We start from the raw sequence: 72,089 nt of genomic DNA on the forward strand, positions 1-72,089 counted from the left end.
ATTTTCAGGACTTTCATCTACGCGGAGTGCAGATAGAGGGGTCACTAACATTAGTTACCCTAATACATTGTATTGGTTTCAACCACTTCCATCAAACCCAATCTTGTCTGCGTCTATTGCCTGAGGCCTTTCTGCTGCTGCATAACCATGAGCAGCAATTGTTCAAATAGGCTAATGAATCCTTACAAACTAACTAGCTACCAGCTACTACTTAACTCCTCTTCAAGGGATGGCTTACGCTGGTTGAAATGTATAGCTCCTTTATAGACCCTTATGGATAAATGAATATTTGGAATTTGGAACTCTGTGGCATGCTGTGGAGGAGGATATTTTTCATCAGAGAGACTTCTTCAAAGCACACCACCTAAAGAGCACTCTATCTTACTACATGTGAGATTGACTAATAGGTAGTTTTCATTAATACAGGTTATTTCAAATGTATGTATATGAGTCCTAGGTGGTGATGGAAGCTGAAACAATTCGGTCTAGAAGGCTGGACCAGGTTACTACTAAATCACTTAAATTCTGTGGAATAATCACATGCCAGTGGGACCAAAGACATCTCCCCCCACATTTACGTCTTTTCTCATTAGGCTTTAATTGAAGAATGCACAAATATCCTGTTTCTTAAGTTACATGGAAAAGGACAGGTCATACGAAATGAATAGACTTGATCTAAATAGACCCCAATTTAGAAGCAACATTATTTTAAAACATAGATTGGTTAGACTTGCATTTTCTTTTTACCCAGTGCAATGAAATGAGAAATGGATTCTGTTAAATCAGAGATAGCTACATAGATAGATATAGATGTATAGATAACAGATAGATAGATACAGATACATTACCTAATAATACATAAAAATATTTAATTATATTCACTTTCAAAGAAATGCCATCTAAAAATCACAATATTGTACTTTTAACTGTCTTGACTCAAATGTCTTTAGGCACTCAAACCGTAATCATCTCTTTCTCCATCATACATGAGGGCAAATTCCCTCAGGGTAGAAAACAAATGTTTCCCCTACTTATGAAAACAAAAACACTAAATAGATTTAGTTCAAGATGTTGCAAAAAGTAATTTCTCTTTGCACTAAAATCAGATAATCATACTTTTAAGGAAGTTATGCACGAGCTAAGAACATGTTTGTAATAGAAATTACTTAGCAAATGGAACCAAGATTTGAAGTGGCATGGGCATGCATTACTTCCACAAGAGAAAAAAAAAAAAAAAAAAAAGAAAGTGTGATCGTTTATTCACAGGCACAGATTCAAGCCAGATACCCATAAAAAGTTAATGGGAGAACTCACAACCTCGTAAAAAGCTGTAGAAGAGCATCCTGTCCCACATCAAATCACCATACACATCCGCTGTGTGTGTGGTGTACGTTATATGTCTTAGAGGATAGAAAGTATGCATATAAAAGGCTACTAGTAGGTTAAATTACAGATATTCACTAGCCTGGATATCTATCATATTTAAGGCACCTTAATCTCAGCATTTTTGATGAGAACACTGTCAAATATAACTCAAGAACTTATTGTTAATGTTTTCTTGTTAGCCTGAATTTATAGGAGATGCAGATGAAATTTGTTCCAGATCGCCAAGGAAGATTAGCCTTTCTCTGACACACTCTTCAAAATCCTTCCAGACTTGACTCACTACTCACCATGGCAGCATATCACCTCCAGGTACCAAAATCTGTATTCGTTATCTACGGCCGAGTAAAAATTTTCCCGAAACAAAACTTGGTGGCTTAAAACTGGTTCTGTGGTTAGAAAGCCAGGCTTGGCTTAGATGGGTTCCCTAACAAGGTTTCTCACAGTGTCGCAATCAATGTGTTGTGATGGACATCTTAAGGCAAGACCAAGGGAAAATGGACTTTCAAGCTGGCTCACTGGTGAGCGGCTGGTGGTGGGCCTCAGGTCTTCACTGGCTATTAGCATGGCACCAGTTCTTGCTATCTTGTTCTGTCTACTGGGCCACTCACATCACGGTACCTTGTTTTTCTCAGGGCAAGGGCTCAGAGAGAGAGACCGTGAGAAAGCCAGCAAGATGGAAGTCACCATCTCTTTGTAACCTTATCTTGGCAGTGATATCTCCTCACTTTTGCAGTGTTCTCTTCATTAGAAGAGGGTCACGGTGCCCAGCTCACACATGAGTGGAGACCCATTACATAAAGCTGTGAATTCCGGGAGGTGGGAATCTTAAGGAGCCATTGTACAGGCTGCCTGTTACAGAGATCTTCTTGTACTGTAATGAAGGAATTTGTCACACATTTCTAGTTGTCCATGAATTGTACAAAATTTCTGAATACAAGGCATTGGACCGTAGCACTGTGTCTACATCTAGATTGTTAATTATATCTAAGACAGTCTATCTATAGAGTTTAAAAGATCATGCAAAAGTGGATCTAACTATGTATAGATGGTAAGGGAAGAGGTCCCTGAAGAAATGACTTTTCAACTACGGCCTGAAGGGTAGTGCAGTCAGTGATGGCTGCGTGGAGGTTAGGATGCAGGAAGGAAGAGCTGAATTTAGAAAACAAAGGAGAAAAGAAGAATCCTATTCAGAACCCTATGTTTCTTGGCTACTACTTTTTCTTCCTCATGTCCATCTTTTGTGCCAAAATCTATTAACTTATTGTACTAATTTAAGAAGAGATTTATCCACTTTGATACAGTTGAAGAACCTAAAGTTTAATGAGTTTGGAACCCCAGTGATTTGAAAAAGAATGTGAGGAAGAAGGAGAATGAGGGAGAGGGAGAGAGAAGGAGACAGAGTAGGAAGATGAAGGAGAGGAAAAATTGTGAGGCAGAGAACCAAGATAAGGAAATTATGTTTCAGTGCATTCCTTTGTGTTCACTTCTGAAAGATTCTATACAGGTAGAGGAGAGAGTCTGCAAGAACACGCACTAGAGTATTTCATGGTGAAAAGTCACTGTGGGGTTAATCAAATTGGAGTTCAATTCACAGTCAATAATACAAACCCAACTATCAAATAAGGGAGCTGCTGGAAATCAGAATCAGTACCCCTGAAGAAAGTTAAAAACAAAACAAAACAAACATGAAGGCTAGCCACCATCCAGAATGGAGGGAGAAGGAGGGAAAGTATCTGAGGTGACAAAGGTAGAGGAAAGGTTACATAGGGTGAATAAGGAGGCCCAGTGATTCCAGCTCCTTGAAGATGGAGAGAATGTCTGAGTGCCTTATCATATTTTTCTGTACCAGGTTTTTACATTTCAGATGTTGTTGGTATTTCTGTCTCCATCTGAATGTAGTTCACAGGTGAAATCCTTCCAGTGCAGGTCACCTACTTACAGAGTTCTGAAATACAAAACCATTTTGGCCCTCATGTCACTCTACAGACCTGACAATCAGCACTGGTGTGCCAGCTGTAGCCCTGAGTTTCCCTGGTTATTCTGTATCTAACCGGTTCAATTGCACACACTTCCTAATAACTCCTGTCTCCCACTGACTTGCTCTTGGACCAACTAATGGGGACAGAAAATATCTACTGCCATGTTACCTAGAGTGTGTCCCATGGAGCAGAAGTCCATGTTTTACTGGGCAAAAAATAACTTTCAGAGTCAAAAATGTTTATTTATAATAAGAGCATTTAATAAGTCAATGCACATGGTTAATTTCAAAGAGGAAAATATAAATGTATTATTTTTCAAAGGTATTTAACATGAGGATACACTTTTTCCTGAAGAACTGATGGTGTTGAAAGGATTCTCCTTTTGGAAATGTTGATCATGTATAGCTTTATATTCTGTAAGTGCATTGTAGGTTTGGTGATTTTTGATTGACAATTAAGATCATAGTGATCTAGAGGGTTACCAGGATGTCTTGGCCAGTAGTTTTAAAGACAGAAATGATACGATAATTTCTTAATCAGCTCTCTTGGACATGAAAATAAAACAGAAGCTTCCCAATCTTGGAAGATTTTTTTCATGATTATGTTGAAGAGGAATTTTTGTAGTCATCTGAGCAACATTTTCTACTCTTTACTTGGTAGATACCTTGGCAATCCTGGTTTCTGATCACAACAGTGCACTTAAATAAAACTTATAAACATATACACGTTTCTGGTGTCTTCAATAGTAGTTTCAGTGGATCTTATACACACTTTCACATATGATCACTCACATTAAAAAACAATAGCAAAAATGACTAAATCTTTATGTATAATATCTAATCCCTTGGTAAACTTCCTTTGGGCCAGAACGTTTTGATATAGCTTTTTCTTCATACCATGCCAGTACGGTGAATAATTAAACGCACTGTCCATTTAATTTCAGAGCATGAATAAATTCTATAATGGATAGATCCCAAATTTTAGTCAGAGCAGGAGTTTTGTCACTACAAGGACCATGATAATATAGTGAGAAATTTCAAGTCCATAAAATGTCATAGTCCAGAGGAAGAGCAGAGCTTCTCTTCAGAATCTTCTCCTTCAGTACACTTAATGCTATTAAGAATCTTTCAGTGTTTATTTTATTGACTATACTGCTTTCTGGAAAACAACCAATTCACAAAGTAGTTCAAAGGTTAGTTACAAGATAAACTAATAGCTATGCTAAGCTATTACTTTGTAGAGCCAATAAAAAAAGAAATAAACTGTATTATTTTCACAGTCTAGATGGTCAGCCCCAACAATGCCAAATCAATAATAAAACATTTTTATTTAAACTTCCCCCTCCTTTCCCCTCTCTGCTTGTGAAATTTTATCCCAACAGGGAAATCTCCTTGGAATATACCATAAATATAAAAAAGCAAGAATGGACAATGTAATAAATGTTTTATTTTCATTTGTTAATAGATGGTGAAGTTCAGCTCACTTGTGGTTTGACCTTATTCTAGTACATAGACAATTTTTCTTAAAAATAGCTTTCCTATAACGCCAGCCATCTCAAACTTCTGCACTCACCCCAGGGAAATAGCTCTATCATGCACACACACAGACACAGAAAAATAAACAGTAATTGCAATATAACATTATTTCATAGATCTTTATATGCTACAGTGAAAATTGTATGGCCCCAAACATTACAGTCACACATAGAAGGACCTGATAAAATTCATGATCCCACATATCCTGTATACTACGGCATCAGATAAAATGTTTTAGATGTTACACTGCGATATTAATGTTAATAAAATTGCTAATAATAACTGATAAATATTTAATTTTTATTGCAGTGATTTTCATCTAGGGTACACAATGGGATCAGACCCAGGTACTCACATTGAATAGGTTTGTAGTATGGCTCAGGCAGCTGTATTTTTTGAAGTTCCACAGGTATTCCTGAAAAAAAATTAAGTCTTAAAATCACCAACTTATTAAACCCTTATTGTGTGGTGAGCCCTGTGCTAAGTAATTTACATTCATTATCTCATTTAATTTTTATGACTATATTGGATAAGTTTTATTATCGCCATTTCACAGATAAAGATACTGACACTTAAAGGTTAAATAATTTGTTGAAGGTTTCCCAGAGCTGAGATTTAAACCTGGATTGTATAAATCTGTATGAAAGTAAATATATAATTCTGAATTTTTATCATATAATTCCTCAAATAAATAAAAATAAGACCAAGAAAAACTAATATGAGTTAATGAAAATTCGCATTAAAATAGTAAATGGTCTCCCCAAATTGACTCCTTCTACACACCATTCCATAATTCACTCTCACTCTCCTCCAATCCATTTTCCATCCTGCAGCACGGTGCAGAAGCCAGCCAATGGAGTTACCAAGGCCAGGAGCTCTCAACTGCATGGGATCATGTCTGGTTTTACTCCCCAGTGTGTCCCTATCCTTGTCGTGGTACCTAGTGCATGATGGGAGATGAACAAATATCTGTTAAAAAAATAAATGTCACAGATGTATTTCCCAATAATTCTTTCTCAATAATTCTCACGCTCTTGTCTCCCGATTCTTTCTAAGTACTTCCTTGTCCCTAGCTCCACCTCCTCTCTTGACGCTCAGAACCTCTGCCACTAGGTTCTCAGGTTCTGAGTGAGCACTTGTATCAAGCTTGATTCTCCAATCACAGACTGAACCGACCACTCTCTGATTTGCCCTTGGAGGCTCCAGATTGTTCTCTGAGCAGACTCCAGCTCACCACATGGCACAGCAAGTGGGCAATAGAGGAAAGCAGAGACCCAGCGCTCCTGTTTCCAGATGGCCATTTAGACCACAGTACAGGAGTCCCTACCCCGCTGTGTGTCGTGCTGATACAATCCTTACATTAGGTTATTCTGTCCCTCCTTACTGAGTGAATTCCAGAAATGGGATGAGAGAAAGCAAATGCCCTTTATTTACATGGCTGTGAGTGCAGGCGAGGCTGGAGAAAACAGTGATATAAGAGATCTTTTTATCAGACTGATTTAAAGACAACCACGTAAATCACCTAAACTGGTGTCATAGGGATATTAAATGTGAACCCAAGTTCACGGAGCATGGTAAAGAATTAGTCCTATGTGACTCTGCCTACCTTTCAAGAGAAACAATAACTTATCCTCAGAACTTGGAGAGACACATCAACAAATGTCTCACAATTAATACGTATGGCCTAATGTTTTAGGACAAGGCAAATATTTAATTTGAACAAGATACGTAAAAGTTAGGAATTACTCTAGTGAAGAGAGATTTGGATGATGACGGACAATACTAGTGTGGTGCCTCAACAAAGACTTTTGCCTCTTGCATACTATTATGATTGCATGGTAATCTTACCCAGCTAGTGTTTTCTTAATGTCCTGGGGAGCCTGATCATTGTAAATTACCTGTGACATCTCATTAATCCTCTTTTTCCTCACAAACGCATAATTAATGGTAACATTGACAATAATACACAAATTAGCTAAGTGACGCTTTATGGTGTTGGTTTTGATTAACGTCAGGAACCCAAAAATGACATTAATGTAATGCAGATCCCAAAAGGCAGTCTGCACTTTGACCCCAGACATACATTTTGTTTGCACCATCACCAAGATTAATCCTCCTCTGGATGAAGATGAGACAACACTCTGGCCACTGGCAGTGTGTGCTAGGCTGTCGGAAAACAAACCGCCTCAATTGCATTTGTTTAAGAAGGAAATCTTAATGCATAGAAAACAACAGCGTAGTGTCATTTCCTATTGTCTAGTTAGGACAAAGATAAATGAGCAACTGTCATGATTTAGATCAACTGCTTCTCTGGTAACTTCTATTATTTGCTTATTTATGAACTGGTGTTTAATTAAAAGTATACCTAGATATATAAACCACATGATAAAATAATTGAAATTCCTTTTGCTTTCACTATAAATGGTTTTTGGAAATCAAAACTGATTTTTATATGCATTTCAACCTGCAGGGCCTTTAAATGATAAATTCTTATTAACCACGAGAGGGTAAACAAAATCAATGCCTGAGAAAATATGCTTTGTCTCTGACTTGAGTAACAAAGTAAAAACACTAGAAGAAATTTGGATAAAGTTCTTTACTTCACCAGTGAGGCGTCCTTGTAGACTCTGAGGAAGCTGATATAGAGCCCCTTTTTCCAAATTATAAAAGAGACAAACACTTTAAGTAAGTCACAGTAGTGTCTACTGCTGCATCATCAACTTTGAAATTCAGGCTTAATCATGTGACTTTAATATAAACATGAACAGTTTCTTAATTACGATTTTCACAAATCCGAGTTAAGTACTGAATCTTTTTAACACTCCAAAGAGGTAGCATATGCTAATTTTTTAAAGATGCAACCTTCTATTTTCTTCATAACAGTTATTAATAGCTGAAAAATCTTCATGGTATACATTTTTTAAATCATAGTAGTCTCATTTTTGATTAATTTAACGTCTACTTATTAAGGCTATTTTTCAAAATGTTACTGCTACCAAACCACAACCCTGGCTAATGATCGTATTCCACTTCAAAAATGGAGTAAGAAGAAAAGCCATATTTTCATGCTTTGTTCTATTTTTCACATAAATAACTACCATCTATGGACAAAAATATGCAACACGTAAGGTGATATCATAAAGATTTGAAATAAATCCACAAAAATTAGAAAGCAAAGATCACCAAAAGTATGAAATGTTGTGGGTATATTTGATTAAAAGATATTATTTTTGATTAAAAAAAGAGAATATCTTAAAAAGAAGATTTTGGTTGCTGTGGGTATGTATTTTCACTTATGATGCCTCTAATCCACCTCTCCCCCAAAATAAGAAAACAGACTGCCTTACAAGTGCTTGTCATAGCACTTTAATTTTGAAAAATGCCTCATCTGTCCCTGCTTGCAATATATTGTCTTATGACTACGTTTATCTTTTTGGTTTTTTTTTTTTTTTTTTTTTTTGGTTATTTAAAGTTACAAGGAGCAAAATAATGTTTTTAGAGAATTTTTTTCTTCTCTCGTTTAAATATTATTTTAAAATCAAAAGCAGCTCATTTTTAAATCGACATATTAAGTGTTAGCTGCACCAACTTTCACCAGCACACAAACCCATTGTAAAACAAACTGGAATTTAAGGGGCAATGGGGATTCCTACAGAGGTCATATTTTCACTCTGCCTAACTAACCCATAAATCGAGATTACAACAATAAATTATTTTTTATTATTTTGGCAGGAATAAGTACAGCCTTGAATTTTGAAAGATATTTGGGCTTAATTTGTATGTTAAATAGGTCGAGATAAACCAACGCTAGAAGAAATTGAAACTGGCCCAATTTTATACAGAAACCCAAATTAGGCACTCACCACCAAACAAATTAGTAATTGATAAATTTACTATAGTAATGTAATTTCTTTACACTGCAAAACCAAAGAAATAGGATGATTGAAAGCTTCAAATCTTAAAAAAAAAAAAAAAAAAAAAATCTGACCATCTTTTAATCAAAGGCATTGTTTACAACATGGCTTTTAGGTAGCTGTGGTAACATCTTTAACTGGTTAAAAACACTCAGCAAGCTATAAAACTACTTTCTTAGATGTCTATAGCAAACTGTCTGAAACCTCCCAAAGTGCCTTAATTTATATTTTTTCAGCAGTTACAATGAATGTTACTTTCTACCAGTCCAAATGTATCATTTTCACTTTTCAACTTATTCAAGTTCATAAAGACCAACCTATGAAGCCACAATTTTATAGAAATCTGTTTTTCAGGTTTCAATGTGGCACACTGACTTTTCATAAGCTCCCATAGTTGTGCCAAGTTACATTTTTTTGTTGTTCTAAGGAAAGATTTTATGCAAATAAAGAGGCTGCTCTGTGGGAAAGCATGTTTTCTTAAGCATTTAATCGGACATTTCCACACCACAACACTTCGTAGATATGTTTTTGCTTGGAAAACATAATCTTATCAGGGATGGTTGGTGTAAAATTCCTGTCTGTTTTCTTACCTTTGAATTTGAGCTCTATTTACAAGGCTCAACTAAATGATGTCTGCAGCTAAGGCATTTCCTTACTAGGAGTTTTACATGAACACAATTAATATGAAAGCACACAACGCGTTGAACAGGGTGTCAGTCAATTTCCGGTATAGTCTAACCTTATCAAAGTGTTCCCGTTTACATAGAAGAAAACAAATGTGATAAAGCAGTTAACTATGCATCTGGTCTTAGATTTCTAACATTTTCCTCTTGATATATCTTTTCAGAATAAACAAAGGGGGGTGAATTCTTCATGCCTTATTTGTACATACAAGTGAAATTGCGTCCCCTTCACAATGGAAGGCACTGGCCTTTCTCCTCACGTGGAAGAAACTGCTAGAGAAACTTGGTTTACACAAAATGGAAACATTTAATCCTTGCATCTATATTTCAAAATAGTACATGGTTTTTCCATAAATCTATGTGTGATGACGTATTTCATAACATTACATAAGGCTTTCCATGCATTTTTATTCACAGGAGAATGGCTTGCAGAAAATCACAACATTGTACTATGCTTCTCCAGCAAGTTAATTTTCTCTTTAATGCAAATATACAATTTATGGAAAAATAATAGTTATTCAGGTATAACATACTTACCTGTTGCTGTGAGAAAATTCCTACCATTAAAAATGTGCTTTTGCTTCAGTTATTACTAGTAGACTATACCAATGCCTGATGATTTTTATAAACAGAACCTATAAATCTGCATTTTGGTTCAGGGCTGTGCTATTTAGACAAATGAAAATGAAGCAGCATGACATGAAGTCCAAAGGAACATTCTTATATGTGCCTCAACTTTGGTTTTTTGGTAACTGCCCTTTGGAGACTATCCTTTATTAAGGATCTTAATGAGGGTTCTGCCTGTATTTTTCTACCAAGAATGTCAAATAAGGTTCGAAAGCAAATGTAAACTGTAATGCAAGTGACACACACTAAAAATAGCCCTATAAATCTGTTCATTTTGTTTAGATAGACTCCAGAGTTGTAAAAAGTGGGACTGCTCAGCTTTATTATTTGTTTTGGAAAACCTAATTCTGTAGAGAATAGGCCACTGATAATGCTATATTACTTTAGAGGAGATTTATTAAGACTGTCTCTAGATTTAATTTTTTTAAATAAAGAAACTCTTTCCTGTTTTTATTTTCCAAATAATCTACAAGATAATTAGCTGAATATAATCTATAACATTAAAGAAATTTTCCCATGTACTCATTAGAATTAAGATTTTGAAAGGCACATTTATCTAAACTAAAATTAATTAAAATTTCAAATGGAATTCTCATTCCTATTAACCTGTCAAATATGTTGTTTTCAATGTTTCCAGTAATAGAACAACAATATTTATTATCCAACATACCATGAGTTTTTAAAAATAACTCCAGGAGAACATTTTTAGAACATCTACAATCTGAATAGACAACTAAAAAGATCAGACATTTCTGTGTGAAAAATAGCTATTGTAAATTAAAATGGTTGATGGAGAATATATTTTTAGAAAACGATGTCATTTGAATTTGAGAAATTGGATGGCAGGGCAAAATTGAAAGAGGGGGTGTGCGTTCCATCATTTGTTAGGGAGGTTTAGAAAAGTAGTTTAGAAGAGGTTTCTCTTGAGAAAAAGTTTAGGAGGTTTAAACCTTTCCTTTACCCTTTCCCCATGGTAGTCAGTAGGATTTCTTGAATTGGCTGGATGACTTTGCACTCAAGCCAAAATTGATTGCAATCTAGAGCTTTGTTTTTTGATATCTTATCCCAACGGAGGCATGTATAAACAGACAAAATGACTAAATTGGGCAGCAATCTGACCTTTTAGATGAGAGGCAGTTCAAAAACTACATCAACTTCTCTTTGAAGAAACAAGAACATTGTCACTGAACAGAACCTTAAAGCTTAGCTCTTTTTCTTCCACACGGCCAAACTGTACCCTTGAATTATTAAGAAATAGGAGTTTCCAGGGCTTTGGGCCTCCTTCCCACCCCAACCCCTCCCAAACTCCCTTCCCCCTGAGTTCAGAAAGAAAAAAGTGTTGCTATTCATGTGATAATTGTCAAAACCATGACGAGGGCCAAAGAAGACAGTGCCAAGAAATCATTAGTTCAGTATACATCTCAGATTTCTGTCATGTGCAGTTAATGGGCTAGATTTCATCAGATCTTTTTTCTTGTAAATTCTCCTTAGTTTGCTTTTAGCCATCTTTTAAAAGAATTGTGTAAGCCCGGTTTTTAGTAATTCTTTTTCAGTGAAATTTAAATTTTCAAAGAAACTGAAATATTGTTTTTGACAAATTCTTGCATTCCATTTTTATTATATACATTTTGAAATTACTAATTCAGAAAATGAAAATGCTGCACTGAAAAATTTCCCAACACCATGTTAGAGCTGAACATTGTAGCTCAAGCACGTAAAACATAGAAGGGAGGTAAAATAACCAAAACATCTTTAAATTAAAAAAAAAAAAATTCTGATTCATGTAGAAAGAAGAATAACATACAGGAAATTTTAAGAACATTTTTTATTCATTCGGGTAAATGTTGATGCAAGTCTGTCTTTTACATATATGAGTTACATCTAATGCTTCAGATGTATATAATGTCATTCTATCTTTTTAAATATTTTATAGAAATATGTCACCATGGAAAAAGCAAATATTACAATGAGAGTAACCAACCAGAATTTTGAAAAGCAAAGGAAAAGGAATAGTACCATTTTTGTTTGTAAACCTATTGACATAAATAGTCTGACCTGTCACAAATTACCTTTTAGCTACCGTATGTTATGTATAGAACAGTCAAAACTGATAACATTTTGCTTTCATCAGTTTTGTGTTAGGATTCTGAAAACCTGAAATGTTGATTGTGATGAAATAATCAAATGTATCTACATAGCATGCCTTTCCTGGCCATGTTTACTCTGGTAAGAATTCATAAATGCAAAACTAGGCTAAAGAACAGGGTTATTGCTTCTAAAAGGCAGCTCGTGGGTTGTTTAATAGTATTTTAAATGTCTGCTAATGGGAGTCACAAGAAAGCACAGAAGAGTAGAGAATTGGTTCCAGGGCAATCACACAGTAGTCAAGAAGATTAACATGCCACTAGGGGACAGCAGAAAGTCACAGAATGAAGTAGTGCCAGAGAAACCAGAACAAAAGGCTTTTCTTTGTCGAGAGACAGAGAGAGAGAGAGAGAGGGACTAAGATGTATTTCCAAACTAAAATCATTTTACAAGTATTTGTAAGTGTATTTTTAAAAAGCAGTAGAAAAATATTTTCAAGGTTCTATTTTTAGATTGCTAAGCTCTGTGTACCAGAATGTTATAAAATATACATAACTATCATCTTGGCAAAATAAATTCAAATATGGGCTATTCTATTTTCTGCTTTTTAGAGTGAAGAAAAGTTTCAAACATCAGGAAAAAAAGTGCATTGCAAAACACATTAGACTGAACCTATCAATGACAAAACACAACTGTGAAATGTTGAGACTTTGTTCAACAAAGCTGAACGTAAGCAGGATCCACTCCACTTTCAAAGAGGTAGAGTGACTGTCGGAAAAAACAAAAAGTAACTAGAAAATTGATAAAACTGACCGAGTCATCTATGCAGAAAGTTGCTTATATAGACTCATAATATAATACATTTGTGATCATAAAGCACAATTTTGATTTTGGAGTTGCAATCATAGTTCAAGGAGAGTAAAAATTATAACCTCTGTAATTATTTTAAAAGCTAATGCACATCCTTTAACAATTCAGTTTGCTGAAATGGTCACTTATGCTTCTGTATTTATATACCTAAGCATCATCTAAGTGCAATAGATTTTTACAATCCCAGGTGATTTACCTAGACTGCAACATTCTTATCAAACGACAACCTTCTAAGTTTCTTGAATTCATGGATCATATTCCTTTGTTTGAGCTGCATAAAACCTATATCACTGAACACTCACTTAATATCTCTCGTGATAAGGATGTTAATGAGTTCTGCAATACTTTTCTGAGTTTTTTCTCTGTTACAATATTGCTTCTTGAATTCTAAACATTGTTTATTCTTGTTTTATGTGGTACACATGTATTATTTTCTTACCAGATAATCACAGTTTTCCCCTACGTCATAAAAATCAAAAGGTTGAAAAAAATTTGACAAATTTGAGAAAAAGATTAGAGAAATTTAGTTCATTTCCCTGTTATTTTTTCTTTTATACAAAACTGGAAATTAAATATGGCAAATCTGTTTGTTTGCCCTATTTTTATTTTTTGGCCCTATTTTTAATATTTAAGGATTTCAATTGCACAGAATTTTAAAAATTTTATAGTGGTTGTTATGTATTGGACATAAAAATATTTAGAATTCTTTTCCTACCACCAAAATATAATTTCGATTAAAATTATAAATGTATTCTGAATTCATGGCATCCTTTCCATTTTCATTATTTTGTCTTTATTTGATCCCTTTCGTTTTTCTGTAATATGTTTTCCTTTCTGGCCAAGTATCCTGACTCTTACGCACTTCTGAAATTTAGTATTTCTTTCATCTCGGATGGACTTTATCCCTAGATCCACAATTATTCATTTTCTGTTTCTTTTCCTGGATGGGTTCCTGTTTTAGATTGCATTCTCTCTTTTTGTTCTGCAATTTGGACTAGCAAACTACAAAAATAATAATAATTCAACACATGTTAAATCCTGAAGATCCTCTCCCTGCACTTCCCCCGAGGTGGAGAAGATCTTCCTAATATCTTGCTGAAATCCCCATCTACCACATTTAAGACCCTGCTGTCTGGTACTATTCTCAGAGGAAACAGAGACCAGCTGTTCACCTCTACCTGCAAAGGACTGTGTTCCTTCATGAACTTGAAGACTGCGATTAATTCCTTCCAAGTCTTTTATTCTCCAGACTAAACAAGGCCAGTTTCTTTACCCTTGTTTTATTGGGACTATTTTCCAACACTTTAGTTATTTTGCTGCTTCCTCTGGACCTACTCCAAATTCTGCACATTTGGCTTAAGTATTAGGATCCTAAAGGACACAATAGGATAACAAAGAACAGATTAATAATGCATATAAAGTGAATGATTCTATTTCCTAAATTCTCAATGACTATCTGTCAGTATTTTGTCTTTGAACAATAGGACTATGTTTTTAACCCATAATTAGTTTGTGATCCACTGTGGCCCCTTGTATCTTTTTTCTTACTTATAATTCAATAAACTTTTCATTTTTTGTATTTAAAGTTTATTTTTTTTCTCTCCACCAGTTAATTGCTTATGCTTTTTTCCAATAACCCTCACTATAATTTCTTTCACTTGCTCCCTCTAACTTTTCCTTTTTACGTTGGTTGTTCTCTCTTGCTTAAATTCCAATCACAATGTCTTGGACAGTATCAGAACCTCAGCAATTTCTTCAGAATGCAAAAATAATTGAAGTAATTATACGTCCATTTAAGTTCCTTAAGCAGACTCTTAATAAATAAGATTAGTGAGTTTTTACAAAGACAAAATGTCTTCAAAAGATTAACATTACACTAAAAGGTAGATAATTTTTTCTTCCAAACAAGAAGACTTGGCTAATGTGGCAGGTATGAGTGAAAGAGAGAGAAGAGAGGTGTTGGTGTATGGAAGTAAGCATAAGTTAACTTCTAGAAAACTGGAAGCGTTTGGCCTTCACCCTTTTCTTACCTCAGAAAGGACCTGAGATTTATGATTTTCCTCACAACTGCACCCTCTGTCATGTCTAATACTTTATCCGTCTACACAGAGGGATAGAGAAGATAGATAGGAATAAAATTGTATCTAATCTCTCTCATCCTTAACACCTTCAAATTACAGTACTCCTTCAGCACATTCACCTTGTAGAGTAGGTTATTCCACTTAGAAATTATATTACATTTTGAGTCTGTAGAGGAAAAGCTATGGACAAATTCTGCAAATTCTGGGTAGTTCCCACTGTGGGCCATTGATGACTAAACTGATCTGTAATAATAATAATGAACAAAGGAGAGAGAAAAGCAAAATCGCTATGTAATTCTAGTATTGCATTAATATTGTCCTGTGAAAACAAATAAAAAATTGAAAAATTATGTAGATTCAATAGAAAATTATGATTTAATAAACTGATTTTCAGTACCTATCATCAAATTTTTAAAAATAGCCCTACTTTGTGCTAAACGATCATTATTTGTGCTATCTTGCTATCTGTGCTATCTTGCTTACTTAAAAAAAGAGATCACAAGAAATATATATATATATTTTTTAAGATGGACTCTTGCTCTTGTCGCCCAGGCTGCAGTGCAATGGCGTGATCTCGGTTCACTGCAACCTCCGCTTCCAGGTTCAAGCGATTCTCCTGCCTCAGCCTCCTGAGTAGCTGGAATTACAGACATATGCCACCACATCCAGCTAATTTTTGTATTTTTAATAGAGACGGGGTTTCACCATGTTGCCAGGCTGATCTTGAACTCCTGACCTCAGGTGATCCACCCGCCTCGACCTCCCAAAGTGCTGGGATTATAGGTGTGAGCCACTGTGCCCAGCCAGAGATCATAAGAAATATGAAACTGCTTGATCTCTGGTATATATTCATCTCCAAACTAACCTTTACACAAAAAGAGGGGGAGGGGAATCAATAAAACAAATTAAACCTTCAAAGTTGTATTCGTACCCAGATGTTAGCCTGTAAAGAAGAGACACTCTTGCATAAACAGCACAGGGCTCTATTGCTTCCAGCACCTGCATCCAAGTTGCTGAAACTGCAAAGAAAAGTTCTCTCTATTTAACCCATGTCTAGTGCGTATGAGTCCTTCTATGGTTTCTTAAACCCATTAGTTGCCTTCATGAAGAAAATAATACCTTCAAGCAAGACGACAACAGAAAAGTTAAGGTCTTCTGTTTATATCATTTCCGTTTACAAAAAATAAAAAGTAAAATAAATAAAACTTTGAGACTGTTCTATAACTGTCATTTGGCACATGGTGAATTTGACCACGCTGTTTACTTACACAGGAGTCTTATCTGAAGGTCAGAAATGTAATCAAAAACTAACTAAATACAAAGAGAAACTGGTGAAAGATGAAATAATCCAAACTCAAAATGCCCTACATAAATCACTTAGGGTTTTTGTTTGAGGACTTTTAAAATTATTATTTCTCTGGAAATAATCAGAGCTTTACAAAAAAAATAAAATAGACATCAAAAAGTCTCCACTAGGAACTCTATAGAATATTTTTAAATGAAAAGAAATGTGTAAGGACACTGTATATTCACTGCGATGACTATGAAATGTATCTTCCTAAACACGTTCGTTTACATGAGGCATATGTGGAAGAAAAGTGAAATTGAGCCTCTGACTTATTGTTCCTTGAATGGACAGACCCCCTTGGCTAGACGCATCAGGGACCCTCTGCTACATTCATTTCTTTCCCTCTATCTAGCAACTTCTTTTCTGATCAGCCTTCTGAATATTACACCTTTCTCTCTCACTCTCTACAGTCTGTCTTTCTTCTTTCTCTGGGTTCAGTAAATCTCATTTTTCCTATGTAGCAAATATATTGATGATGCTAAATTATGTTTATACTTTACCTTCATGATGTCCCTTCTTTATTTTCCCCTCCCTAAATCATTTCTTTCTTTCCAACTGTCTTCTCCTTCAGGCCCTCTCTGTCCCCTCCAGCCTTTTCCCTTATTCTGTCACCTCAGGGTGCTGCTGAGCTTCCTGCTCTTTTTCCTGTCACTCTGTACAATCTTCAGTAGCAAATCTCTTTCCCCACTTCTCTTTCCATGTGGTCTGGGTACGCATCTGGGAAGGATGACTTACGCATGGGGTCACGGTGAGGGAAAGAGGTCTTAATACCCAAGAAAATGCAGAATGTCACAGGAAGAGTAAACTTTTTGAAATATTTTATTTTAATGTAGAGCACCAGCAGATGCAAAAATTAAAAAGTAATACCCATAAAATATGATCCCTCTGTATTTCACACCCAATGCCTTTCTATCCTCCAGGCGTTCTTCAAGACCAACTGGAAGCACAGTCATTTAAAAGATCTCTTACGATTTTATTTTTACTTTTCATTTCCCAAAAGGTTTTAAATAATTTCTTTAGTAGAGTTTACTAAAAGGAAGACAGACGCATTTTTCTACTGAATCTGAATGCTTCGGTTTGGCTTTGAGAAAATGTGTTTAACAAGTCATTCTTAGCAGAGACACAGTTTAAGTAACCTATTGCGCATTTTATTTGTAAATAATTTATTATTGAATACAAATGCCCATACTTTCTAACATGTCAAAATCAACAGGAGGCAGGACTTGGTGTAAGGGTTTACCACTAGTCCCACTAAATTTTTGTCAAGATTGTGTGAAAGGCATAGTTAATATTTAATTTAGCTTATAACACTGAAAGGAGCTGCCATCGACCTTATTGGAATAATATACAAGGCTGAACTGTGTCTGTCTCATTTGGGGAAAAGAAAAATGCTTAAATATCCCACCAGTGATGCATCTGAGAAACTGGATAACTTTTAATGTTTTCTATAATCCCACCTTTAAAAGAAATAATGAGCCTTTATATGTGTATTCAGCAATGGTGATGATACAGCCATCGCTCCCCACCCCCCCACTAAAAAAGATTCTCTGGTGGGTTTTCAATCTTAAAATCTTCTCATTACATTCTAGGAGACTGGAGAACAATAGGTGGGTTTCATATAGCACCTGATTGATATTTCCAGGGTGTGAAAACCTCTACTGGCAGATTAGCCTGATATTGCATATTCAAACACATACAATGCTATATTTGTCATTGCTATTGACCTTTATCTCTCCAGCTTCCTGACAACCTTCTACAGTTATTGACATTACAAATACCAGCAACAACGTGCAGGGCAAAGTATAACCTTTCATTTACCTTCATGTCCCTCAAATGACTTGTGTAGGTAGTTTCAACAAAAGCGGCAAACAATGATACTGTTGATTTTTTTTTCCTTAACTTGCTAAAATGTTTTCCATTTTCCTCTTGTTCTCAGAAAATCATGCCAATAACTCTCTACAAAGGAAACGATTTCAGATGAATACAGGTAATTAGAAGTGTCAAGAAATCAGCAAAGTAGGGTGTCTGCCATCATTTCTGTGGAAAGAGTGCCAGATTTTCTTTCAAAAAGGTCTTTGTCATTTTTTAATAGAAGGTAATTAATGTAGACTACAGGAGAATGTGCAGGATTCCAGTTGCTTGTCTTTCTTGCCATAGAAATGGGACCATAAAGATGTTTTGATATCTAGAAACAATCTTCTGAGGTTATTTCAAAATGACTTTTAATTACAAAAGTAGTCCTTTTAGTCTTTTCATTTGAAAAGAAAAAAGATTTAGAAAGGGCATATTTATTAGGAGACAAAGGAAAGAAAGTTTTACAAGGAAAAATTATCTGGAAAGTGAAACAACAGGATTTTATACAGCTGACAAGAGTTGAGTATGCTATAAATTAGCCTATATCTCAAATGTTTCTAACAGTAAGAGAAATGATGCATATTGTCCCAGTGAAGGTAATTACACACCGCTGACACTATGACATCATGGGCAAAATGAGATTCTTTTCTTCCTCTAAGGCCAAAATAGAATTGACTGACTCAATTAAAGCCACCACTCCATGAGATCACTAAGAACAAGTGGCCCAAAGATATTTATTAAACAAGAGAATCTCTAGGACCATCCCCATTCTTTTGGGGATGAGAGTGAAATTTAAGTCAATTTTGAGATTATTTGACGGTCATAATTTCCACATATGTGCTATACAAATGGAATAATCCCTCCGAGATTAAGTTTTTCACGGATTTAAATATGAAAGTATTCCCATTTCATCTCTTGGTTCTCAAGAAAGAGTATGTTTTCTCCTTTAGAGTTTTATTATCTTGGGTAAGCAAAAATATCTCAGTCATAACAAATACATTCTAAAACATTGAAGTTTGAAATTAAAGTGGTGATATTATTTCAATCGACTCTATCATTGAAATACTGACTAATGTGTACCTAGGCAGGTAACCACAGGGTAAGCAGTGCATACTGTAACACTACTTCCCAAATAATGTCTCAAAACGTGTTTTTATTTTTAAATACAGATAGGCATATTGGTACTCAATAAGTATGATCATTATTACCTGTTATGGAAAATAAGATGAACCAGAGAAAACATTCAACCAAATTCCTCTGATAAATCTGTTTCAATGCAACAAGTAGACTATTATCCTGTTTTCTTCTTCATCTTCTTTCCTGAGATTGTCCTTCTTCAATGGATTCCACAGCACTCATCAAACAAATGAAAAACACTAAACTACAATTCATGCGCTAATCATCTGTTATGCCACTTACCAACACACTCTGGAAATCAGAATTTAGTGTAATTTGTTTATGAGCCAGTCAAATCAAGTTTTCTGAATGAGTGTATTTAGCCGTTTTAGAAAAGATTGTGCTTCATACAAGCATAATCTTTAAGGTCTGGCATTAAAATAATGTGTAATAAGTGATGCAAAATGTCACGCAGTCATTTATAACAGATACTCTCCCAAAGGTAGGAGAAGGAACAAAGTAGTAATTAAGACAAAGTCTAGGAAAAGTAGCTTGGTTTGTATGTTCAGATTGATCAGAGCACACGCAAGGTTCAGCGTGATGGACCCAGGCTTAAACCATGACATAGACAAAATAATGAGACTGCTTTAATTATCAAAGATAAATAAATTGTCGACATGGTTTCACTCTGTCTCCCCACCCACATCTCACCTTGAATTGTAATAATCCCCATGTGTCAAGGGTGGGACTAGGTAGAGATAATTGAATCATGAGGGTGGTTTCTCCTACACTGTTCTCATGATACTGAGTGAGTTCACAAGATCTAGTGGTTTTATAAGGAGTTTCTCCTTTGCTTGATTCTCATTTTCTCTCTTGCCTATCACCACGTAAGATGTGCCTTTGCTCCTTCTTCACCTTCTGCCATGATTGTGAGGCCTCCCCAACTATGTAGAAATGTAAGACCATTAAACCTCTTTCCCTTATAAATTACCTGGTCTCAGGTATGTCTTTATCAGCAGCGTGAGAACAGACTAACACAATTGCCATTCATAATCGGAAGTGAATTCACAATCTTCTGTAAGAAACATAGACAAGAACACAGAACATAGTCAGAAAAAAGGATGGAGAAGGTAGAAGAGGGAGTGGAGTTCCAGAAGCATATCAGTATGAAGGAGAGAAAGTTGAACTTCTTCAGGTACCTGAATTCAGCTGAGTGTGCTTTCTCAATTATTTGACACTTATTCTTTTTTTATTATTATTATTATTATACTTTAAGTTCTAGGGTATATGTGCACAACATGCAGGTTTGTTACATATGTATACATGTGCCATGTTGGTGTGCTGCACCCATTAACTCGTCATTTACATTAGGTATATCTCCTAATGCTATCCCTCCCCCTTACTCCCTCCCCACAATAGGACGCGGTGTGTGATGCTCCCCTTCCTGTGTCCAAGTGATCTCATTGTTCAATTCCCACCTATGAGTGAGAACATGCAGTATTTGGTTTTCTGTTCTTGCGATAGTTTGCTCAGAATGATGGTTTCCAACTGCATCCACGTCCCTACAAAGGACATGAACTCATCCTTTTTTATGGCTGCATAGTATTCCATGGTGTATATGTACCACATTTTCTTAATCCAGTCTGTCACTGATGGACATTTGGGTTGATTCCAAGTCTTTGCTATTGTGAACAGTGCCGCAATAAACATACGTGTGCATGTGTCTTTATAGCAGCATGACTTATAATCCTTTGGGTATATCCCCAGTAATGCGATGACTGGGTCAAATGGTATTTCTAGTTCTAGATCCTTGAGGAATGGCCACACAGTTTTCCACAATGGTTGAACTGTCACTTACTCTTTTCGCCCCAGGACAGTGAGGGGTCAGGAAAGTAAGCAGTCTATGGCAGGATCATTTCAAGCTGTGTTGCTTTGTCCTCCAAGTAATATAATCTCAACTAAGATTTATAACTTAATGCTGTCTCAGAGCCTGTACCATAAAACTGTTCCCAGAACCAAAGGAGGATGGGACAATCATTTGTAGACCATATTCCAATTATAACAGTGTAAAACTGGTCTATATTTTACTTCTTCCCCTCCGTGCTTACTTGTAAATGAATAATTCCATTGGGGTGCATGGCATTACTACTTTCCTATGAAAGACAGTGAAGATAAGTCATTTCCCCTATTACTGATTCCATAGTTGCAATATGTATGGCCTTAAAAAGCAGATGAACCTGTTGGTAAATCACTGTCAAAAATGATAGCAAAATATTAACCATGCTCAAATCAAAGATTACTGGTTTTATCATCTCTTATCATTCAAATGTATAATAATTCTAAGCAGGGCTGGTATTCAGGCAGTAGGTGACAGAACAGCTATGTTGATTATTAAAATAATGAAATACTGCCATTCATCATCATTAATCACTAACCATTAACCAATGCTCTTACCCCTCTCCTAAGGACCACCCATGCTCCTATTCACCCGGGTTCCTTATCCCCAAAATACCCCCACCTAAGCTAATTCAAGTTATGCCTTTTATAGCACCAGGTTTTCTGGGGCACACCTTCATCAATATGAATGATGTCTTTTCTTATTGGTTTGTGACCATACCGTATCAGTCGTTAAATATTTTTATAATTAACCTTTGATTCCAGCTCCTCTCTCCACCCAGTAGGTTAATACATTCAACCCCTTGAAAGCGTATTTTGTACTTGTATATTTGTTCTATAAGAGCCACATTTATATGTCATAGCTAATATGGTTGATTGATAAAATCTACACTTAAATTTCCTTGTCAAATTATATCTTTCACACTATGGATATGCAAACATGTCTTTGTTTGTTTGAGCATAATCAAATATATTTTAAAGATTAGTTTTATCACAGCTTAGACACACCCCCTTGCAGCCCTTCTTTGCACAGAAATAGGTCGACACTATATTTCAGTAGACAGTTTTGTCAGGCTTATTAATTTTCATAATAGAATATCAGCTTTGCCATCTGCAAATATGGTATCTAAAACATACAGTTCTCACTTCAGTAAATGGCAATTCAAATATTATTGTGAGCTAGGCAACTGGCAACATATAGCATCCATGGTAAAGGCACTGGAATTTAATTTTTAAGTGAGTTCCATCCAAATTCTACCAAAACGTGGTCAAGACAATCAAGATTTGAGAAAGACTAAAAAACATATTGACTATCCATTTCTCTCAGATTCTATAAACTCTATTTCAGAATCTAAATAATAGAAAGTAATAGGGTTAGACTATATTAATTTGACACTCTATAAAAATGCTTTCATGAAATCAGCAAGTGTTATTGGAATTCAATACAAGAGATGGTACTATGGAAAACATTTTTTTGCATGTTCCCTAAATGAATGTCCAATGTGTTACGTAATCTTACTCCCAAATTTGTATCTCCAATTTAGATCACTCTTAACTTACTTTTCTACTAACTTTTTGATATTTCCACTGCTTCCAAAGCATCTGAAATTCAACATATCTAAGAGTCAACTGATTATTTGTCCCTCCCAATCTGATTGCCAAGGATACCCTATCACAGCAGCTTCTTTCATTCAGAAGAAGCAAGTTTGAAATTCAGAAACAATCTTTGACCTGTCAGTCTCCTTCACCAGTATATTAAACCCATTATCAAAGCCAATTAATTTAAACCCTTAAGTATCTCTCAAATCTGTTTCTCACTGTCTTCACACTATCATCTTTCACCTAGACACCAGAATAGCCACCTAAATGGCCCTCTGCTTCTACTGTGCATATTCCCCTGTTTGGTCTTTATACTGCAAGGGTGATGTTTTCCGAATACAAATCTGATGATGGTCTTCCTCTGCTTAGCAATCTCCAAAGAACCTCATGTCTCTCAGGCCTACCAGCCCCACTTCAGTGGCCAGAGGGTGCATAGATGTTCATTACCTTCTCATGCTGTCTACCCTCTTTCTTTTACTCAACTCCAGCCACAGGGCTCCTATTTCAGTTTGTCAAGGCTTCTTCCTGCCACAAAGCCCTTCAACACATGGTTCCCTTGAATTTATCCCACCCCTTTCTCTAGATCAGTGCCTCTCAAACATTAATGTTAAAAGGAATTAACTAAAGGTCTTATTAAAATGCAGATTCTGACAATAGGTCCTGGCTGGAACCTAAGATCCTGTATCTAAGAAACCCCTAGCTCACGCCAGTGCTGTTGTCTATGGACAGCGCTTTGCAAGAAATGACCTAGGTAACTTCCGCGTAAGACTTCAGGTCTCATGTCACTTCTTCAGGAACGCTCTCCTAAACTACGAGTCTAGGTCATATTCTTTTGTTATGTGGTCTTATGGAACTATACTCCTTTTGTTATGTGCTTTTATAGAACTATCATTCCATTTTGTAATCACAAACTAAGAAAAAGATTATTGGCTAATTTCATCCACTACTGCACTTTCCGTATAGGCAGAGAACTATTTTGCTCACTATTGAGTCCCCAGTGACTAGAACAATACTAGAGACATAAAGGCATTTATTAAGTAGTTGAATGAAGGAAGGGAAGAGAGAAGGAAAAATTTATGTAATAAATTGCTGAAATTTAGTATGAGAACAAAGTGTGAAATTTGTCCCTACTGAAGAATGTGTGTATATGTCCCTTTATTAAGTAAGAGCCATGTAACCCATCACCTTTTCCATTTTTGCTTGTCTGTGGGAAGCATTCCTAAGTTTACCGTTCTATTGCAGTAATCAATTTAGCGCAGGTTCCTAGCTTTTAATTATAATAATCTCACCTTCTATTTTTTTATGTTTCTGATTCCTTGTTTTATGTCATTTTTTACTGTCTTATATGTTGATATTTTATGATAAACTGCATCAAATCCCTTTTGAAAATAGTAAATTACTGGAAAATTTCTACATCAATAGCTATACTTAATACATTAGTAGTTATATAGGCTATAGATTTTTTAAAACTTGGACTCTACAGTCCCACAGTTGGTATCTGAATTCTGACTTCATGAAATAATAGCAGCTCTGTTTTATAGAGTTGTGAGGCTCATATGAAATAATTTTTAAAAACGATACTGTGCCTACACATGGTAAGCACTAAAAATAATAATAATAATAATTACTTATTTGTTTTATTTGTTGTTTGCTTGCCCAGATTGGCCTCAATCTCTGGGCTCAAGCAATTCTCACACATCAACCTTCTGAATAGCTGGTACTACAGACAGATATCATTGTGCCTAGTAATTAGTTAACATTTCTATGGCTGTTAAAGGCACAACCAGTAAATAAAAAATGTTTCCAAATTGAGTTTTCTCTAATTTCAGACTATGAGATCAGAGTACTCCTTAAAGTAAAACACTGTACAATAGGCTTAAAACTGGGGCAAGAATCAGTGAGAACCTAAAAAGGTAGTTATGATTCTAAGAAAAGCCTTAAGTCCTCTGTAAAAATAGAATAATATTGCCTTATATTCAAATAATATTAGAATGTAATTAATTAATTTGAACAAAGTCATAAAGTCAGCCAGTGGTATAAGTACATCTCTCTCAATTATCCATAAGTTTTGATTCTTCCATGATTACATTATATTCAACATTAGATATCTTGATATTGAGGACAGCACTTTAAATGTTGAAAGTAAACTTTATAGCATAATAAATAAAGTTGGAAAATTACATTGAATATACGTGTCCACAAACTGAAGATGCCATAAAAGGCCCATATGATATATTGCAACTGAACAGAAATGTTGCCCTCAGGGAAGCTTTATTTTTAAAAATTTAGTATGTGCTGTATCTCCCACGTGTAAAAGTCATCAAAAAGAAAAGTTCTTAAGCTTAACGGCAACTTATAAGTTAATTGTTAATCAATATAAAATGTAACATCAGGGTAGAATTTTGCTTCTAAATGAGTATATAGAGAGGTCGTATTATCTTCAGAAAGGGGCCAGGTGAGTGCCACTGGGAATAAAAGTGATTTGGATATGAGGATAGCATTTTACACAGGTCCCACATAGGGTTATAAGTAGATCCATTTTAAAGAGCCCATCGTAGGTTAAACAGCAGAAGTTTAAAAGAATAAAATAGGGAAAATGAAAATATATTTTTCTTGTAAGCAAATGTTAATTTAGCACAATGCGATCAAGTCTTTGTATACATTTTCATTTCAGTGATACTAGACAACAGAAATAAGTTCTTTACAGTAAAATCTCAAAGTATTCAAAAGTTCTCTTGCAATATTAAGGGCTTTGTCTCACTTTTCAGTTTTCAATTTTACATCTGTAATTCATGAGTCTCCAAATAGTATGCAAAATAAACTTTTTAGATGAGATAAAATATTTATTTTAGTCTGAGAATGTATTAAACCCCAAACCTGAAATTAAAATTCAGAGTAATGTATGCTCATATATAAAGAGGTAATAAAGCCCCTTATGGAATGAAATCAACTGAGTTTCACTTACCTTCAGTAAATGCACGACAGCTCAGTAAGTACTTAGCCAAGTTCAAATGTTCTTTGTTGTTATCTTTCATTTCCAAGTTGAACCTCTCCAGCAAACATTAAGTGGGATAAGCAGGACTTTCATTTCATTCAGCATTTTGGGATTTCTAGGTTATGCACGGACCTGTTCTTTTAAAGTTCAATTCCATTCAAATCAGTAGAACAGACAAGTCCTCTCTTGCATGATGGAAATTTGAAAACATGCATATTGCTTTTACAAACACATATGTTACTGCAAACCAAGAGAATTTCATACAAAAGAAAAATTTCCCATAGAAAGAAAAAAAAATGGTTAATTTCTGGTTTAAAGAAATGACGCACCACCTTCCAAAAAAGTGCATAACTGTGGAAAAATAAAATGCGACATTTTAGAGGCTGAAGTGTAAGAAAACCCTCTGTCACAAAGACATCCAAATATCTTTTGAACTATTTACACCATATGCGTCCCAATAAGGCTCTTTTCTGATTAAATAATGACAAGTAAGTGGAACCAAAGATGGCTTCAAAGACCCTTGAATCTTTACACAGCTTTTTGTAATTTTGCAAGTGTGAAATTTAGCTATCATTATACAAATGTTCTAAAGCATAATTTTCTGGGTCTGTAAAATATGTTTAGGAATAAGATGCTATGCCCCTCATAGGTACTCAAAAGATATGGGTGAATAAATTAATAACAAATGAATGCTTAGGAAAGCAGCTCTTATGAAATACATATAACATTTTAAAAATTCTGAGCACAAATTTAATTACTTGAAAAGAGTAATTGTGAACCTATGATGGACAACCACCTCTTAAACAGAATTAGCTGAGAGCTAACCGAGTGCGTTCGCTTGTGTGTGACAATAAGATAATGGCCAAACACATGTGGAACACACAAAGAGGGGGAAATTGTGCAGTCATTAAAATTCGGAATAGCTTGTAATGATGTGAGAAAATATTTATAATGAAGTATTAAGTGTAAAAAGCAGGAAAAACCATGCATACAATAAAAAGTGAATGCTTTCATACTCATAGAAAATAGGACTAGATTAAAATGTGCAAAACGTTTCAATAGTGAATATCTCTGGGTAATGGGAGCACAAATGCTTAGTTTTAATTTTGTTATAAATGTCTTCCAGACTGGGCGGGTGGCTCACGCCTGTAATCCCAGCTCTTTCAGAGGCCGAGGTGGGCAGATCACGAGGTCAGGAGTTCAAGACCATCCTGGCCAACATAGTGAAGCCCTGTCTCTACTAAAAATACAAAAATTAGCCAGGTGTGGTGGCACGCTCCTTGTAGTCCCAGCTACTCAGGAGGCTGAGGCACTAGAATCACTTGAACCCAGGAGGCAGAGGCTGCAGTGAACTGAGATCACGCCACTGCACTCCAGTCTGGGCAACAGAGTGAGATTCTGTCTCAAAAAAAAAAAAAAAGAAAAGAAAAACAAGTCTTTCAATGAGCATGTACTTTTTTTGAGACAGAGTCTTACTCTGTTGCCCAGACTGGAGTACAGTGGCACGATCTTGACTTGCTGCTACCTCCACCTCTTGGGTTCAAGCGATTCTCTCACCTCAGCTTCCAGAATAGTTGGGGTTACAGGCGTGTGCCACTATGCTCAGCTAATATTTTTTTAATTTTATTTTTAGTAGAGACGGGGTTTCTCCATGTTGACCAGACTGGTCTCGAACTCCTGACCTCAAGTAATCTGCCTGCCTCGGCCTCCCAAAGTGCTGAGTTTACACGCATGAGGCACTGTGCCCAGCCTACGTCCACATTCAGAATAAACAGATCCTCTTTAAATGGTAGATAAGGGTGCTATAATGTTATAATACTTCATAGGATTTAAAATTCCTTAAAAGAAGATGTGGCTAGTTAAGCAGCATTCTAAACGACCTATAGGCTCTTTGTAGATTCAACTGCACCATCCATAGGTCCCCCAGAGGGCCCCAAAGGGGTACTGGTAAGCATCTGAACAAGATCTTCATGACCTGAATCGACCACACAGAAAGGAAGAAGTAGACCACAGAAAGAACTTCACTGTTGTTGAATAAAACCAGGGAAACAAATCCAAAACCCTAGGACATTTTAGATACCATACACTTTAGGTTTCTACTGCAAAACAATGTTCTAAAGCCAGTCATCAAGATAGTGCACTCTAATATATAAGGATGTAACAGTTCAACCCTAGTGTCATGGATTGTCAGGAATTGACGGGAATTTAAGAGGACCATCTGGTATGGCACTTGATTGCATACTTACCATCCCAGGGTCAGCATCACTGTCAAACTAATGCCTGGGTGTAGACAATCTTTAGGAAAGTTGCCACCACTCTAGCGAATTTGATGACAAAACTGTATTTTCTCCCTCTGCGTCTTTTGGAAGCAAACACCTTAGATATTGATTTTTTAAAGAAAGAAAAGAAAAAAAGAACACATTAGCCACAATCTTTTGTTTCATTTTGAGACAAGGTCTTGTTCTGTCACCCAGGCTGGGGTTCAGTGGCACAATCACAGCTCACTACAGCCTCAAACTTCTTGCCTCAAGTGATCCTCCCACCTCAACCTCTCAAAGAATTGGGATTACAGGTGTAAGCCACCACACCTGGCCAACGATAACTATTTTGGTTACAACAGGGGAGAAAATATTCAAACTGGCTTAACCAAAAAACAAAACAGAGACATATATTGAACATTCCAGAGGTAAAGCTGGCTGGGGTGCAACTGGATCCTCATATAATAGAATCAGGACTTGAGTTCACACTGTCTCTTGGCTCTGCCTCTCTTTCTTGGCTCCATTGTCAGGCACACTCTTCAATGGTGACAAGGTAGGTGACAAGATGGCTTCAACAGCTCCAGGCCCAAATTCTCTGCTCTCAGCAATCCTCTCAAAACACACACACACACACACACACACACAGAGCAATCCTCTCAAAACACACAGACACACACACACACACACACACACACACACACTCTATTCCCCAACAATTTTTAACATTCTGGGCCTGACCATTATTGTCAAAATTGAGCTCTGTAACCTGTTTAAACCAGTATCTGTATAGTGAAGGGTATGAAAAATCCACTCGTTGATTCCTTTAGACCATGCACCTGCTCTTAGGACTGAGTGAAGGGTCAGTTCCAGTCAAAAGAGGTGTAGGAAACAAAGAGTGAATGGCAGAGGAGATACTAGATGATGATGATTGGTAGGTAGGTAGGCAGGTAGATAGATAGATAGATATAGATGGATAGATACTAATTTATTACAAGGTATTTTTTTTGCAGCTAAGCTCTCCAAGGTCTTGACAAAAAAAAAAAAAAAAAAAAGATGATAAGATGGAGTAGGAATGTTACCAATGAAAATGCAGGGAAGGCCAGGTGCAGTGGCTCACACCTGTAATCCCAGCACTTTGGAAGACTGAGGTGGGTCCATCACTTGAGCCCAGTTCAAGACTAGCCTGGTGAATCCCTGTCTCTATTAAAACAATACAACAATTATCCAGGTATGGAGGCATATGCCTATAGTCCCAGCTACTCTGGAGGCTGAGGCAAGAGGATTGTTTGAGCCCAGCAGGTCGAGGCTGCAGTGAGCTGTAATCATATCACTACATTCCAGCCTGGGCTAACAGAGGAAGAACCTGTCTCAAAAAAACCAGAAAGAAACAAAGAGAAGAAAATGCAGGGAAAGAATTGTTACTCCCGTGTGCATCAGAGGATTTTACAGGTTTCATAATAAAGAAACAGAAAAATGAGCATGATGGTGAACCATTTCCCAAATATTGTGGTAATATTAGCAAACAATGAAACAGAATCAAAGATAAATTTTGTGATGACCCATGCCATCTGCTGCCTGGCATGGTCTAGTATAAAACTGAAAATTCTGTCACCAAACACCACATGCCTTCAGCCTTTCAACAAAAGCAGCATCCAGTTATTCAAGGTGTTGGGCACAAAATGACTAGTCGGAAATGTGCTTGCTTGAGTGTCTATCTCTGACAATCCCACACAGCTTGCAGTAGGAGTAAATGTGTTAGAAGCAGTTAAATGAATTTAAGAAGTGTACCGTGGGGTGAAAGATGACTGCAATTGTGTTTTGTGATGACTGACTTAGACAGAACTTCTAATGGAGGATGTTTCAGAAAACTGTGAAATAATAACTGAAGGAAAAACCTTGGTGAGACAGCTAAAATTTAAGGGATTATGCTGAATGAAGATATCAGAGCACATGCATATTCATGTACCAACTGAGAGAAAGGAAAAAAAAATCAACATACAGAAGCAGTCAAAAGAAAATATAAAAGATAACTCTGGAGGAAAAAATAAGTAAAGATATAAATCTTTGAAGACAAAAAGCATTCTTTTGATCATTCTTTTGACAAGATTAAAGAAACAAAGACAAACAAAAGTAATCCTGAGCAAAGCTCTTTCATCCTCTCAGCAGGTATTTATTGAGTAACTATTTTGTGCCAGTAGGGTGACTGGAGGAAATATTTCTTTCCTCCCTAGAAATATTATCCCTAGAAAGCCAAATAGACGAGGTGTCTGCAATCAAAGAACTCATGACTGTATCTAGCCTACAGTATCACGAAGACTTCCATGAAAAAGCGTTATTGAAGCTGGGATGGTAAGAGTAAGTAGGACATAATTAGGCAAAGGTTGAGCTTCAGGAAGAAGGAATCCTATGTTCAAAAACATGCTGTAGCAGGTGAGAAAACCGAGAGTGTGAAGGAGACAGGGTGGGTTGTGAATTCCAAGATTGGAGGCAAGTGCTACAAGGCGAGGCTAAAGGCAGAGGTTGGTGCCAGATCACACAGGGTCCTGTCAACCCTGTTTAGGATGTTGGTCTTCATCTCAAGAGCAGTGAAGAGCTGTTGAATGGTTTTGAGCAGAGTGGAGTCTTGAGAAGATACATGCTTCCAAAAGGTCATTGTAACTGTAATGTGGCAAAAGAATTATTATCATAAAAGATTTAGGAGTAGAAGCACAGGCTGGCAGAATGTACATCAGAACTAGGGAGGGATCAACATAGAGAAGGAAAGAAGTGGGGGAAATACAAGAAATATTTCGAAGGTCTAATTGACAGAGCTCAAGGATGAACTGAGCCAGACACAGTGGCTCATGCCTGTAATCCTAGCACTTTGAGAGGCTGAGGCAGGCAGATCACCTGAGGTCAGGAGTTCAAGACCAGCCTGGCCAACATGATGAAACCTGATCTCTACTAGAAATATAAAAATTAGCCAGGCATGGTGGCACATGCCTGTAATCCCAGCTACTTGGGAGACTCGCTTGAACCCAGGAGACGGAGGTTGCAGTGAGCTGAGATCACGCCATTGCACTGCACTCCAGCTTGGGGGACAGAGCATGACTGGGTCTCAAAAAAAAAAGGATGAATTGGAGAAGAAGAATGAGGGAAACCAAGATAACCAGGATGACCTCTGAATTTTTATGTCCACTGATCATGGGTTCACTGAAATAGAGAACACTGGAAGAGGAGCCGTCTAGGGCAAAGACTGGATTCCAAATTTTCTTGGATGTCTTCAGTGTGTGGTACTTTTGATACAACCACTTGAAAAAACAGAGTAGACAGTCTGACATACGGATATTGAGCCCGGAGGAGAGGTCTAGGCTGGAGCTACAAATGTAGAAGATATATATCTATGTAGATAGATAGATAGATAGATAGATAGATAGATAGATAGATAGAGATATAGATATGTATTTTTTTTTATTTTTTGAGACGGAGTCTTGCTCTGTTGCCAGACTGGAGTGCAGGGGTACGATCTCAGCTCACTGTAACCTCTGCCTCCCAGGTTCAAGCGATTATCCTGCCTCAGCCTCCTGAATAGCTGGGATTACAGGTGCCCGCCACCACACCCGGCTAAGTTTTGCATTTTTAGTAGAGACAGGGTTTCACCGCGTTAGCCAGGATGGTCTCTATCTCCTGACCTCGTAATCCGCCCACCTCGGCCTCCCAAAGTGCTGGGATTACAGTCCTGAGCCACCGTGCCCAGCCAACATTTGGTTATTTAAAAAGAAAAAAGTAATTAGTGATCTGAGGCTGGACAAGATCACCAGAAAGGAACACAAGAAAAAAGAAGGGTACTTGTAAGACCCTTGAGCAACTGTAGTATACCTAATGCTTAGAAGAGCATGTAGTTAAAAGCAAATCCAAGATGGAATCTGCTACATGATAAAAAGAACATCAGCAGGAGGCTGAGGCAGGAGAATCGCTTGAACCCAGGAGGCAGAGGTTTTAGTGAGCTGATATGGGGCCACTGCTCTCCAGCCTGGTGACAGAAAACAAAAAACAAAACAAAACAAAACAAAAACTGCTGGCCATGAAGTAATGAACCTTCTGTTACTGACAAGCATTTGCAAATCCAGAACAATTAACTCAAAAGGACCGCCTCCCCTACCCAAACAAACAAACAAAAGAAATTCCTGCTTCAAGATACTAAACTATGTTATCGTTTTTAAATAAGAATCCTGATTTAGTCTTGTACCATTGTGTAAATATTGAAATAGGCCTGGAAATAGGAACTCCTTACTTAAGATTGTCTCTTACAAAGCGATGCTGCCACAGAATTGGCTACTGCAAAAGTTGTCCGGCTACTTCTTTTACTGCCTCTCCCTCAGGGACAACAGGAAGTGGGAGAGGAATCCTCCCTTAATGCCAGAAAAATCAAGGTGCAAGGAAAAAGACCCTCCGCCTCCAGCCAGAGCTACAAAGGGAGCTGTTTATTTTCTAGAGGCTGGCGGGGAAGGGAGGTGGCCTCCTTTGTCACTGCTGCCCCGCCTTGTTGATAAGCAACTCAGGATGGAAACATTATGGAAAAAGATCACTAAACAGGATTATAGGTCAAATAGGTTTTATCTAGATCAACTGGGACTGAAACCACCAAGTTAAATCCTTTCTCCCCGGGAAAAAAATGAGTACAAAATTTGCCTTTGCTTAGCGCAAAATTCTCCTGTAAGCTTCTGATCCTCTCTCCAGTTGGTATCTTTGGACCCAGGGCAACTCACGTGCTGCAAAAAAACATAAAATAAGGAAAAGAGAAAGCATCCTTGTTTGTTTACGTTTATGTTGCTGGGACCCCTGGTCATGTTTTAGGAAGATGCTGGAGTGAGGAAAATGCAGATTCTCGGGAATCACTTCTCACAGAGTTCATTGCGGGGGTCAAATGTCATTGAAGCTCAAATCCATAGAGATGATATGGCCTTGATTTCAGACAGGTCTTCAGTGCTCCTAAATTAGTGAAAATGGCAGTATTCTTCTTGCATGGGGAATTTGCTTATCAGACCCAGGCACTTAAGCAATTAAAAGATAGTGAAACCCCGTCTCTACTAAAAATACAAAAATTAGCCAGGCGTGGTGGTGCGTGCCTGTAATCCCAGCTACTCGGGAGGCTGAGGTAGGAGAATCCCTTGAACCCAGGAGGCAGAGGTTGCAGTGAGCCAAGATGGTGCCTCTGCACTCCAGCCTGGCAATAGAGCGAGACTCCGTCAAAAAGGAAAGAAAAAAAGGAAGGAAGGAGGGAAGGAAGGAGGGAAGGAAGGAAGGAAGGAAGGAAGGAAGGAAGGAAGGAAGGCAGGCAGGAAGGGAGGAAGAAAGAAAGGAAAGAAAGAGAAAGAGAGAAAGGAAGGAAGGAAGGGAGAAAGAGAGGAAGAGAGGAAGAAAGAAAGGAAAGAGAGAAAGAGAGGAAGGAAGGAAGGAAGGAAGGCAGGCAGGCAGGCAGGAAGGGAGGAAGAAAGAAAGGAAAGAAAGAAAGAGAAAGAGAGAAAGGAAGGAAGGAAGGAAGGGAGAAAGAGAGGAAGAGAGGAAGAAAGAAAGGAAAGAGAGAAAGAGGAAGGAAGGAAGGAAGGAAGGAAGGAAGGAAGGAAGGAAGGAAGGAAGGAAGGAAGGGAATCGATTTGTACTTCATGGGTGGACCTAACCATAGAAGACACGAGTGTCCCTGGGATGAAGAGAATGAGCTTCTCTCCTACCTTCCATGGATTACAGGAACCCTGGGAGCTCTTCCTGGTGCTACTAATATCGTGACTCCTCCCTCTTTGCTTGATGCTATCTTTGCTCTTACTTCTAAATGCAAATCTCCTGCTAGAAATCATGACCCAAAGGGGCTCTGCTTCCTGCCTCTGGCCAGCTGTGCTGGACTATCACTGCTTCCACCATCACCTCTGTATTGGTTTGCTATCACACTGCTATAAAGAAATGCTTGATGCTGGGTAATTTATAAAAAAAAAATGGGTTTAATTGGCTCATGGTTCCACAGGCTGTACAGGAAGCAGAGTAATGCCCATTTGTTTGGCTTCAGAAAAGGCCTCAGGAAGCTTATAATGGTGGAAGGCAAAGGGAAAGCTAGCACTTCACCTGGCTGGAGAAGGAGGGAGAGAGAGAGAGAAGTGGGAGGTGCCACACACCTTTAAACAACCAGATCTCATGAGAACTCTATCACAAGAACAGCACGAAAGGGATGGTGCTAAACCATTCATGAAGGATCCATTCCCGTGATCCAATCACCTCCCACCAGGCTTCATCTCCAACACTGGGGATTACAGTTGAACATGAGATTTGGGTGGGACACAGACACAAACCATATCAAACTCCATCTCTATGCAATTGGTCTTTGTTCCACCTGAAACAGAGAAGTCTCCTGGGATGCAACTTTGATGATGCTTCTGCCTGGCGGTCCCATTTAGAACTCTCAAAACTCACTGTAAATTCTTAATAGTCTTACATCAAAAAAATTATAGAACCTGAAGGAGGATAAAAGATTATTTAATACATATTAATCATTATTGCCCAGAGTGCAAGGCACTGTGCTAGAATGAATTCTTGTAACCTTTACAGCATCTTTAAGAGGTAGATAGTCCTGTTACCTTCATTCTAATGATCAGGACACTAAAACACAGAGAGGCTAAGTAACTTGCTGTTTTACTGCCTGGATCACAGTCTAACTACATTCCTGCTACTCTATATTGTCTGCTTGGGCCTGTGGCTACTACTGGACATGATCACTTGCCCAGCTAGTCCTACAGTGTCTGTCAGACTCAGTCTCCTTCTTTGCATAGCCATTGCTGGCCTATACTAGTCAATATTTATTCGCCAACCCAAATAGCGTAAGTGCAGACTTTGGATTTTGATTGACAGACTTTGAATCCCGGCTTTGCTGTTCCATAGCTCTGGCACCTTGTGCGTTTTACTGAAATCTCAGTTTATTTACTCATCTTTAAAACAAGACTACTTATATTTACTTCATCAGGTTGTTTAGAGGCTTACAAGAGAGAACATAGATAATTTGTGCATAATAGCTGCTCATTAAAAAGAGAGTTACTATTTTTGAACACCTCCCATGTGCTGAGCAAGGTACAAGGGTTTATGACCCTCATGCTCTGCATGCCAAGAACAAACTTTTAAAATGGGTTCACATATAAATTAGGGACCAATTTTGCAAGTTTTCTATCTAGTGTACACACACACCCCCTTCAAATTATAAAATATTGCTTGCATCATGTTTTAGAAATATATGCTACTGAAGACCATCATTACAAATAGTCTGTTAAAATTTTATATTTTTGCAGTTACTTAATGTTTTTTGAGGGTAACATGTATACCCCACATTTACTTGTGTATGGTTTCCAATGATGTTCATGTACATTAATATTCCCAATTACAAGACAGATCCCTGAGCCCTGTTTCCCATTCACTTTACACTAGGAGGTCTTCAGGATGACTAAATCTAAGCAATTGATGCCTAATACCAAAAAGCCCCAGACCCAGCCAACTGGTGCCAAGGCCCTGCCATGAGTCAAAGAGCTGCATATGTGAAAATGGAAAGAGCTGCTCCGGTGAAGGCCTGTAACGAGTCCCACAGCAAGAACTTCTGGCTTCTAGATCTGAGCTCCTTATAGACGTTTCTCTGAGGGAGTCTACTGTCTTTTCTAAAAAAACACTGTCTTGATCTGAGCCTCCCTAGCTCATCAGACGTGTTTTTAACAATCTTTAAGCTTTATTTGGGGATTGAGACTGACAGGTTCAGATCTAAGTTCTCTTTTAACTCAAAAGACTAGTCTACCCCTATGTAAATGTATAAATGCAGGTATGTGCAGATATGTAGGAAAAAGGATGTTGCTTGGTGCAGAGACCACTGCCATCCATTAATTCCATTTAATTTTTCTTCTTCAAGCATATAGGTAGACAATATTTCTTAGGTTCTCATGAAGTTAGGGTTTGACCTTATGACCAAATTCTCGCCAGTGGAATTTGAGAAGTGATGAAGACTCAGTCTATAAGAAACCCTCTGTATTATTCTTCATGCTATTTCTCTTTCTGCTGGCCAGTTTTAAGTACTAATGAGGACTTTGGAGATGACAGAGCCACCCAGTAAAAAGAGCATGGGTCCCTGAATGACCATGTGGAGAAGAGCTGCCCTGTTGCCCTGAACACATACCGAGGCCTGACAAACTCATATGTTGTTTGGCTGTAACATGCCTGTCTCTGTTGGTCACCATAGATGTTCTACCCTCACTAATATACTGCTCAGTTCCTCTTGGAAGCTCCCAAGCTCTAAATGCAACAGGCATGTTAGGAGAGAAGTGATGTACCTCCAGCATGTATAACATCTAGGTCTCAGGCTCTGAATCCAGCCAAAATACTGTTTAAATATTTGGTTCAGACTCAGGTTTATCATTCCTTCATGACAGATAAGAAAATATAAGAATTGCCTAAAATCACACATCTTGTAAAGAGCAAAACTACCATTTGCACCTCAGTTTTAGACTTAGTCCAAAGCACCTTCCACCATCTTTCACCAAAAGTCTATTAAGAGCTTCCATTCAAATATCATTAACTACTAATGATACTTTACCATTGAACAATGGCCTCTAGAAATTTATTTTTTTCTCACATGTATACTTCTAAATTCATTTCAAGTAATTTTTTTTTTTTACCAATTTGGCAGATAGGAATATTAAGGGGAAGAAAGTTTAAAGAACTACAGAGAACACAAGTTTTTAAAATGTGAATTTCAGAACAATTTTCTGAACTTCTAAAACTGTGATCTTTTACAAACAGGCCTCCACTTGTTAATAATGAATGAATGTGTATGGACTTATCTCTTTTTCTCAGTATCTTAATAGGATTTTATAGTACAGATACTTCAGTAGCTTTAATTATAGCTATTTTTAAAGTCTCAATAGTAAGAGTCTTAATGTTACTATTAAGTAACATTACTTACTATTGAGTAATAATAAGTTGCAACTCTGATTTTTAAAAAATATTTATTTTTCTTCCAAGTGTCTATATTCTGTGTAAGCCTTTGGGGGTTTAATTTCAGAAGCATCTCATAGGCTGTAAAGACAACAATTTGTAAGATTTAAGTCAATAATAGAAACATTGCTGTATAAGTTTTAAAGCAGAATGTTGCAATACGTACAAAAAGATACCACATGCTCTAAGGGAAGTCAGATCCTGCAAGCTTGCAACATCAATCACAATTCTGTTGAAGACTTGACACAGCAATTAATGACGTATCTGGCATGTATAGGTTCTTCTAATCATGTCCTGTACTACATACCAAAATAACACCAGGCAAAGACTTTCAGTAAATTACTTTCATTTACTCTGTGCAACTGAGTAGAAATTCTCTTCTCTGAGTACTCTGGACAAATTACTTCTGCCACATGTGTATTTTTGACTTGGACAACAAAGAACATAGAAACGGTAGTGATCACTCACACAACGCAATGACTAAATCATATGATGATCCGTTACAACGCCCAGTTGAGGAGCCACAGTTTACAAGCTTTTGGGAATAATACTTCTGCCAGGGTTTTAAAGACTGCCTTTTTACTTGCTAAATCAAATGGCCCTGCAGTGACTATAACATTCATGGGAAGAAGGGTTGACTACATAGACAACATCTTCCTTCCTCTTGTCCCAGTGCCCAACCAGGCTGGAACAATAAGATTGACTACAATATTACACTGCATATTTCTTCTCATTCCAAGAGATGTGTCTAATATTTGAAATTAACAATGTCCTATATCATTTTAACTATAGCTATGCTGCCATACCAGTTTTTGCGTTAACACGCCTATTTCTAGGCACTGTGTTAAATATGACTCATTTTAACGTTATATCACTAGGTTGCTCTCATATGAGATTTTACTGTGCTAGGTCTTTAAATGTTGAACAGGGTGTACAGGCAAATGGCATATTAATAGGAGTCAGTTATGCTCCTAAATTGTTAATTATTTTGTTGTTTTAAATGTTCGTGGAATAAGAACATAAAATTAGAACTTTTCACACACACACACACATGCACCCACACACACTCACACACATACTACGGTGCCTCTATAGATGTGAGAGAAAGGGAAAGAAGAGACGAGAGATTAAGTTTCTGTAATCCAGCAAGTTTTATTCAAAGATATACAATCACTAAAGCAAGACAAGTCTTCTTTGGCTGAGGGTAAAACTCACTAAAGTTTATAGGTTTATAGTTTTAATTGAATTTCAGGAGGATAGGTTACATAATTTTTGAAAAATTAGGAGAAATTAATAGAAAAATTAAACTGGTATTAGAAGAAAAGATTATATGGAGTTCAGTCTAAAATTTGCTATTAGTTATTTGAACAAATATTCCTACTTTAGAGTAGATACACCTCTTTGTGCATAAGGTTTCCCCACAAATATTTAAATATAGCTTATGTATAATTATTGCACTTGCAAAGAAAGTAGCTCTATGTGCTTTCCTCAAAATTATCTGGCCACGTTATAGGTAATTTTGAAAGCAACTTTATCTCGATCAAAAGAAAAAGAACACAATGGCCTGGGCCAACTGCTCATAAATGTCAGATACACTTGTGTATGCTAAGATTAGCATGTCCGTTAGGTCATGAGGGCATGGTCATTTCGGTTCAAAATTCCCCAAATTCATTTACCTTTTATTTGTCATCGCTTATGACATTTGAAGCTCAATTTGTGTGCTTTTCTTAGAATGTCTTATCTAATTGTTTCTGTAATTCAGAGTTGCATTCTACATCTTATGATGAAAAAGGAATGCATTTGCATTTGCCGTCCATGTTTCCAAGAGCTTATTTCCAAATGATATTTTCTTAAGTGGAGTTTGACGGTTTTCTGTAATGCAATTCAAAAGTGCCTCTCCTGAAAGGGACAGGTTCCTAAAGCAATGAATCAATGTATATTAGATATAGAAGGAAGAAAATAAAAAGCCAAACTTCTTCTACTGGTATCCCACGATCCAGCCACAATATATCTGCCTCTTTTTTTTTTTTTTTTTCCTATACTGACAGGGATTCACAATGTCTTTTTAACATCCATAAAACAGAAATGCTCAATATGAAAACAAAGGAACATGCATATTGCCAGTAATAATTTGGTAATCTATAACTCCTTCCATTAACACTGTTGTTTTTATCCGTTTCCACATACAAACTTCTTTCTGCTTATAAATCAGGAGACTAAAGGGGAATAAATACATACGTATCATAGTGATCTAACACCCATCCCAAGCAAGCCTCATCCTGTGTCACTGTCTAAGTCATGCAAATTACACCAGAGCTGCCAGTTGACTAAGATTAATGACACTGCGCCAGCTTCTTTGTTTCTCTCTGCGGCCGTTTAGTGTGAAATACTATCCAAAAACATTATCTATCCTCGATTAATCCCACAAATTTGTTCACACGATGCACATTGTTTAGGGCAATTTACAACAGGAACATACTGAGCACAATTGCATTTAATTACTTGGGTTCTAATTACATTCATTAAAGGCTAATAAAATAAATGAAACAGCTTTAAAAGCTTCTGCAAAACACATGGGTCTTGTCTCCCTAGTGAAACATACAGTAGATGTTTGATGTGAAACACAGATTTGACCATATATGTGTGTTTATAGATGTATGTATATACATATTCCATATGTTATATAAGATAGATTCTAAATCATAAGCAATAAAACCTCAAATGTTCTACTAATGCATTTATTTAGTGAGTGGGTGAAAGATTTTAGGAACCTAGCACTACTTTTTATGTGGAGAATAAAGAGAAAAGCAAATCCGTTTTCAAAATCGCTTTTGAATCTTAATTGTTTCCACCTGCACAGCGCGGATGCCCAACCCTCTCTTTTCCACGTCCACATTACAAAGGCCACTGACCAACAGAAGGGGGATGCATTCCATTTAAGCTAGGTTCTGGAGAATATTCCCATCAGCTTCAATCCCAAAACTCAGTCAGGGCTTTCGGCTTACTCACTTCTAACCCTGTGGTAGCTTGTTGAAAAACTAAATAACCTATTGTATAAAATTCACATTTTAAGACACCCTGGACATGCGAAGGTTTTAAAAAAATGAAGTTGTTAGATTTTGCTAATATTTGCCTATGTATTTAATGCTTAGTGTGCTTGGAAGACCATTTAAGAAACACAAAATGTAAAAAAGCATTGTTGACAGCTATGCCAGAAATAAACCAGTAATGGATACTCAAAATAAGGCTTTAATTTCATCCATATTTTTTTGTCACTCAGATAGAGCTCTAAATAATCTATATTATCCAAAAGCAAGTGTCTACCTAACTAATTGTCTTATGTACTTTTGAGGTCCATGCTTTACTTTGGAAAGTCCACGGATAATTTTATCTGGTAAAGTCAGAAAATGGAGCCGCAACACCTAAATCTAAAAGCATATAATTGGCATATCGCTTCACAAACAGAATTTTGCTTCCAGAGTAGATTCTGAGCATAATCTGAAAAAATAACAAGCAGTTCAGGAATGATTTTGATAGGTGCCTGGATTTAGAATTTCAACTAGATTCAGATCTTTGCCAAAGAATAAAGATTTTTTTCAAAATCTTACATAAATGCATTGGAAATAGGCTATTATTGTCTTCTCTTATGTGGGTACTCTTTGGCCGAGCATGTCCTCTTCTAGGAATCCGTCTTGTGGAGATAGTCTTACATATGCACAAATGGAGTTAGGAAGATGGTTATTGACAGCATTGGTTTTAGTAGTGAAAAAACTGGAAACATCCTAAATGCCTGTCAACAAAGGAATGGTTAATAAACTATACAAATTCTTATTCTGTAGATCTATATAACAACTAAAAGAGTAAGGTAAATCTATATGTACAAGTGGAATGTTCTCAAAAAGCAAGTTGTGGAACAATATATATTATATGAATCAACAAGGTAAAACAGTATGTAAGGGTGAGTGTGTGTGTGTATACATGCATGGGAAAAGGTCTCAAAGAATTGGAAATCAGATAGCAGTGATAACCTCTAAGAGAGTAGACAAGAAAAGACAAGGGTGGGAAGCGAGTCCTCAGGCAGGAAAGGACTTTCACTTGTTACTGTATAGACTGCAGTATCAAGTGGACATTTATAAGAAAAAAATGTATTTAAGTATTACATGTAACATTTTGAAATTATTGTGCAACTGAGAGCCATAATGTGTGCATTTAACACTCCCCCACAGAAACATACACACGATAATGTCCCAAATATTTTCATCTGATTGCTCTTCAGAACATAATCTGGAAGAGGATTTCTCAGAGTTATAAAAAGGGATGGAATTTTACAATCTAGAAGTTTTCTCACTTAGACCCTCTCTCTGCTTCTACTTTGCAATTTTCAGTTGCTTTTATTATGCCTAAGTGCTGGCAATTTGGGGGAATTCCATTCTCATTCTCATAACACAACTGCTGGGGGCATTAAGTGTCTGCATGGAATCCCTCTAACAGGAACACCGACTTGCTTCAGTGCCACTCACCCTTAGAATCCTCAGTTCAGAGTCATGTCCAACACGGTTGAAGATTACTTCTGTGAAGTGCAATGATTTGGGTTTAGTGCAAAGTAAACACTACTGTTGACTTCTAGAAAAGTTTTAATATAATGATGCTTTGCTATCATTCACTCATTAATGTGAATGTTTTAACAATTCCAGCGCTATTCTATAAAACTCAAAACCGTAATAGCTCAGAAAAAGATTTAGCACAGAAAAAAAGATGAGTAAAATGAGAAACAAAGCAAGAACTATAAGGCCTTGGAAGTTTATTTTCTGATGCAAACTTGCTTTTCTCTTCACCATTTCTTGAGCACTACAAGATTCCTAGCACTTACTTGGAAGAGTAAAGAAATCTAGGCCGGGCACGGTGGCTCATGCCTGTAATCTCAGCACTTTGGGAGGCTGAGGTGGGTGGATCACAAGGTCAGGAGTTCGAGACCAGCCTGGCCAACATAGTAAGACCCCATCCCTACTAAAAATTCAAAAATTGCTGGGCATGCTGGTGTGCACCTGTAGTCCCAGTTACTCGGGAGGCTGAGACAGGAGAATTGCTTGAACCCAGGAGGCGGAGGTTGCAGTAAGCCGAGATCATGCCACTGCACTCCAGCCTAGGCAACTCCATCTCAAAAAGTATATATCTCTATATATAAAAAAACAGAAATCTAAAAGTGGGTCGGACATGGTGGCTCACGCCTGTAATTCAAACACTTTGGGAAGCCAAGGTGGGCAGATCACCTGAGGTCAGGAGTTCAAGACCAGCCTGGCCAACATGGTGAAACCCTGTCTCTCCTAAAAATACAATATGTGGTGGCAGGTGCCTGCAGTCCCTGCTACTTAGGCGGCTGTGGCAGGTGAATTGCTTGAACCTGGGAGGCAGAGGTTGCAGTGAGCCAAGATCATCACACTGCATTCCAGCCTGGGTGACACAGGGAGACTCTATCTCAGAAGAAAATCAAAAGAAATCTGAAAGTGGAGACCCCCATTTCATCATATGTCATCTCTGATAATGCCAACAAAATGCAATCCAAATCCTTGGTTCTTGCATTCAAGGTCCTTCAGTTATGGGGTTTTGTGTCTTGCCACTTTATTTTATGTGCCATACATACCATTTGGACTTCGCCATGTCTTGCTGATGGTCTCCCCTCCTACAATTTCTTTGTTGCTCTCTATTAGTCTTCACCTGTTAGGATCTCTCAGGGTCTATCTTAAATATCATTTCCTCTGGCAATTTTCCCTAATATCCTGAGTGAGGCCTTTTCTGTTGAGAGTGATCCTTGCCATCACTGTACCTCCAGTGCAGCTTATGTGTTTCTCTGGCATCTGCCACAAGTACTCTCTTATTATAGAAGTCGATGTCTACCTTATATCTGCCTAATAGAATGTAAGCTCCTTAAAGGTTTGAACTGATACCACTGTGCCCATAAGACTAAGTAGAGTGCTCATCATATAGCAAGAGTTTTTTTTTTTTTTTTTTTTTTTTTTTTTTTTTAGACAGAGTCTCGCTCTGTCACCCAGGCTGAAGTAAAGTGGCGCAATCTCGGCTCACTGCAACCTCTGCCTCCCAGGTTCAAGCAATTGTCCTGCCTCAGTCTCCCAAGTAGTGGGACTACAGGCATGTACCATCATGCCTGGCTGATTTTTGTATTTTTAGTAGAGACAGGGTTTCACCATGTTGGTCAAACTGGTCTCAAACTCCTGACCTCAGGTGATCCGCCCACTCAGCCTCCCAAAGTGCTGGGGTTGCAGGCATGAGCCACCATGCCTGGCCAAGGAAATTTTTTTAAACCTAATAGTCAAAAAAAGGAAAATAGTTTCTAAATTATTTAAATAATTATTCAACTCTTTTTATTAACATGTAGTTGTCAGTAGACAGAGTACCTGTCAAACAGGTGTTTGATGTCAAACAGAGTACCTGGCATATAATCGGTGCTCAATAAATATTTGTTGAATGCCTTTGAATAAGTAAATGAACAAACACAGAAATAAATAATGTGATTTTTTCTTTCTTCCTATTTCCAATTTGTCCATCCCAGTGGGGAAAACATTTATTACAGTATCTCATGAATAATGTCAAAGACCTCAAGTACAGTAGTCTTCAGTATTACAGTCTAAAACCATAATAACAGCTTTATACACAGCCTATAATTCAACATATAGTTTCCATTAAGATTTTCAGGACTGACTCTTACATACTGACAGTTTAAATTGGTTGTCTTCTACAATAAAGGCTATAGAATAATTACAAACATGTTTAACGGGTCCTAAATTAGTAACACGGTATCTTCAGAACTCTGTCTTTAGGCATACCTGCAGAGATTTAAAGATAGGGTGCATTTAATGCATGAACATCCTGAGAGGTGATAGGCAGAAGATACGCCTTAAATTAGGAGAGCAGGGGCTGTGGTAGCTCTTTAGTCAGTAAGAAACTCCTCTGTACTTTGACACTTCTGGGCAGAAGACCACAACTTCTTCCAAATGGCCAAGTGAGAGCATGTATTGTGGACATTCAGATGCATTTCTTTTTATGACTTTGAGAGCTTCTCCTTCCCTTTACTAACGGATGCACAATGTGGCAGGAAAAGACAAATACAAACAATATCAATACACTCTCATGGAATTCCGAGTTTTCCTTTTCTTCTTTCTTTCTTTCTTTTTTTTTTTTTTTTTTTAACCCACCTCTTGGAAACTAAGAGGAGCTGTTCCACGTAAGCACCAGAGAAATGAAATATATAACTACAAACTGAAAGCCCGTGACCTCAATCCTCAGCCACCCCTTGCCCCTCATTACCGCAGCAGTTGGTGTAGGGAAGGATTAAAGAGGGCTAGAAATCACTGGGCGAGCATACAAGGGCTCAGAAATTTGACCTTCGTTACTTAAAGCACACAGTCTCCACTAAAAGCTGGTATATGAGGAGAATTAAAAACAGAACCAAGAAAGGTCAGGTGGAGTGCAGATACACTAACAAAGATGAGGGTGAAATGGCACACACACAAAAAAATCCCTCAAAATATTCATCTTTTCTTCTATTGGACAAAAGTGGACATCACTAGGAGACATTTTGGTTTCTGCCACTAACCAAAAATGCAAAAGAGCCTCCATGCCAAAAGTAAGAGCTTAAAATGTCGAATTGCCAGGGCCAGAGAAGACTTTAGAGGCAACTCCGCATGCAAGAGACTTTCTTAGGGCACTTTCTAATGAAATGGAATCAGATTCTGCCTCTTTCTGTATCTGATAGATTTTATTATCTGGATCTATGAATTACTCAGTTTAATGGGAAATACAAGAAGAGATTACAAAAGCACTGACTAGTAAAATATTTTTACAATAGTGAAACTGGCAACAAGGCTCTCTCTTTTCGGAGAAGGCAAAGTAAGGGGCAAGGGGCTCATGCCGTAAAGCATATGACCATGGCAACCGCCGCAATGGGGGCGTGAACTCAAAACCATTTCAAAAAACATACACTAAGAAGTGAATGATTCCCATCTGTCAGCAACAATGGGGCCACATTATTCATTGTTCTGGCAGTCCTGTGTTCCGTGGGTGTTGGGAGCAGACCTTCTCTTTCAGAGACTCCTGCACGTAGATGAGGAAACTGAGGCATTTAATTGAACTCAGCCTGATGACTTACCCCAAAGAGGTAAGCAGCCTGAGATCAGTAAATATTTAATGTGTTCTGAAAAGAAAATCTATTAGTCAAGCGTTTTCATTCTTAAGAACAATGATTAGAAAGATATGTTAGATTTCCATAATGGTTTGCACTTTCCAAAATAGTTTCGTAAATTTTCAATGAAGCAAATAAATGAGTTAAATACTATCGCAGAAAGACGGTGAAGGGGATATGTACCCCAATCTCTTTTTTCCGTTTATTTAGTAAATCTTTTTTGGAACAGTGCTGTCCAACAGAAGTATTATGATACGTTTATATAATTTTAAGTTTTCTGGCAGCCATAGTAAAAAAGCAAAAGCGAACAGGTGAAATTCATTTTAATAATATATTTTTTGTAACCCAATGTATCAAAAATGTTTTAAAATGCAACTAATATGAAAAGTATTGTGATTTTTACACCTTTTTGTACTAAGTCTTTGAAGTCTATGTGCAATTTATACTCACAGCACATCTCCGTTGGGACTAGCCACCTGTCACATGCTCAATAGCTATGTGTGCCAAGTGGCAACTATTTTGAATAGCACAGCTCTAAGGTTCTGATTATCCCCTAATTTGGATGTTATCCAGCCCTGGTTTTTCTATTAGTTACTATAGACTTCAGATATCAAAAATTAGTTGATTTGATTTAGTTTCATATTTACCAAGGGCATTTAACAATTCATGTAGAAGGTATTCTCTCAAGTCCTAAGGATGAATATGTATGTGTGCATTTATGGTTATAGTCGTTTATATGTGTGTGACAAGCATTAATTGTGTGCCTACTCCATGTAAAAGCAATAAGCATTAATACTGTATAATATCCACAAACATTAATAGTCTGTCTATTCCATGCAGCAGTATCAACGGGTATTAATAGCTTGCCTATTCCACAGAAAGCATTGTGCCAAGCACCAGATTCAGTATAAAGTCATCGTTTTGGTCAAAGTATTTATTAAACAACTATAATACATGAGACTGCCATGCTTCTTTCACCAGCAAACCTCAGGTCCATTGTAAATTCTTCAACAGCTCTGAGTGTGGTAGGGTTCAACATTAAACAAGGACAATAAAGCCCTACTTCAAGTCTTGTCTCTGTCCTTTATAAGCACTATGACTTTGTGTCAGTCATTTCTCAGGGTGTAAATGTAAATTTTTAGTTTACTCATTGGTAAAATGAGGACTACATGACCTCTAAGTAACTTTTCACTTCTAACAGACTAGTATTACTTGGCAATACAAGTGTACCTCCTTTTAGCCTTAAGGAGCATACGCCTCACTCTTCAGCAGTGTATACACAGTGTGATCTATGGAATACTAGTCAGGTTGCCAGATTTAGAAGGAAAAAACACACAATGCGCAGTGAAATTTAAAGTTCAGGTAAATAAAAAAATAATAAAGTGTAAGTATATCCCATGCAATATTTGGTACACACTTAACTAAAAAAACACTGTTGTCTCCTGAAATTTCAACTTAACTGGCATTCTGCATTTTATCTGGTGACTGACTCTAGGTACTCAGAAAGTCTCATGTCACTCACCTCACAATCAGAGCTTGACATTTTCATGCTGTAGCACAGTAGAATGAAATAGGCACAAATTTTTGTCAGACCCCATGGCTATGAACCGTGGCTCAGCACTTTTCACTGTGTGTGACCTAAGTTTCTGAGCCTCTGTTTCCTCCTTTGTAATGCTGAAACTGATCTCTAAGGTATAATAAATACCTCTCCCCATTCTATAAATGAGTAAACTGATGGTCAAGGAAGTTGGGCTGGTCACTCTACATTCAATTAGTAGAGTTGATGTTTCCCCGTGAGAGGATAAGTATTAGATCAAATAATGTATGAGTTGGGTGCATTATTTTTGTTTTGTTTTGTTGAGATGGAATCTTGCTCTCTCACCCAGGCTGGAGTGCAGTGGCATAGTCTTGGCTCACTGCAACCTCTGCCTCCTGGATTCAAGAGATTCTTCTGCCTCAGCCTCCCAAGTAGCTGGGAATACAGGTGCACACCACCATGCCCGGCTAATTTTTGTATTTTTAGTAGAGATGGGGTTTCCTATGTTGGCCAGGCTGGTCTCGAACTCCTGACTTCCTGATCTGCCTGCCTCGGCCTCCCAAAGTGCTGGGATTACAGGTGTGAGCCACTGTGCCCAGCCAAGCTGGGTACATCTTAAGCATTCAATAAACAGCATATATTACAGCTGTTATTGAGACTGTAGGAGTTGTGAGTGGGGTAGGTGGAAAGGGAAAATGTTGAATTCAAGTGCTCTGTTGGAAAGGACATGCATGAGTGAGACGTGATAACAGTCTTGAGCAGCTGAGAGAGAGGTGATGGGCCAGAGGTAGGTAGGAGAGAGGCATAGGATTGAGACGAGAGGGCACACAAACCTTTACCACTTCACTTTCTAAATCGTTCACTAAGAGCATGCAAATGGCCCTACAGTTCCAGAGTGCCTCTGTATTTCCAAACCCATTTCAAGCAGGAAATGGATTTTATCTCTCCCTCCTTTCCTCCCCCTGACACCCCAGTTCATGCTCCTAGGACTAGGTAAGGCAATCTGAATTGACATTTTCTCTCATTAGGTAAGAGGTAGATGCCATACCCAGGATGAATCTCCTTCCTCATTTCACTGTTTCTATATAGTACATGAAAAATGCAATTGCAATGTACAAGAGTAACATTGTTGGGAAAAGGAAGCCCCCAGAAAAACCTGGGGTTTTCAATGGAAGTGAAAAAGGGTGCACTTTGCCTTTATAGAATTATGAAAGAATTATGAATTTGAAATATGAAATTGACAACACCACATCTTAGGTTTCTTTACAGCACCACTGGTGGAGCCAGTGCCTTCTCCCATTGTCACTAATATGGCATGTTATCCCCAAAGCTTGGAGGCCAGAAAGCTCTTCCCAATTTTGCTATAGCCTTGAGGAGGCTCTGTCCCTCCCGATTGAGACTGATTAAAAATACAAAAAAAAAAAAAAAAAATCTTTCCCCACAATCCTTTCTAGATGCTGTTTAAGTGACACTGGCTTGCCTTCTTCAAACTTTGCTGTTTCTTTTTTCTTTTTTTTTCTCCCTGTGCATCTGTCATCTGCTTTTTCCTTCATCACTCTGAGCCCTACCTCCTGCATGAAGCTTTCTTTGTCCACCCCACCTGGAGTTATGTTATCTTTCTTTCTCTTATGGTTCAGTGACATTTATATTACCTTGTGCCATGTGTGAGAGTGTGTGTGTGTGTGTGTGCGTGTGTGTGTGTGTATCCAATTGGAATGCAAACACTTTGAGGACAGAAACAAGGTCTTACAGTTCCGTCTCCTCACCCTGAATGACAATACCTTTTATGTGTTCAATATACATTACTTTTGAGGTGAAAGTAATATAATCCATCAGATACTTAAATAATTCATGATTTTGTCTCATTAAAGCTGATCTAACCTGTTGAAACCAGTAAAAATTGTCAAATTTGTATAACTCAGTCTGTGGGGCATACTAAGACTTCAGGGGGTGAGGGGCAAAAGGAGAAAGCAGGAGCAGATTGATAGGAAGCTAGAAAGCTGGCCCAGCAGAAGAGCTGGCCACTATTACATTATTATTTTACGGTAATACAAATTAGCATCTGTATTCATAGGAGCTCATCTATCTGTGAGGACTACTATGAGAGTCCTTTGTGATCTCAGACTTAGTGTGCAACAGTGTCGCATTCTTGGGTTTCGGACCGTTTGAGGATCAGGACTCTATTTGGGAACTAGAAGTACCTGAGAAGAGTTCTAGGCCCTGGGAACACTGGCAGACAAGAGTAGGCAAGGCATCTGCCAGAGGTCTGGAATCTAGGGCAGAAAGCCAGTGCCTACAGGATCTTGGAATGTTTCTCTGAAAACCCACGGATATGCCTATTTGCACTCACTGGATTTGCACAGAAAGATGAAGGGAAACTTACGTCTTAGGGGATATAGGAGTACCAGAACTAACATTAGACAGCAGGTCTTAGAGATCTTATGGAAGCAAGACTAATTTTAGATCCCACCCCCTGATAAGGCAAAAATCTCCTAATGTTCTTCCCAGTGTCAAGACTTGAGCCCAAGGATATAGCAGGACTGAGACTACAGGTGAAGGGCCTTAGCACTTACACGTATCTTTAGGCCCAACAGTGAGAAAGGTAAAGACTGATCATTTATCTCATGAGTAGCTTCACAGATTAATCAGCAGTTAGACAGCTTTATGTCATTCATACATATATATATATATATACACACACACACACATATATATACACACACACACATATATATATATGGACCAAATTTTCTCAGTATGGTTAAGTGCCCTGTTTTTTAAAAAGTCAATTTTTTTTTTTTTTTTTTTTTTTATTTTGAGATGAAGTTTCACTCTTATTGCCCAGGCTGGAGTGCAATGGTGTGATCTCGGCTCACTGCAACCTCCACCTCCCAGGTTCAAGCAATTCTCCTGCCTCAGCCTCCTGAGTAGCTGGGGTTACAAGCATGCACCACCACGCCCAGCTAATTTTGTATTTTTATTAGAGATGGGGTTTCTCCATGTTGGTCAGACTGGTCTTGAACTCCTGACCTCAGGTGATCAGCCCACCTCGACCTCCCAAAGTGCTGGGATTACATGTGTGAGCCACTGCACCTGGCATAAAAAGTCAAATTTTTAAATATTGTTTTCATATTAAGAAATATATACACACACAAAAGAAAGAACCACATTTCTCCAACCTGTAGTTTGAAAAGCAGGTCTAATGAAAGTCCAGAATGGGTGCTTTGCATGGGTTTAGAGAAAAATAACATGGTTTCTTCTTTTTATGTATGACGCTAGAGTACAGTCTGCATTAGAAATACAGTGAGTCTTAAGTAGGGCTTACCTACCTAATACCTCTCCCACTACTTTTTTGCACTAATCAGTCATTTTCTTTCATCTTTTCCTTTTGAGACAGTATCTCACTCTGTCGTCCAGTTTGGAGTGCAGTGGCATGATTTTGGCTCACTGCAACCTCTGCCTCCGGGGTTCAAGTGATCCTCCCACCCCAGCCTCCTGAGTAGCTGGGATTACAGGCGCATGACCCCACGCCCGGCTAATTTTTGTATTTTTAGAAGTAATTGGGTTTCACTATGTTGGCCTCTTGAACTCCTGACCTCAAGTGATTTGCCTGCCATGGCCTCCCAAAGTGCTAGAATTACAGGCGTGAGCCAGGGTGCCCTCATTTTAAATATTAAGGCCTGGTGTTTTAATATCTTATTAAAACACTAGAAACCTCAATATTCTGAAGTTGTTGTTGTAATATATGATTGTAAAATAGCTTAAATTTGTAACACATAAACTGAAAAGAGGGGGAGATAGTACAAATTTTCTTTAGAAAACATAGAACAAAAGGCAAACAGCCCTAATGCTTTTCTGTTTATTTAATTTATCATTGTCTTCATCTGTTCATGCATGCTATATATTAACGTAGGACTTTTCCAACATTTTGAGTTCCGTTAATCTAAAATATAAAGCCTTATACCTGTGATATATTACTAATGCTAATAGATAAGATCACCCAATTATAAACTTCAGTTTACTCTTATTAATGTAGCAAATGAAGTCATGGAAGTGAGTGAGATCTCATTTTGGATAAGGTTCCATTTCTTGTTAAATGTTGTTATTTAAGAGTTGGGCATATATCATCATTGATATAACAATAACAGATGTCTTATTTGTGGATTCATCTCCTGTCTGCCTCACAGCAATGATTTTACTACTTGTGAAGGATTACAAAAAATTACTGGAGGATTTACAAGGGGTCTCTGCAGTATTTATCTAGAAGCCAACTATAATATTGTTTTTCCATACCCATCAACAAACACAACTTAATCCTAACTCAAAAGAGCAGCATTACTCTTTCCTTAGCCTGTGTGATTACGGCTTCAGAATCCTTTTAATCAATAAAAGGTGGATTAGTTGCAATAGCAAATGTTAGATGAGGGTACAAGGAAGATGCCATCCTCCTATTCTCCCGGAAACATCAAAAATCATATTTTGCAAGAGGAGCTAGCACAGAGTTTTGGAGTGTATACCTATTAAGCCTGTGCCTTTTTAAGTTGCTGTTATACTTCTCATTGCAGCAGTTCTCAAAGGATCTGGAACTTGCTTGTTTTCAGGTTAAATTGAAGTTTTTGTTGTTTCTTATGAATTGGTTGAGGAGAAAGACCACAGAAAGTTTGGAATTCTCAGTACATTCCAATCACTTCTGCTGTTAATCGACTACTTAAACCAGTGAAATGACCCTTTAAACACCATGGTCCTGGGCACAGTCACCAGGGCTGTGTCCTAAAATACCAGAAGCAGCAGCAGCAAAGCTCTACAGCTTCTTCCAGAGGTGAGAGGCATGATCCAGGTCAAGTACATGATCGAGGGGCTGTGAGAAATTCTTAGCAAACCATTTATGGGCATTCTTAATACTTTAGGAATTATTCATAAGACTTCATTTAACATATTAGGGCAATAAACTGGCATTGTCTTCTTAGAGGGTGGACACCGACATGGTGACTTTTTCTACAAGTTGAGCAATGGGAACCTGCGTTATGTCTAATGTACCCTATGTTGTTTTCAACAGCGTGTCAGGAGCTAGTCAAGGAAACACACTTGAGATCTTTGATGTAGAGACAATTTAATATAAGGAAATGGTAACTCAATGGTGGAAAAGCTGAAGCAATTCAGCAATTAGCAACAGCAGGAAGCTCTGCCACATCCAAGGGACAAGGAGAAGAGGTGTTGTTCCTAGAGCTCAGAAGCCAGGCTATCTAGAGCCAGCCAAAACCCCAGCAGAGGATCACCCGATGGGAGTTGGGACCATGAAGGAGCCAGAGCCACAGATGGAAGGTAGTCACTGCCCCAGAGGCAGCTTCCTCAGACTCTCGGCTTGTGGGCAGGTTGCACTGCCCCCAAGCCCACCTTGACAACTGTGCCATTGGCTCAGACTCCAATTCCATCCACATTATCACAGCTAAGCTCCTTCTCTACTAATCAAACTAACTCTCTTACAGAAACTAAACTAAACACTAATCAAAGTTTTATCAGCATTTATACCCTAATATTACTGTGTGTTATTAATATCTACTATGGCAGTGTCCAGCCATCCTGAGGAGACTTCTATGGAGATCTAACAGCTCAGATACCAAATATTGTTTTTACTGGGGCTCTGATTACAAATTTTATGAGGTTTTGAGTGGTCTTCCCATGAGCTTCTTTTTTTTCCTCTTTTTTTTTTTTTAGTGACAGCGTCTCACTCTCTTGCCAAAGTTGAAGTGCAGTGGCAAGATCATAGCTCACTGCAGCCTGAACCCCTGGGATCAAGTGATTTTCCCACCTCAGTCTCAAGAGTAGCTAGGACTACAGGTGCAGTCACCACATCCAGCTAATTTTTTAATCTTTTTATAGAGATGGGGTCTCACTATGTCGCCTAGGCTGAGCTCTTCTTCACTGCTTGTGTTAGCTCTGTCTTGTTTTTGCAGAATACTGAAATTTTCAGGAAAGAATATATCATGTTATGATAGAAGCTCTCATAAGTAAAAACATGATTTCATGTGGTTACAAAGCACTATAATATGGAGAGAAGATCAATATAGATCATTCATTCATGCAACATTTATTAAATGTTCTTGTACTTGGCAAATTCAAACATGAATCGGATATTAGGAGCACCCTCTCTCCAAAGACTTTACAACCGGACTTGTTTTGTTTTGATTTGTTTTTGAGACAGGGTCTCATTCTGTCATCCAGGCTGGAGTGCATTGGGGTGACCATAGCTCACTGCATCCTCAAACTGTTAGGTTCAGCAATCCTCCTGCCTTGGTCTCCTGAGTAGCTGGGATGTGGGTGCATGCCACCAAACCCAGCTAATTTTTTTTTTTTTTAATTTCTGGTAGAGACGAGGTATTGTTATGTTGCCCAGACTGGGGAAACTATTGTTAACAGGTAATTAGAAAGAAAGCAGTAAATGTTATAATAGAAGTATTATCAGCATGATGAGAAAGTCTAGAGCAAGGTAAGAATAATTTTGCCTGTAGGTGTCAGGAAAGACTTGAAGAGGAAGTGATATAACCATGCTTAAAAGGTAAGAGTTTGCTAAATAGTGAAGGAGAAAAGAAGCATCCCCAGGCAGTGGGAAAGCATGCGCGAAGGCCTTAATGAAGATAATTAACCACTCTAAGAGTTTGATCTGGGTGTTTAGGAATGGAATCGGAGAGAAGCATCAACACAGAAAGCAACAAGAGCTGTAACTGGAGAAGTAAATTGATGCCCAGTTGCAAACCCCATGTAGGCCCAGCTTAGGAGTTTAGAGTTCATCTTGTGAACAACTGGACTCCAGCTGAGGTCTTGAAGGAGAGAAGTAACTTGATGAGAATTGTTTTTAGAAAGATCATTTCGATGTCTATGTAAAGAATGGACTTGAGGAAGATAGATGCCAGGGAGATCAGCTAGGAGGCTGTATTAATACTCTAAACAAAAATGATGAGGGTCTAAGTCAGTGGCCATGAGGATGATAAAAAGGGACTTTAGCCAGAGGACACTTCTGACAGAGATCTGACAGGTCTGGTGATCAATTGGACATGGAAAATAAGGGACATAAGTCAAAGATGACTTGAAGAGTTCTAGCTGAGGCAACAGGGTGTATTGTAATGCCATTAGCTGAGGTATAGAATTCCATAAGGAAATGCAGATTTGAGAATGAAAATAATTGAGAATGAGGTTAGCACCTCTATTTTCAAAATGTTGAGATTATTTCAGAAGTGGATGTGGGGCTTTAGTTTCTGTAAGATAGTTATATCTGTTGAGGGGAAATCCATTGTGGAAGAATATTTAACCATTTGGTTGGCATATTATAGCCAAATCATAGGTGGCCTAATTTCCTTGTGTGTTCAATTAGTTTTACTTGGTTATGTTTGTAAAGAGATCAAGCAAAAATCTGTACTCTCAACATTTAAAAATGTTACTAAAAGCAGCAATGTATTTCCAATCCTGAAGGTGTCTATACAGTTTGGCAAGCATACAATATGGAGATTGGGAAAGAAACAGTAAAATTCAGGGTGGGAGTGCTGCATGTTATAACTGAGGACAGATGTAGTTTCATGAAAATGCTTGTAGTATACATAAAGAAGGCATCGCACATCCTTGAATTAATAGGAATATATATTCTAATTAATTGACAGCAAGAGCTGTTGATAGAATGAAAGAACAGATCTCAAGCTCCCTAAGCAAGCACCCAGACACAGCCAAATAAACTGCTGAGACTCTGTCTTTATATAATATATGATGCAGTGTTGCAATAATCCGTCTATGTTTTCCTGTATTCCATCCATTATTTAGGATTTGAGGCTGTTTTTCACATTTAAATTTAGCATGCATAAAAGAGAAAATCTAGAGATGGAAATTAGAACAAAGAGAAAAATAAAAATTCAGAAAGAATGCTTTAATTCAGATAAAATGGCCACCACATTGTATAAAGAGTCTGTGACTTTAAAAAAAAATAAAAACTATACCATAGACACTCCTTCACTGTGATGCTTCTTCCAGAAAAAAATGATGAGTTGTACCAGGCCATCAACATTTTCGTGTTATGTCCTGTGATCAAAATATATTGTCATACAGGGGGTTAGGACTAAAAATACAATTTTCTCTGTACTAAGTTAACACATTACCTTGCTTTATTAGTAGTATCTTCAAACAACAAACAAAAACCCTGAATGAACCATTTCAGACAATTTATCTACATACATGTTAAATCCCTAGGAAATATTTAAACAAGTCAAGTCAAAAAGGTGGAAAGAAGGGATTTCCTGAAACCTAAGCACTGGTCCAGACTCTTAACTTTCATTTATAGCACCGTCTCATGAAGTAAAGGATTACTTCAGGCTGTTTGCTAACAACGTTGCTTGTGTGTTTATATTGTACTGATTTTTGCAACACAAATATTTTAATCCAGACTATTTATACAGACCCTTTATTTTAATATGCAATTGATTAGCTAGTATTGTACAAAAAGAGAGGATAATTGTAAATTGCCCAAGTAGTCTATAAATATTCCCCTTAGAGGTGCCAAAATTGCAAGCCATAATACTATGATAGTGATGGAAAGTTGAATAAACTTCTGTAAATTAAAATTTACTTCCCAATGATGTCTCTACCAAACCAATATTATCATTACCATTTACTGAGCAATTTATTTGGTGCCAGCCTCTGAGTTTATGGGGAAGGACATAAAGATAAATAAGATTCAATCTTTTCTCTCTGAAGTTAGTAGTTTAGAGAAGTTAAAAGTATTACCAGCTATCGATAACAACAATTATAAATGCTATTATATGCACAGATTCACATCTGTACATAGCATGATAAGCACCCAGCACAGTGCCTGGCCCACAGGAAGTGTTCAATAAATATTAATGATTACTATCAGTAAAGGCTTCATATAAATAGAAATTTAATGGAGAGATGGTGTAGGGCAATGAATAGTGTGCAGTTCAGACTTCTGGGATTAAGTAAGAGTAACCATAGAGCATCATCTCTTTGGGTACAAAGGAAAGTGGGTGAGGGCCATGCTGGTAGGAAACAAGGGTGTAAATAAAATGATGCAGAGTGAGAAAAATCAAGAAATGCAAAAGGAATGAAACTGGGTCAGGAGCAAAAGAAAGCTTCAGGTAAAATAAGCAGGTAACACAATCCCCAGCAGGACGAAGGGTGTGCCATTGGAGTAGCTGTGTTCTTTTGGTTGTGTACCCAGTGTGGATGACTTTCTCAAGAGACACAGGAACAGCCCATGCTACTGCTATTATTAGGTACTGCAAGAGGGGCATGTGGAAGGAGGGTAAGGCATTCAGAATATCTGTAATGAGAATAGACCGGTATTATCAGAGCATGGCATTCATTACCTCTCTCACAACTTACCCAGAATTGCACATGTTTTAACATAACAGAAGAATTGCTCATAAATCTCTTGAATTCATAAGCATTTCAGTCCTGTTGTGGGAATTGGGAACTTGGAGTCTTTACACTCTAGGACACTCAAACCACTCCTTAAAACTCTGCTTGCAATTTTTAGCTCGCTATGTAACAAAAGACACCAGATTCCTCAGGATCTAAGACGGAGATTCCCTGCTGGGATGCAACTAATTCATCCATTAACTTTATCCTGCTGTAGGTCTTCTAAGCTTGCATTAAAAAAATTATAGTTTGGTGGAGAATACTAGGCAAAATAGAAAAGCTTTGGGAGCCTGGACCCAAGAATGAAACACCTAAGGAGTATTCTATGCTCCTTGAATGCTTTGCAAAATTTTCGTATTGTGGTGCACATAGAAATGAATTCTGAATGTGAGTCAAACGGTGGGAAGGCACTGGTGGCAGCTGGATCTGTTGGAAAGCTGCTCACTTATGAAAAATGCTGCAAGGAAAATTGTGAACTTCCTGCTTGGCATTCACTTTAATTCAGCAATACTTTCCTTTAAAAATGTAAAACAGCAAGAATATGGTAAATGAAGTGCATTTTTATGTGTTTATGACTTGAGAGTTTCTGCCTTGTGAAAAGGCTAAAAGACCTAAAGGCAAAGGAATCTTTCCTCTCAGAGGGGAAGTGTTGTGGAAGAAAAGAAAGGTTGAGTTGGGTATTCAGCAAGATTCAGTCACTCTCAGGGGAAATGTCCTTCATTTGGGGAGACTCTGAAACTCATTCAGGCTACCAGTGTACCAGTTAGCACATGGCAGTTGTAATTCTCTAAATGGAACCCTGGTGGCCTAAAAGAATCAATGCTACCGAAGAGACAACCTTGCCTACAGGGAGCAAATTAGGTGCTGGCAGAATGTCTGATTATTTTGCTATTTATATTTATAGAGTCAGGGAGTCAACAAGTATTTATTGACCTCCCAGAGGTTGCACAGCTCTCTAATAAATGTTTGGGTTCTTATTACTGGTTAGACACAGTCTCCTGCCCTCAAGGAGATTTACAATCTAATCAAGGTGATAACTATCCTTTAAAATGGACACTTGTTAATAAATACCACAAAAGGGAAGTTAGAAAGTTTGGATTGGAGATTTTATTGACACATTGGAAAATGAGATATTAATAAATCAGGAACAAACCTCTAGAAGTTGAGGTTTGAGGGTTTTTTTGTTTGTTGCTTTTTTTTTTCTTTTGTCTTTGTTTCTTGTTCTGTTTTGGTCTTAAGGGCAGAGATATAACCAGTAGAAAGAAAAGAATTATTTGAAACCTTCAGAAAAGCCTGAGTTGGGAATTTTTTAGATTAAACAAAGGGAAAAAATAATATTAGCACATTATTGTCTTTTTATGGATTAAAAAGTATGGAAGGCTAAAAGATACAATATGGCCTGAGTTCCATAACGGAGAAAATAGACTTTGTGCATTTAATTGGCTGATAGAAGCTCTAAAGAAGAAAGATACAGAGAGCAGAAAGGTGTGACACCTTTCCTCACCCATCTTAAGGGTATAGCCTACACTCTTGTGACAAAAGTCAGGCTAACAATATGTATTAGTTCATTTCCAAGCTGCTGATAAAGACATACCTGAGACTGGGTAATTTATAAAGAAAAAGAGGTTTAATGGACTCACAGTTACATGTGGCTGGGGAGGCCTCACAATCATGATGAGGGAAGAACAAAGGCACGTCTTACATGGGTGCAGGCAAGACTGAAAATGAGAGCCAAGTGAAAGGATAAACCCTTTATAAAACCATCAGATCACATGACACTTATTCACTACCACAAGAACAGCATGGGGGAAACCACCTCATGATTCAAGTACCTCCCACCAGGTCCCTCCCACAACACATGGGAATTTTGGGAGCTACAATTCAAGATGAGATTTGGGTGGGGACACAGCCAAACCATATCACAATAATAAAGCACAGCAGATTTATTTAATCAAAGTTTTATGTAACACAGAAGACTTCAGAAATGAAAACCCAAAGACCCAAGGGAAAATTGTCCATTTTTATGCTTAGATTCAATGAAGAATGAACAGCCATGTAGAAATGTGATTGGACAAAAAAAGAATAATCTAATGGTAATAGACTGAGAGGGGAAACCCAGCAAGGCCTATCAGTTCAGATTCTTCTGGGCCTCTGTGTTTGGTAAGGGAAGAACCCCTTCTGGAGTGAGAGTCGCATGATCTACTTTCAGACAAGGTAGGTCAGATGATTTCTTCATGGCCAGTTCTTCCACAGAAAGGCAAGGTAAGGTTGGAATAATGTTCCTAGGTCTTATAGCTGCTTCCGGAGGTGGGGGGTGGTGGGGGAAGGATGTGATTTCTATGACCTGCCTTGAGGAAAAGGAATTCTAGTTTCTATGGCCTGCCTTGGGGCAGAGAGAGGAACAGAAACAGGAGAAGTTCAGAAGAGACTTTGCTTCTTGTGTTCTTCTTATGAGTACCAGCATGCCAAAGAGCCATACTTTGGGGCATCATTTTCTGAGCCCCAACAAATGTTAATACCTAGTAAAGAAGTCATTGGAGGTTATTAGTAACAGCAATACATGATCTGAGTAATCGCAATAGTAAGAAATGAACAACACTTTTTAGCCATGTGCAGTAAAACTTTGAGTAAGAGCTGCTTGGGACTAAGAAGATGTCAACCAAAAACAGCCAATCATCTTGTATCCCAGTCTATATAAAACTCTCTGGTGGTGCTAGAGAAGAACAGTGAGAAACAAAGATGCTTCTGCAGGGAATCTTTTGAAGGGGCAAAAATGTCGCTAAGAAGCTCAGTTTCAGTCATACTGAGTTTGATAATGGCAACAGGAAATCTAGTGAGTGTTTGTAGTGAGGGCCAGGAGAAATCTGGGACCAAAAAGGGAAATTTGTTTAAGAGGAGAATGATTGTGGGAATTGAATCTATAGATAAAAGTGTAATACTGGATGAAAACTCCAAGAGAATTTTTCCCATATGAAGGAAATGATAGTGAGGAGAGATGAATTACAGTTGCATTTGAGATGCTCTTCCAAAGATTTCTTTTCTGTGAGAAGACATAATTTCATTACACTTGTTTGATATTCACTGAGCGTAAGAAGTTTTATCTAGGGTCCTGGTTGGAGTAGCAGAGATGAAATGCTTCAAATAGGGGTAATAGAAGATTTAGGAACATTTACCAAATGATTCTAGAGCCTCCCTGAAACTCTTCTTACCACAAGGTGGCCTTCCACGCTAAGCAGGGCTTCTTGTTACCTTGAATTCTACAGTCGTATCCCTAACACAGTCCCATGCTATACCCATGGCTCTGCAAAGTGGTGATACAGAAACCAAGCAACTCGAATCTTAGTTCTGTGACATATGATCTTAAGTCTTAAGGCTCTTCGAGCATCCATTTCTTCAACCATAAAATAGAGTTTAACAATAGGTTTCATCTCAGAGGGATGTTATGAATATTACATAAGATAATACATAGCATATGTCTGGTACAGAATAAGTACTTGATAAATGTTAGCTATTACTCAAATATATATTTGGGTACATATATAAAAATGTATATGAAATATGCTATTAACTTATAACTGTTCTTTATTTCTCAGTTCTATAAATATCCTCTTCCAAATTCATGTCCTTCTTTAGTATCTATAGTAAGTTCCATATTTTCAACAACACCCACCCCGCTCTAATTACTTTTAATATTTTTTCAAAATTACTACTGTGTCTTTTTAAGCTACATTAATTATCACTCATTTCTACTTAATACAGTTACATTTTAAAGGACCGAGGATATGAAATCAAAAGATGTAGGCCATTAGCTTTAGCTGTGAACTTGGACAAGTTTCTTAACCTCTATGAATTTAAGTTTTCTGTTTTTATGAACAAATAGCAACAAACATGTGCATCATCAGCACTGCGAGACTATTATTAAAAGTAATTTATATTTAAAACAATTTATATAAGAGCCACAGTGATTTTAAAATTCTTGTTATAAGCCATTCTTAGTGGCATGCTTATCACTGCTTAGAGGATGAACTTTGAGAATAGACACCGTTGCATCTAGTACAGAACATTCATAATGTTAGCACTTAAGAAATGCTTTCTATGTGTCTCAACAGAGGAGAGGCTTGACAGCCACAGAAAGAATACAAACACTGACCAAGAGAGCAGAACCCTATCACACACAATGATCTTTTCAAGTGGGGAGATATTAAGGGTAAGTGACCACATGGTGGAAAGACTCACTAGCAAGTAGTACTGGCTCCTTCCCACATGCTACGTTATCCTTGATGGCAACAATGGAGTCTGAAGTTTTTGGCCAAAGGAATTATTGATTTCTTGGTTTAAACTTGCCACCTTATCCCTGGTTGCAATGCGGTGATTGCCACTTTGTGAATGGCTCTTCACAAGCCTTAAATCGGGTATACTTACATAGAGGCTCTTGAATTATATGCTTAACATATAATCTTTAGAGCATGGAATTTTCGAGTTAGCACATCATGTTACACAAGGCCCTAGAGGGCTTAAACTAGCTTTCTGGTTATTAATGGCATACACGGAGCTCTAGAGTCAAATATATGGAAGCATGAGCTGATATCAAGAAAGCAATATTTGAGTAGTATCTGAAGTCCTAGGAGTGACAACTTCTCCTGCAAACTGCCCATTTATCTCAAAAGCCTCCAACTCCATCTAGCTTTGTGTGCTCTACAACTATTCCCTGGCTTCTGGTTCACCTTCTAGTGTCTCACCAAACTCCAGCTCTGAATCTCTTTCTGTCTGTCATATACTTTCTTTATGGGTAATCAATCAATTGAACTGCTATTATTGACAGGTGAGAAAGAGCTTTAAAAAGCAAAGGATGTCAACTTCAAGAATAATAATAGGAACCAGAATAAAACCAAACCAGCTTATTCTTACCTTGAAACCAAATTCAACTCCATTAAAAAATAGTAACCGTCATGCGTCCAAAAGTAAGTCACAAGCAACCTAAATAAATACCTAATTATCTCAAAGCACACCATGCCTCGTGCCCAGTAACTTGTTTTGAGACCAGCTTTCTTTATTTCTCTCTGTATGAACCATACATCAACTCTTTCTCCTCCCTGTTTTTAAGAATCCAGATCCTCTGCCCCAAACCCAGCTCATGTTAGCATGTGGGCTCTTGCCCTTTTTCTCCCCTGCTTATCCTCCAGACAAGGTCTGTTCTTTTCTCCAACTACTGCTGCACTCTCTCCTTTTCTATGTGAATTAATGTTTTCTGTTTTCCTCAGCTCTCTACTTAGCCTATCAACACCACAATAATCACAGACAAGAAAGAGAAAGGGGAGGCGAGAGGAAAAGGTTATGAACAGTCAGGTTTAAGAGGCTTGCCTGTCACAAAAATTAAGATTTAAAACTTGAAAAATTCCCTGAGTCTTAAACACTGTCTGAACTTGATAGCATATAAGTAATGAGCAAAAACATTTAAAACCCTCCTAAATATTTTGTACACCTGGATATGCCCCCCAGGAAATTCCTAGCAGTGACTGCTGCTTTCATTTTCCCCAGATATGGCAGACAATAGTGAAGAATTCCTATCGGTCCTCTCCCATGAATTCAGTTTCAAAGCTGTTAGCACAACACTAGTATTTCAACATTCCTTCGGCTTTACCATCTTTATGTTCATTTTAAATTAAGAAGTCTGAAGCAGATCTTATCAAATCCATGATATTGTTAAGAGCACTTCAAGGTCCTTTTAAAAACAAGAATTACTTACATCAACCTACTTTATTGCTTCATTTTTCTGACTCTAAAGGACACAAAGTATACTAAAGCAATTTAACATGGCCGTAACCTACAATTTTAACTTACCCTGAGGGGCCGTTTCACCTCTTGTTTTACTTTTCCAGACCAAATCAATAGAGGGAAGAATCAAGTCAAGACACGTGTCATAACTGTATTAAAGGTCAATGAAGTTTAAACAAATTGGGCCCTACTCATAAATAATTGGCTCACAATTTGTACCAAGGTATAGGGTGAAGTGCTATTCACCTGAAACATCTCTAAAGTTTATTCTACTTATTGTTGGCACCTGAGGGAACTGTAACTAAACATATGCTTAGGGTCTGAAAGTCAGCGATCAACACAGACTTTCTCTTAAGAAAGTAAGAGGTAATAATTCAGCAAGAAACTTGCACAGTCCACCTTCTTCATCACAAAAGACGTTAAAGTCCACTCTTGGTGCTCACAGACCTAACAGTAAGGGACTGTTAGCAAGCCCAGAGATCTTCGCGGTCATGCAATTTGTAACTTTGCTGAGGCATGAGTTTAAATTTCAGGTGATATAAAGTTGGTGTAGAAAAATTGGCGCAACTCCGGGAAAGGGATCCTCAACAGCTGTACAGTATCTAAGTATGCCCTCAGCTTTCTCCTTCTCTACTTACTATCGCATAGATTGTAACTGCCACTAAGGCTCTAAAAGGGTCTTTAAATTCCTCAGCTGGAATTCACTGCACTCAGGGAAATTTCGATAGTGGTAGTATTTGTACACTTGAAGAATTACAAAGGGACCCAGTGTTGGAATGGGAAGTACAGGGAAGCTGATCAGGGAGCTCCTGGGAGGCATGAGTAGATGGCTCAACGGTGCTGTCCATTCCCCTCTTCTTATCTTGAACAATAACCAGATACCTAGATCGGTGACAGCCATCTTGCAACTGTGAAGTGACAGGCCAGAAAATAAAAATCGAATATGCTAAGTATGGTGGAGAGGAAATAGAAAGAGCTTGGGCCCTTCAAGAAACTGCTTAACGAAATAGTCTATTAAAAGAAATAGTCTGCCACCTATTTCCAGACTGACTTTGTGAGACAATTAAAAGTCCCTTTTGTGAGAAGCTGAAAGCATTCCTGTTGATACAATGGTGAGCAGTAGTGTCCCTCCTCCTCAGGGAGTATAATTGATTCCAGGAACTAGTACAAGAACTCAAATGACTTTGATGACTAATAGAGAAATATATATATAAACCATGCGAAAAGTGAAAACAAGGTGCTATGAAGGCTTACTGTTGGGAGAGAACTTTTCTACCTGGGGTAAACTGGGAAAGCAAAGGCCTGGTGAGGTCATGGAGAGAACCAGTTGCAGCAGGAAAGGGAGATCTCACAGAGATCTGCATCTATCTTCTGGCTCTGCCACATGCAAGCTGTGCAACCTTGAACATGTAGTTTGGACTCCTTAGAACTTCAATTCCTTTGGAGGGTTCCAATGGCTATTAGCAAAACTTTGGGTAAAGAACCTAGACCAAGTAAGCAGTCATGAAGTAGCAGCTATTATTTTTAAAGAAATAGTATAGTATTCCACAGCCTGTTTTCACCCTAGAAACTAGACCGTCGATTCTAATCTGCCCTAACTCATGAATATGATCCAATTGAAATGGGACTTACTACAACGGTCAATAAAAACAGGCAGTGCCTATTTAATAACTGCGGTAAACAAAAAAGGGAGCATCAATATTCTCCCCACCCATCATCCCCCTGTAGATGAAATGAATATTACTGCTTCTGCAGGTAAAGATTTAGAATTCATGTTTTCTTCAGGTAATGTTGAGAAGTTTTACCTCATTAAGTTCTCACATTAAGTCCAATAATATGTATTGTTATCTACAGTTTACAGATGAGAAAGTTGAAGTTCCTATAATTTAAATAATGACTTTAAATCAGGCATCTACTTGAATAGAAGATGAAACTTGTACTTACTGTATCTGATTTTAAAACCTTCTTTCTTATCATTGCACTATACTGCTTCCAGTGAGAATCAAATCCATTCTCTTCCCCATGTTCTTAACTGGTTTGAGTGTTTAGGCATATGACAAGAATGTTCTCTCTCTCTTTCCTTCAAACACTGCCACCACCAGAGTTGGTTGTCCATATTTACATTCATGGAAGTGGTGCTGTCAAAAAGATCAGAACTGATGTTTATTGGGCACCTACTGTGTGCCATTAATGGTGCTGGGCAGGTTACAGCACATTTATTCCTCAGAACAATGTAAAAAGTAGATATCACTGCCCCCATTTACTGCAAAAAGAGATTCAGAGTTTAAGAGGTTAAACACTGATTTTCTTGCATAAAGTGATAGGTAATAAGTGAAAGGATCAGAACCCAAACTCAGTTCGGCCTAAATCTGAAGTTCAAGTCTTTTCTCTACACAAGTTTCCCTCTTCAACATCCTTCTACCTTCCACTTCCCATTTTCATCACCTACTCACTCCCCAGCTCAGCTGCAGCCTTAAAAATAAAAGCCTGCATTCCCAGAATAGGAAAAAACAAAATGAACCTCATTTATAAAGATTTTCCCTTGGTTGATCAACCAGTAGCTCCCTAGAAGATTGACTCAAAAAACTTGTTTTATCTTGCCTAACTTGGAATTCATGCAGCACCAAAGCTACTATCTGGAAGGCATTTACTGAAAATATTTATAGGCAATAAATAAGAGTTGGGGCAATGGGTCAAAGAAGCAATCACAAAGAAAATAAGAAAATACTTGGAGATGAATGAAAAACAAAAACACAACATACGAAATTATGGGATGCAGCAGAAGCAATGTTCGGAGAGAAATGTATAGCTATAAACAACTACATCATAAAAGAAGAAAGATCTTAAGTCAATAACCTAACTTTCCACAATAAGAAACAAGAAAAAGAAAGGGAAAACAACATGATAAACTGAAAACAAAGAGAAAGGAGATATAAAAATATTAGGGTGAAGATATAAACAAAATAGAGAATAGGAAATACAGAAATAAATGAAATCAAAAGGTGGTTCTTAATGATAAATCTTTATACTGAAAAAAAGAGAAGACTCAAATTATTAAAATCAGAAGTGAAAGTGGGAACACTACTACCAACTTTTCAGAAATAAAAAGGATAAGAAAATGCAACGAACAGTTGTATATCAAGAAATTGGATAACCTAAATGAAATGGACAAATTTCTTGAAACATACATGTTATCAAAATTTACTGAAAAAAAAAATCTAAATAGACTATAACAAGTAGAGACAATGAGTAATCAAAAACTTGCAATGAAGAAAAGCCCAGAATCAGATGTATTCACTTGTGAATTGTACTAAATCTTTAAAGGACACCAAATTTCAAACACTTTTTTTTTTTTTTTTGAGATGGAGTCTTGCTCTGTTGTCCAGGCTGGAGTGCAGTGGCACAATCTTGGCTCACTGAAACCTCTGCCTCCCGGGTTCAAGCGATTCTCCTGCCTCAGCCTCCTGAGTACCTTGGATTATAGGTGTGTGCCACCATGCCCAGCTAATTCTTTTTTTTTTTTTTGTATTTTTAGTAGAGGCAGGGTTTCACCATTTTGGCCAAGCTGGTCTCAAACTCCTGACCTCAGATGATCCACCCACCTCGGCCTCCCAGAGTTATGGGATTACAGGCATGGGCCACCATGCCCAACCTCAAACACTTTAAAAATATAAGAAGGAATATTTCTTAACTCATTTTATGAGGCTCCTATTACCTTGATATCAAAACAAGGTAAAGACACCACAAGAAAAGAAAAATACAGACCAATATCCCTCAACAAAATACTAGCAAACCAAATCTAGGAGCATATTAAATGAATTAAATCTTGTAAAGATGACAAGCAGTTTATCCCAGGAATGCAAAGTTGGTTCAACATAGGAAAAGAATTTATCAATATTATACATCATATTAGTAGAATAAAAGGGGGAAAACTCCACATAAGCATCTCCATAAACAGAAGAAGGATGTGATAAAATCTAATACTCTTTCATGATAAAAACACTCAACAAACTAAGAATAGAGGGGAACTTCCCCAATCTGATGAAGGTAATTTATGAAAAACCCACAACTAACATTATACTTAATGGTTAAAGACTGAAAGCTTTTTCCATAAGATCAGTAAAAAGACAAGGATGTCTACTCTTGCCATTTCTATTCATATCATTAAGGGAGATGATATAGAAAGCCCTAAAGTAGTAAAAAATATGAAACCTATTAGCACTAATAAACAAGTTCAATAAAGTTCCAGTATACAAGATCGATACACAAAAGTAAGTTATATTTTTGTACATTAGCAAGGAACAATCCAAAAATGAAATTACAAAAACAACTTACTAACAATAACATCAAAAAGAATTGAGGTAAATTTAACCAAGAAAGTGAAGAAAACTTAAAGACATTATTAAAAGAAATTAAAGACCCAAATGAATAAAAGGTCATGCTACATTCGTTAGGTGAAAGACTTAATATAGTTAGGATGGCAGTACTACCAAAATCTATAGATTCAATGCAATCTATGTCTCTATTAATGCAATCTATTCCTCTATAGTCAATTCGATTTTTTTTTTTTTTTTGAGGTGGAGTCTCGCTCTGTTGCCCAGGCTGGAGTGAGGTGGCACCATCTTGGCTCACTGCAACTTCTGCCTCCTGGGTTCAAGTGATTGTCCAGCTCAGCCTCCCGAGTAGTTGGGATTACAGGTATGCATCACCATGCCCGACTATTTTTTGTAGTTTTAGTAGAGATGAGGACACTAGTCTAGCCACTAGACTGCAATGAAAGTGATAAATGAATTAAAAAATGAAAATCAAGTGCCAATAACTAGGAGATAATAGAGAAAAGTTAACTCAGGGTGAAGGGGATTAGCACCTTATAAAAGAGGCTTGAGGGAGCCCTTCTGTCTCTTCTACCATGTGAGGATGCAGTGAGAAGGCACCGTGTGCCTGAAGCAGAGAGCCCTTCCTGGACACTGGATCTGCTGGCATCTTGATCTTGGACTTTCCAGCCTCTAGAGCTGTAAGAAATAATTTCTTGTTGTTTACAAAATACCCAGGCTAAGGTGTTTTGTTATAGCCTGAATGGACTAAGCTGGTGTGACACTGTTGGAAAACTGGCAGTATCTACCAAAAGCTGAGCATACACATAAACTGTGATCCAGCAATTCCACTCCTGGGTGTGTACACCACAGAAACAAGAGCTATGTCCACTGAGACATGGGCAAGAATGTTGCTAACCACTGACTGTAGCCTCAAACTTGAAACAACCCAAACGTCCATCTACCAACCCAAATGTCCATCCACAGTTGAAGTTGTGGTAAAGTCACAGGGTCAAATACCACTGTGCAGCAACAAATATGAATGAAAATATTGCTATGTACAGCAACATGGATAAATTTCACAGATATGATGTCGAGCAAAAGAGGTCAGAATCCTCACCACGAGAGTACTCACTGTATGATTCTATTCATAGAAAAAGTACAGAAATAAGCAAAACTGATCCACTGTATTAGAAGTCGGGGGAATGGTTAACGGTGGGAAGGATACTGGGTGGGCCATCCTGAGATACTGGTCTACCTCTTCATCTGGGTGTTGATTTCACGAGTATGTTCAATTTGTGTCCAGACTCCCTGTTGGAGATGTGGAAATAAAGACCACCTAAACAAGAAAAAACAATAACAACAACAACAATAACAAAAAAAAATTTTTTATTTGGAAATAATTTCAAACTTACCAAAATGTTACAAAAAAATTGTATACAATAAAGAGTGGAAAATTTTACCTGTTGTTGACATCTTACAACATTTTATTTATAATTCTTTTTTTTTCTTTAATTTGTAGAGATGGGGTCTCACTGCTATGTTGCCCAGACACAGAGGAGTTTCGACCTGCTCCATTTCTGACCTAGGCCATTTCACCTGTCCTCACCTGGTGGTCCCCTACTCTAGGTTGTTCACCACACTGATGCCTAATTTAGGGAAGACACTCAATTGGCATAGTACACGACAGCCCACAACTCCTGCGCTCAAGCAATCCTCCCACATAAGCCTCTTGAATAGCTGGGACCACAGGTATGCACCAACATGCCCAGCTCTCTCACTGATCATGATTCTTTTTTTTTTTTTAACCATTTAGGATAACTTATAAATACATCATGGATCTTCACCTCTAACACTTCTGTGTGTATTTCCTAATAATAGGAGAGATTATTTACATAATATATATATTAAACAATATTTTATAATCCAATCTATCATTTGCATTCCAATTTTGACAGTTCATCCAATAATATCCTTTATAGCACTTTTTCCTGTTCAATATGGAATCCAGTCTAGGACCAGGTATTATATCTTATCGTCATGGCTCTTTAGCTTGCTTTAAACTGGAATATGAAATAATCATTTGATAAAGTAAATCGAATTTATTGAAGGATATAAATTTTGAGGTCAGAGACCTTGACAGTTCCATATATTGCTTATGCACGTGGCCTAGAGTGCCTGGTACATGGTAGCTCTCAGTAAATATCTGCACATAAGTCAGTTTTTGTGAATGTCCATATTTTCTTCTACTTCCTTCCTTCCTCCCTCCCTCCCTCCCTCCCTCCCTCTCTCTCTCTCTTTCTCTTTCTTTCCCTTCCTTCCTTCCTTCCTTCCTTCCCTCCCTCCCTCCCTCCCTCCCTCCCTTCTTTCCTTCCTTCCTTCCTTCCTTCCTTCCTTCCTTCCTTCCTTCCTTCCTTCCTTCCTTCCTTCCTTCCTTCCTTCCTTTCTTTCTTTCTTTCTTTCTTTCTTTCTTTCTTTCTTTCTTTCTTTCTTTCTTTCTTTCTTTCTTTCTTTCGACGGAGTCTCGCTCTGTCTCCCAGGCTGGAGGCTGGAGTGCAGTGGCACGCTCTTGCCTCATTGCAACCTCTGCCTTCCAGGTTCAAGTGATTGTTCTGCCTCAACCTCCCAAGTAGCTGGGACTACAGGCACACACCACCATGCCCGGCTAATTTTTGTATTTTTAGTAGAGACAGGGTTTCACCATATTGAACAGGCTGGTCTCAAACTCCCCACCTCGTGATCCGCCCACCTTGACTTCCCAATGTGCTAGGATTATAGGCGTGAGCCACCGCGCCCAGCAAGTGAATGTCCATATTTTCTTAAGAGGAGTTGGTATAAGTGAGTTACATTGGTCTTTGCCTCTCAAGTAGAATTTATATCATGTTTAAAAATTCCTATCTATACAAATAATTCAACATGTTGTTTTTTATAAGTAGATTTGTGTGCAGAGAGCTTAAGTGTTCCTTAAACCCCCACCTCTGTGCTCCCTGCCCACACCATTACCTTAAATCCCTTTCATCCCTGTACCAATTTAAACCTTTTACTGTTGTTTGAAAGTGAAATGGAAACCCAAGCTCTTCTGGCACGAAGATTGGCATCCAGTGTGACTGTCCTCTGGGCAATGCAAAACATTTGCTCCCTGCATCAAGGGCTGTAATGAATCTGAATGTTCAGATACAACTAGTAGTCATGCTGGAAAAAAAATGCATGCTGGCCCCTCTGTCAACATGATGACTGACAGAATGTACATGTGGTAGGAGGCTCACTGACATGATTTCAATCATAGCTCTGCAAATGGAATGCCCAGAAAAGCTGTCCATCAGTCACAGAAATCTCCACCTTGCTCCAGAGGGCCCATTACATAATTTCTACATTGTCTGAATTGCAGCTTGTTGATGGAACTGAAGGATGGCCTAGCCTCTTGCTAGCCACGCCAAGGATCTCATTTCAAGGACTGTCTTGTGAGAGTCTATGTGCTAACTATACAACCTACTACTCTATTCTTAATATGAAATGAGGGTCAAAATTACCAAGTGTTCTTAAGAGTGCCTTGCTCACAGTGCAAGTCATCCATTTCTCCATCAGCCAGGAAGGACAGTGGTGTTGAGGCTGACACACCTATCAAGGAAGATAAGTACCATGGCTTCCAGTGTTTTGACGAAACCTCAGATGGATGGCCTTCTAGCCAAGTATCTGTGGTTTCACATTGTTGGAGAAGTTGTGTTATTCTGGCAGGTTGCAGCTCTCTATAAGTTTGCTGGCGCTGAACCAAGAAAGAAGGCATACACAGATTTCTACAGAAATTATAATTCCATGAAAGATTTTGAGGACATGAGGAAGACTGGTACTTTTCAGAGTGCAAAGTGATTTTGGAATATAAAGAATTTGGGGAGGTTGAGGCTGGGTGTGGTGGCTCACGCCTGTAATCCCAGCACTTTGGGAGGTTGAGGCGGGTGGATCACAATGTCAGAAGATCGAGACCATCCTGGTTAACAAGGTGAAATCCCATCTCTACTAAAAATACAAAAGATTAGCCGGGCATGGTGGTGGGCACCTGTAGTCCCAGCTACTTGGCAGGCTGAGGCAGGAGAATGGTGTGAACCCGGGAGGTGGAGCTTGCAGTGAGCCGAGATTGCACCACTGCACTCCAGCCTCGGTGACAGAGAGAGACTCTGTCTCCAAAAAAAAAAAAAAAAAAAAGAAGAAGAGTTTTGGGAGATTGAATTGGGTTGAATTACATAGAAGTTCGTCACTGACCTGTGTTCCTGAACTATGAAACATGAATATGTGGGCTAAGAAATCATTTATTTAGGTAAATAATTAACAAATTAGAAAAAGAATACCTTGCTCGTGGTGTAATAGAAATAGAAAAGAGCTGGACTCAAGGTGTATATAAAGTTTGATTTTATCTATGTATAGAAAAAAATTTTGCAGAAAAAGGGTTGGAAGGAATGATGTCAATGTGGTTATTATGGTGGCTTCCAAGTGATGGGATAATGGATGATTTATAATATCTGATCTTTTGTTGTTGGCCACGAAAAACATATTTCTTTCATGATCATAAAAAAGAAATTAAGTTTAAAAAAAGAGAGCTGTGTTTTTATATCCTCACATTTAAAAATGAAATCTAAAGAAACTGATTAAAATTCTAAGCCATTTTGTACCTTAGTTTCCCCATATGCCAAGGAGGTACGATAATGGCAGTTATAGATTACGTGATGGCACTACATTAGATAACTGTATAACATACCTTCATTTTCTCAGAAGAAAGGAACCTATTATTATTATTATTATTATAACTATACTTATCTCAGAAGGAATTCTTTCCCTTAACTCTCTATCGATCATGAGAGGGAAAGGGTTATAAATACTGCCTGGCCTCTTGTCTGCTCTTTTTAAAGTCTAACCCAGTGGGGAGGCAAAATAGAGTAATTTTTTTTTTTTTTTTTTTGAGACAGGGTCTCACTCTGTTGCCCAGATTGGAGTGCAGTGGCGTGATCTCGGCTAACTGCAACCTCCGCCTCCCAAGCTCAAGTGATTCTCCTGCCTTAGCCTCCCAAATAGCTGGGATTATAGGCACACACCACCACACCTGCACACCTGGCTAATTTTGGTATTTTTAGTAGAGATGGGGTTTTACCATGTTGGTCAGGCTAGTCTCGAACTCCTGGCCTCAAATGAGGTCAGCCTCCCAAAGTGCTGGGATTACAGGCATGAGCCACTGTGCCTGGCCAAGATAGAGTGATTTTTTTTTTTTTTTTTTTTTTTTTGAGACGGAGTCTCGCTCTGTCACCCAGGCTGGAGTGCAGTGGCCGGATCTCAGCTCACTGCAAGCTCCGCCTCCCGGGTTCACGCCATTCTCCTGCCTCAGCCTCCCGAGTAGCTGGGACTACAGGCACCTGCCACCTCGCCCAGCTAAGTTTTTTTTTGTATTTTTAGTAGAGACGGGGTTTCACTGTGTTAGCCAGGATGCTCTCGATCTCCTGACCTTGTGATCCGCCCGTCTCGGCCTCCCAAAGTGCTGGGATTACAGGCTTGAGCCACCGCGCCCGGCCAATAGAGTGATTTTTTAAATGAAGGGATTTACAGCTAATCTCCGTCCGACATGTGCTTCCAACTCTAGCTGA

Source organism: Macaca mulatta, chromosome 7 (genome assembly GCF_049350105.2).
Source record: "Macaca mulatta isolate MMU2019108-1 chromosome 7, T2T-MMU8v2.0, whole genome shotgun sequence".
In the NCBI taxonomy this organism is placed as follows: Eukaryota; Metazoa; Chordata; class Mammalia; order Primates; family Cercopithecidae; genus Macaca; species Macaca mulatta.